Here is a 72,089-nt window from a genome sequence, read left to right on the forward strand (position 1 = left end):
CCTTGTTGCAACCAATGTTAGTATAGCAATACCACTTCTTGATGTGCCAAAATTTCTTTTGGATGATGATATTGTCTCTCTTCATTTCTAAGCCCATTTGTACTCACACACTCTTTACTCCCTAGATTCCATTAGGCTCTAATACCATGTAAAAATTACATGGCATAGAATATAAAATATGAGCAAGGAATAGAGAGTACACAACAAACAAGAGAAGAACAAAAAATTCTTTAACTCCAAATAGGTTGATACAAAGATGGATCTGTTTACCCATGCAATTGCATTGTGAAGCTTAGATGGCAATCTAGATAGATGATAGATGAAGAGCTTAAGGCTACCTAGAAGAACTTTGACTACATGAAATATAGATTAATGATGGCTTTGGAGGGGTCTCCCTTTTATATCCCATGAAGCTAGTCTTGTTGACCTGCTCAACCTACCATATTATGAGCCTTTCCTAGTCCGCCAAGGAACTTGATCACTCCCATAGTGCGCAACTTGATGCAATGTGCCTCAAGTTACTACGAGTGTAATTACTTTATATACCCCAAAGAGTAGACCAACAAAGGTCACCTTTTGTCATTCGTTATTGACCTCATCTGGCATTAAAAGTTAGGACAAAACCAATGTTTTAGCTCACACATGGCTTCTCCTCGTAATGGGGTCCTTACACCATTGAGCACCATAAATCATTGGTGGCATCTTATGACAGAGGGGTATTGAGTATATCTAACAATTCTCCCGTCTTTTGTACATGTGGCAATATATGATACATCAAAGTCAACAATCAAATTTGGTCATACAATGCTTTAAAGGCTCAGCGTGAGCATCTATGCATGAAATGTCTGAAGTGATGCTAATTATATTTACTTTTGGAAAGACTTGTTTATGGTCCATCTACAACAACCTCATTTGGAGATCGTGTAAACTTGTAAAGTTTCTAAATTCTTTCGACGTAGACACGTGCTTTGTTGAAGTTTGCTGAATCGGAAGTTGGAAGAAGTCGTCGGAATCGACGACGGTTCACTTTGACATTTATATTGACGAGCTGATAAGGCGCGTTGAAAACAGTACACAGACAGTACGACAGGGGGGAAGATCACCGCAGTTGCGCCAGCTAGCAGAAGAGCAGCGATACACGTCTTCTATTCGTTTCTCTCTTATCCCGAGAGAGAAGAAACCTTTGAAAGCACGGCTCCCTCGGCATTCTTATATAAAGTAGCGGCTACTAGAAGACGATCGATACAAGTTTGTATATTCGTTCGTTTCATCTAAGCAGCCCCTTCAAAATCACCCCAAATTCCCCAATCCCTTTCATTCGCACATTCTGAGGCAATGGCGTCAGTGAGAGCCGCGACGGTAGCCCTAATGGTCGTCTGTGTGATGGCGCTGCTAGGTGCGCATGATGGCGTACTCATGACGGAGGCAGCAGGCAGAAGTTATAGCAAAGGAGAGGCGCAGCCGGAGGTGTCGATAGAGAACCGGTACTCGGGGTGCCAACCCCGCATCGAGTGCGCACCCTATGAGGACGACGTGCTGTTCAGGCTGGGCGAGCAGTACCGCTTCACCTTCGACGTGAACCCCAGCACCCGCTCCATCTCCTGCACCTGCCAGTGCACCGCCGACGACAACCCTGTCAAGGACAAGCTCATCACGTTCGTTGGCGCAACCCGCGGCACCGCCACCAAGTACTTCGTCTGGACCGTCAAGCCTGATGGGGGCTACGTTACCTGGCTCGACGCCAACAAAAAAGTCCTCAAGAAGCTCACCAAAGCTTGGAGCTTCCATTAGACGCTCACCTTAATCTACCGCAGCATGTGGTAGTATTTCTCCTCCACTAGATATCTTCATTAGGTGTCATACTTATCCTAGCCTATATGTGCATGTTCATGACAATTCCCAAGCTTATCCTTTCCGCATCAGTCTTTCCACACCATCCAGCTCCCGAGTCCCTTGTCCCCCATTCATCATTTTGGCGACGTCCCTTTGCATAATGCTACTGCAAGTACCCGCGCCATATATCTAGGGATAACACTTTTGAAACCTGTTCGTCCAAAGTTAAAGCATATGATTGCGCTTGCCATCAATAAGTAACACATTGGGACCTCCAAGAATTAGCATCTAAGAATGGCACCTTGCTTAAAAGCATGAGGACTGCATCTCTACCCTCTAGTGCCCCTAATCATTATACGTAGTTTCTTTCTCTTTATCATGCATTGTGCACAATGTCTTCTTATCTACTTATCCTCTATTTTATGTTTTTCACCACAAAACGAAGTCAAAAGACATATGTGGTAGTACGCTATGTATTAGGCCATATTTCTATCTTTTGCACTTTTACATGTCAATTTTTGTAGATGTATGTGTGTGTGTGTGTGTGTGTGTGTGTGTGTAGCATTAAGCAAGACATTTGGATATATAAATCATTTTATTTATTGTTATATATGCTCATATTTTACGAGTAAATGTCAAAGATAGTAATATAACCCATTTATAAGTCAAGGTAATTACTCTCTCAAAGCTTGCCTTGTGCATGTGAATATACACTCATAAAAAATATAATGTCTCCCATATACATGCCATAAGAGTTGCAAGCTTTCCTCCACATATGGTGATCAAAACTTCTATGAAGATATCGGCTTACTTTGTCATGAGAATGAGAGAGTTAATATCATAATAATCATGACTACAATTGATTCTTTTTGGAAGCCTTAAGATGCATATTGGGAGGACATTGAGTTATGGTTCTTTCATTGTACTCTTATGTATGTGTACATTAACATCAATATGAAGTATTTTCTATGTAAGTTGGATGATTTAAATGTTAGCTTGGTTGGATGATTGAAAGGATCATTCCCTCAGCCTCCAACAACTCAACATTCATGTGTGTTGATTCCAAGTAGAGAATGATGGTGAGAATTTTGTATCAAAATGTCAAAAGCCAAAGGATTGTTCAAAGTAGTCAAAGAGCAATTGAAAGAGTCAATAGGAAACAATTAGGAAACCAAGAGAAGAAACTAAAGCTACTTGTAGCTTAAAAGGATGGCAAACATGATGACTCAAAATCAAGGGGATCCATTATTTTTTACCCTACTCTCAAAGTCATATGAAATTGAGAGAGAGTTGAGGCTACCCAGTAGGGATAACCTATGTATATAATATATAGATTGAATGGAAAGTCTCATTCTTGTGTATTTCAACTTTTGAGCTCTTGCTTTCTTTTTTACATTCTTGCTTCCACCATAGCCAAAGTCTGTGAGTAATAGAGAGAATGTGAGTGTGAGAGCATGAGGGGACAGTATGATAAAGCCGGTCTTGCTTCTTTCCTCTTTTTGTTTATTGTCTTTTGCTTAGTTGTATACCCTGTTTAGAAAGGAGAATGTCCTCCTCTATTTCCCTTCTTCACATTGGAGGGAGTGGATTCATGGCTTGAGAGCTTGAGGAAGCATTTGAATCACATGATTATCAAGCTTCGTCTCAATAGTGAAACCACTATGAGAAAGCTAATGAGTTTGTGAGTCTACTATATCCTTTAAGCCTTCTTTCCTTTCTCATTTTTATGGGATTGAGACAAAGAGCATAAAATCCTCGAAGCTGGAGTATAGTAGTTGACTATGTAAGAGAGACTCTGAACCACAATAGAAGAGAAGCTCATAAATGAATAATAGTTTTCCTAAAGTTGATTGTTGTGTGAAAACCTGACAATGCTTAGTTCTATGATTGAAATTAAGATGAAATATCTCTTTATTTGGTTGCTAAACTCTCATTGTTATAAGAATAGAAGGGCACAACATCAGGGGGAGGTGGGTTTTGTTAAGCCACTAACCACTGAGGTTCAATGGAAACAAAAAACATAGATGGAAGAAATAAAAGAACCATAAACACATTGTATATTGCTCTTTGATAAACTCTATACGCTTTAACAACTCTTCTCAGATTAAAAACATTGTGTCTAAGATGATGTCTTAGATGAAACTATATCAAGACAACGATTGCTTGATCACTATGCAATCCGAAACGCTTTCCTGCATCAATACAATAAAAGACTATGCTTCATACACTACCCAAAATTACGTAGAGTGCTCTATGGATAGCTGAGCTTGTTTTCTTTGACAAAAACATAAAAAAAATGCTCTATTATAGTAGTAAAAACTCTAACATAAAACACATATAGTAGCATGTATCCTCACATGCAAATCTATCTCAAATTAAACTCCTACAATTATGCCTCCTTCCATCAAATCTCGTCAAAAGAGTTACACAATAGTGATCATGGCAATAGATCACTTGTACAGTTGCCTAGGCCTCCCATGATCTCTATTTCCTATATTTAGAGCCATTTGTATTAGTTGATCAGCCCTTGTTGTACTCCCTGCTTTTCATGATTTTGGCTTTTCTAACTCGTAAGTTTTCCCTTCAAGAGCACAAGTAGAGATTATTTTCCATTACCTGCTTTCATGGAGATATGCTAGAGTGAAATGAAGCAAGATGGCACCTTAATCAGTTGTAACACATCCTCCTAGGTAGCATGGTGAAATGAGAACATGGCACTTTTTCTTTGTAATATTTAGAAGGGTAAAATATGACCTTGGGAACCTTTGGGCTCTTGTCAATGGACTTTAGTAACTCTCTTTGGCCTCAAGAATATCTTGATCCATATTCACACTTAGACCCTCTTGTCTCCATGTAAACTGTCCATTGACTCTTGCACAACCATGAAAACTTGAGTCTAAACTATGAAAAACACACTAAGCAAACTATAAACAACATCGACAACACAGTTAATACCACTACAAGGAAAGAGAGGTATAGTGACGGCGGGTAGCGACGCAGGAATAGCGGCGTCGCTACGCAAATAGCGACACCCCATAGGGAAAAAAACAGGGCTGAAACCCGAACGCGTTTCATTTCATGCATTTTCGTGACTAGACATTTCGAGAGAGAGAGCGAGAGAGAGAGCGACCATCTTGCATAGGGTGAGAGAGGGAGAGGAAGAAGGCTTGCCACCGCCGCTGCCGCCGTTTGCGAAGGAGAGGAGGAGCCTTCATCGCGAAAAGGAGCTGCCAAACCCTCGCCATATCTCATCGATGAGTCCATTCTCTCCTTCTTATGCTTGTTTAGGGTTTAATTCTCTCATTCTTTTTCTTGTTTAGGAGAGGAAATGAGAGAGAAAGAGAGAGAGAGGGAGAGGGAGAGAGAGAAAGAGAAAGAGAGGGGGAGAGAAAGAGAAAGAGAAAGAGAAAGAGAAAGAGAAAGAGAAAGAGAAAGAGAGGGAGAGGGAGGGAGAGGAAATGAGAGAGGGAAAGAAAGGGAAAAAGAGGGAGAGGGAGAGGGAGAGAGATGGGGAGGAAATGAGAGAGGGAGAGGGAGGGAGAGTGCATTCTCTCTCTCTTTTACTTTTGCTTATATGATTTGTGTATATATATTGAGAGAGGGAGAGGAAATGAGAGAGAAAGAGAGGGAGACGGAGAGCGAGGAAATGGGAGAGGGAGGGGGAGGGAGGCAGAGAGAGAGAAAGAGAGGGAGAGGGAGAGGGAGGAAATGGAAGAGGGAGGGGGATGAAATGAGAGAACGAGAGGGAGGGAGAGTGTATTCTCTCTCTTATTTATTTATTTTTTGTATAATTGTATATAATGAGAGAGGGAGAGGGAGGAAATGGAAGAGGGAGGGGGATGAAATGAGAGAACGAGAGGAAGGGAGAGTGTATTCTCTCTCTTATTTATTTATTTTTTGTATAATTTGTATATAATGAGAGAGGGAGAAGAAATGAGGGAGAGGGAGAGGGAGAAAGAGAGGGAAATTAAAGAGAGGGAGAGGGAGGAAATAGGAGAGGGAGGGGGAGGAAATGAGAGAGGGAGAGGGAGGGAGAGGGAGAGAGAGAGGGGGGGAGACGAAAACATAATAGGGAAATGAGAGAGGGAGAGGGAGGGAGAAGAAATGAGAGAAGGAGAGGAATATAGCAAAAGGAAATGAGAGAGGGAGAGGAGAAAGAAAAAAAAGAGAGAATGAGAGGAGAGAGAAAAATAGATAAGATGTTAAACATAATAGGCAAAGAGAGAAAGAGAGGGTGTGGGTGAGGGTGAGGGTGAGGGAGGGAGAGGAAATGAGAGAGGGAGAGGAGAGAGAAAAAGATGAGAGAGAGAGAGGAGAGAGAAAAGAGAGAAAAATCATTAAATCTAATAGGGAAAGAGAGAAAGAGAGGGTGAGGGCGAGGGAGGGAGAGGAAGAGAGAAAAGAAAATGAGAGAGGGAGAGGAGAGAGAAAAAGGAATGAGAGAGAGGAGAGAGAAAAAGAGAAAAAATCATTAAACTTAATAGGGAAAGAAAGAAAGAGAGGGTTAGGGTGAGGGAGGGAGAGGAAATGAGAGAGGGAGAGAAAGGGAAATGAGAGAGGGAGAGGAGAGAGAAAAAATGAGAGAGAGAGAGAGAGGAGAGAGAAAAATAGAAAAAAATCATTAAATCTAATAGAGAAAGAGAGAAAGAGAGGGTCATGGTGAGGGAGGGACAGGAAATGAGAGAGGGAGAGAAAGAGAGAAAGGGAAATGAGAGAGGGAGAGGAGAGAGAAAAGAAAATGAGAGAGAGAGAGGAGAGAGAAAGAGAGAAATCATTAAACCTAATAGGGAAAGAGAGAAAGAGAGGGTTAGGGTGAGGGAGGGAGAGGAAATGAGAGAGGGGGAGAAAGAGAGAAAGGGAAATGAGAGAGGGAGAGGAGAGAGAAAAAATGAGATAGGGAGAGGAGAGAGAAAAATAGAAAAAATCATTAAACCTAATAGGGAAAGAGAGAAAGAGAGGATACCCTGGCATGTGCTACATAGTATCATAGTACTGGGTACTTGGCATTATGATACTAGAGTACTATGTGCTAGATACTAAGATGCTATGCTATTATGTGCTAGGTACTGAGTACTAGGTACTAAATACTAGTGTTCTATGATACTATATGCTAGGTCATAGTAAAAGAGAGAGATGGAAGGAGAGGATAACAATCTAAGAAAAGAAAAGAATGATAACAAAAACAAATTGTTTGTTGTAATGTAGACAAAATGGAAAACGAAGAAGGTCATGTTGTTCAAGATCGCAAGATGTATCTTAATCAGCGTATCCCATGTCCTTGCTCTCAATGCAAGCTGGCAATTAGACGAAAACATCGATTGTCTATAGGACACGTACGACGATTTGGCGAGTTTCAATCTAAGATAATTGATCAGGCGATTGCGGATTTTCAGCAAACGGTAGTTTGAAGTTAATATCAATCATTCATTGTACTCGCAAGCTAATTGAATACCATATACAATAAGATTGGGTATCGCTGGCAAATTTTCTATCTAGGGAGGTGATGTCTCGTCCTAACGAGGAGTGCACCCTTTGCGGCCAATTAGAAGAGTACATGGGCGTGCAATGGATGGAGTGTAGGAGCCAATCCACCACTTGCAAGGCCAATCTATACCATCAATGGCAAAGGAGACAGGAAACCTTCCAGACCTACCTACAATCTTGGAGCCTGAGATGGAGGCAATGATCGATGCATTGATTCCCATGGATGTCGAGACTTCTGATCTGCTTAGAGAGGAAGCATCCATACCATTATATGATGGGTGCCAAGTATCTCGGCTGAAGACACTGCTTGTACTCTTAAGTATGCAAGAAAAATACGGGTGGAGCGATACGAGTGTGACCGAGTTGTTCAGGTACCTTGTACATACACTTCATTGATTATTTTTTTTGGCACTATTATTACAAACATTTGTGCTTTTTCAAGGTGTTTTATGATTTTTTTCATGTTATTGAAATATCATATATTACCACCTGCAAATACCATGCCTGAGTCTCGTGATGATGCACGACATGTTTTACGGAAGCTTGGCATGGACACATCCATGCATGTATCAATGATTGCATGCTATTCGAGGAGAATATAAGTCTATGGAGACATGTCCAAAGTGTGGTGCTCACAGGTATTGAGACAGGACTTGCAAGGGCAAACCATCCCTCAAAAAGTTCTCAGACACTTTCCGCTTATCCCCCGCATAAACCACATGTTTTGTACGTTCGGCATGGCGAGCTTGACAATGTGGCATCCGTAGAATAGGTCCACGGATTCAACGAATATCGCTTTGCCCGAGAGCCAAGGAATCTTTGGCTCGGTCTTGCAATAGATTGCGTGAACCCATTTAGTCTGCGCTCAACTTCTTACAGTGTGTGGCCTATAGTTCTTGTCAAATACAATATCCCTCCATGGATTTCTACGAAGAAAGGACATCTCATCCTTAGCTTACTCGTCCCCGGCCGCTACAAAGTCAAAAATATGGACGTGTATCTTCGTCCATTAGTTGATGAGCTTAAGATTTTGTGGGAGGAGGGGGTCATCATGCAAGATATGAGCAGGCGCGATGGTTGGCGGTCAGCCAATATTCGAGCCATTCTCATGTGGACGATACATGACTTTCCGGGATTCGGAGAGTGCTCAGGTGAGCAAGCCTCCGTTCTCACTGGTAATATCTACATTTTATCTTGTTCAAGCAAGTATTCACTAGGTCATGGTGTTGGAACAGGTCTGGTTACCTCAGGTTATCATGCATGTCCATTGTGCGGGCCACAGTTAGACTCTCAAAGTTCACGAACCATGAAAAAGATGGTATATTAAGGACATGGTGCTTTCTTTCCAGAGGATCATGAACTCAGGGAAGGTTTCCTTGTACGACCTCCAACACGTATGAACGCCGAAGCTGGTATGAGCTGAAAATGGTCCACGCGGAATCACATCCAAACGGAATGCGACGGTTCTCAGTTTTGTACGAGTTGCCATATTGGACCCACTTACAGGTCAACCACTTGTTGGATCTCATGCATATTTTCAAGAATGTGGGCAACTTATTATGGGACCACATCACAGGAAAGAGAGACACTATAGGGGCACGAATGGATTTGAAGGAGGTAGGTTAGATGGAGGCTCTTTGGCCACAGTCGAGTGCTGATGGTCCCATGCAGCTTCCTCGTGCTCCTTGGGTTTTGTCCACTAAAGAAGAGCTCATTGTGAAGCAAGTAATCAAGTCTATCCGCACTTCGACGGGTATGATACGTTCTCTTAGGTCCGCATTTTCTAAAGACGACCAATTATCAGGGCTAAAATCCCATGACTGGCATAAGATATGTCAGGTTTGTACTACGAATGGATTGTAATTAGCGTGCGTATTTTGCTATTTGGAATGTAGCCATTATTCATAATGCTTTCTCATTTGTGACAGTTTGTACTACCGATCGCAATCGCAGGATGTCTTACTCCAGAAATACGCGGGGCCATTTACAGGTTGTCGACTTTGGTGCAATGGATCTCACAGAAGGAGATTAAGACGTCCTCTATTGAATTCGCGAGGTGGGGACAGTGGAGACAGTCTGTCTCTTTGAGAAATACCTGCCCACCAGCATGCTCACAATACAAATCCACCTTCTTGTGCATCTTGTAGATGAAGTGGAGATTGCTGGACACGTCCATACTAGATCAATGTCCTTCTTGGAGTGCTTCATGAAAACCATGAAAGGCTTTGTGTGACAACGAGCTCGGCCAGAAGGTAGCATGGCTGAAGGTTGGTTGGTGTTTGAGGCGCTAGTGCATATTTCACAATGGCTACAAACGTTGGAACCAGACAATGAAATGCTATGGTTGCTGAAGGACGATGATAGACTGATTGGAGATGTGGTGGTTGGAAATGGGGTAGAAAAAAGAATGAATGCCTCAATGGAGGAGAAGGTGAATCGCTTTTGTATGTTGCACCATGCCTCTATGGAGACGTGGCTCGTCAAGTACCAGATCGCTAGGCAAGATCGAGAAGAAGTGCGAGCTGAATTCTGACGTAGTATGTGTCATCGATCGATTCGATATCCCGAAGGCATGGAGGAGATGCCGCAGTTCATATCAACACGATGGTTGCATGGAGCTTTGACCGCAGCGTCTCGCGAAGGGACAGAGGTCTCAATGGAGGAGTGGGAATTCTCGAGGGGATGTAGTCCAAAGGTGATGAGGGGTTTCGAATGTGTCGTATCTAAATTTTATATGCGACATCTAATTTGAGTGTTTCAATGTACAATACAAAATATATAGTGCAGCACGGTCGCGCGGATGGTATTTTTGTGTGGAGCGTATTGACAAAATGCACTCCACAATGAACTGTGGTATCATGGCAAGGTTCGAGCAAGAGAGCCGGCGACAAGCAACGGATCCAAGCACGGTTGTGGATGAGATGGAGTATTTTGGAAACTTACAAAGTATTATTACGGTGGATTACCGTAGCTTCTCCATGATACCATTCGATGTGCAGTGGTTCAAAGTGGTACTTGGAGGAGCTGGAGCAACAATTTGACGAGGTCCATCTGGATTTCTCAAAATAGATTCTGAAAAAAAATGGACAGATTTGCGCGACACCTTTGTGTTGCCGGCCCATTGTGAACAGGTACATGAACTCATTTGTTTGCTAATTATATTACGACATGGTTTATGTCACAATGGTTTGAACTCTCTTGTATGTGTTTGTGAATAGGTAATCTTCTATCCAAATCCCCGGCAATCTCGATGGTAGTATGTTATACCTTCAACTCCCCGAAGTGCAAGAGTATATGATCAAAGCGATGTTCCGAGCATAGATGAAGATAATATGCAAATAGAGGGGTCGATATTGCAAGGGGTGGAGGCCTTCGAAAGCTTGGAGCCAGCATCAGCTAACAATGATGGAAATATAGGAGTCCAAGAATTCTTTGAGAACGAGGTGGAATCATTCTTTTGTGGTGACATTGTTGAGATATCGAGCTCCACTCGTGATACGCCAGGGTGACCGTTGTGTATTTATGTCATCGACTTGTCAGTTGCAGACGCGGTTGGTACACCGCCCATGAATAATAGCTACATGATAGATATCCTTATCTACTCTAGTTCGTGGCTCAGTTAGTATGCCACCTTAGTTAGTTGAGTTTGGTTTGAGACCCATATATAGGGTTCTTCTATTTCTTTGTACGTGAGTTCTTTTGGCTTACACAACTAAGAAGAGGAAAACTGTTTTCAGCCTCCACCTCTGTGTGTATTCCCCCATTGTGCAAGCAAGAAAGCTACAAGTGAGACTCCTTCCTTCTCTCCCACAATCTTGACATGGTATCAGAGCCTTGTTCGTGGCGGAAGTTTTCTGCACGCACTCAGGAAAAGGCCCTGTTTTATGCTGTGCGACCACTGTTCTACAGGTCGGTGAAAAGTTATTGTAGAAATTGCATCGTATGCTTGTGCGCAGAGACATTGGGAGTTTCAGAATCATCCTTGGTTCCTGTTTATGCAAAATCGTCACTAGGAAGTGACTGTGTGGTCAAATACCACTTTCGCCAGTTTTGCAGATTTGCCCTTGTGAGGGTGAAGCTGAGTTTTTGCAGTGACAGAATTTTTCGCAGTGTTCTGTAATGGCGTCTGATTCTCTTTCACAGATTGTAACTGAAAAGCTTGACAAGAACAACTTCCAGGCATGGAAGTTTAGAATGACGAATTTCCTTATGGGAAAAGGATATTGGAAATTTGTTGCAGGAAATGAAGAAGAACCAGTTCTTCCTGATATTCCCAATCAATAGCAAATGCAGGCATTCAAAGCATGGCATGAGAGAGCCAGGAAAGTTATGTACTGGCTGTCTATCAGCATTTCAGATTCTATGATTGTGCATATTCAGGATGCAAGTACGCCAAAGGAGGCCTGGGATACTCTGTCAAAGATGTATAGCACAAATACGCAAGCCAGGAAAATGCAGCTCAAGCAAGAGTTGCACAATGTGCAAAGAGAAAATATGAGCATCAATGACTACCACATGAAGGTGAAGAAGATTGCAGATGCACTTGCTTCCATTGGGTCGCCAGTGGAAGATGATGATTTAGTTTCTGTGACCTTGAATGGTCTAGGAAAGGATTATGCACAATTTCGGACATCCATTTCAGTTCGTGAAAGATTTCCTGATTTTGAGGAGTTGATTACTCTTCTAATTTCTAAGGAGCAGAGAAATGGTGGTGCATCTTCTTCAGGAGGAACTTCAAAAGAAACTGTCTTCTACTCAAATGCTGGAAGAGGTAGAGGCAGAGGTAGAGGAGGCCGATTTGGAGGCCGTGGTAGAAATCAGAATATGCAGCAAACTCAAGAAAACCAGTCCTATGTAGGAGGACGTGGTAACTCTAGAGGCAGGGGGAGCCAAAGAGGTCGTGGTGGATGGCAAAGAGGCCAAAATGCAAACAGTAATGTTGAATGCTACTATTGTGGTAAAATGGGTCATATGGCTAAAGACTGCTATAAAAAGCAGAATGACATCATGAATGGAAAACTGCAACAAGGAAATTATGCATCTTCTAGTAGACAGGGTGATGACAGAAATTAGCATTTGTTTATGGTGCAGCACATGAACAATTCTGTGACAAGTGCAGAAGAAAGCAATGATGTATGGTATGTTGACTCAGGTGCATCAAACCACATGACAGGTCATGCAGAATGGATGGAGGATGCAAGGAAAATGGAAAAACTAGGATTTGTGGAGACTGGTGATGATACTGCACATCCTATTGTGCAGATTGGAAAAATTCCTTTGTCTATGCAGGATGGGAAAAAGAAATACCTGTCCGATGTATTTCATGTCCCGAATATCACCAAGAATCTAGTTTCTGTTGGTCAAATGGTTGAACAGGGCTTGCAGGTCAGATTTAATCCTCAAGGATGCTTTGTTGAGGATATGAAAAATAAAGGTCTCTTGATAGCAAAAGGAAAGAAGAAGGGCAGAATGTTTACGTTGGATGCAGACATGTCTGAATTGAGTGCAGCAATGTTTGCATATGGGACTGGTGTAGGTGCAGATATTGATATCTGGCATAAACGCATTGGTCATGTTAATGTACAGTGACTTAAATCAATGCAGGCCCAAAATATTGTTGCAGGATTGCCTAGATTCAAGGTTGCAGAAATGCATAAGGTATGTGAAGCCTGTCAGTTTGGAAAACAGGCAAGGAAACCATTTCCTAGACATGTTCAAGAGAGTAAGAAGCCATTGGAATTAATCCACTCTTATGTGTGGACTACTAAAGCTGCATCTCTTGGAGGCTGTCATTATTTTGTTACTTTTATTGATGACTATAGCAGAAAAGTTTGGGTGTATTTTATGAAAAAGAAAAGTGAAGTTTTTGGGCATTTCAAAACTCTTAAAGCTATGGTTGAAAAAGAAACAGGCCTGCAAATAAAATGCCTAAGGTCAGATGGAGGGGGAGAGTACCTCTCAAATGAGTTTGCAAGGTTCTTGCAGGAGCATGGCATAAAGCAGCAATATTCATGCAGTCATACCCCACAGCAAAATGGAATTGCAGAAAGAAAAAACAAACATATTGGAGAGGTGTCTCGTGCCATGCTTAATGAAAAAGACCTGCTAGATTTTTATTGGGCTGAAGCAGTTGCTACAGCAGTCTACATAATGAACAGGACTCCCACTGCAGCAATACATGGAATGACTCCAAAGGAGAGGTATACTGGTAGGAAACCAGATATTTCTCATTTGAAAATTTTTCGTTGCATTGCCTATGTACATGTGCCAGATGAGTTGAGATCCAAGTTGGATCCGAAAGCTGAGAAGTGCATCTTTATTGGTTACTCTCTACAGCAAAAACGGTATAGATGCTATAACCCTTCTACTCGTAAGTTTACAGTGAGCAGAGATGTTGTTTTTTATGAGATGAGTAGCTGGTATAAACCAGTAAATGTGATTGATGATGTAGATGCACAAAATGGTAATGCTGCACAGAATTCACAGCAGCAGTCACAAAATATTAGTGGACCTGCAGCGTCCTCTAGCAGTGGTTCACATTCTTCGCCATGGACAGGCAGATTGAGATCAGGAGAATCTTCTCAAAGTAATGCAGATAGTGGTATGCAGGTATCACGAAAAGGAAAAGAGAAGGTTGATCAGCCCATGTTTGATGTGAATGCAGGTCACTCTTATGTGGATGGTGAATCCAGTGGCTCAGAACAGAGCATTGATGATGAGTTGGGTATTCCTTCTATTGTTATACCTGGAGTAAGGAAGACCATGGATGTTTTGAGAGCACCTGGGAGTGAACCCACTTTGCGTAGGTCTACCAGAGTTAGGTATCCTATGGATAGGCTGAAATATGATGGATTTACAGCCATTCACTATACATATATGGTCAAGGTGATACAGGAACCAAAACCCACTTCTTTTGAGCAAGCCATGGGAAAAGAAAAATGGGAGAAAGCCATGGATGAAGAAATGGATGCCTTGGAAGCAAATGCTACATGGGAATTTGTACCTTTGCCTAAAGGTAAGAATGCAATTGGCTGTAAGTGGGTTTATAAGGTGAAGCACAATGCAGATAGTTCTGTGAACAGATACAAGGCAAGATTAGTAGTCAAGGGGTATGCACAAACATATGGCATTGACTATGAAGAAACATTCAGTCCGGTTGCAAGGATGGCAACCGTAAGAGCAGTCATTGCTATGGCTGCATCAAAGGGATGGTCTTTACATCATATGGATGTAAAGAGTGCCTTCTTGCATGGTGATTTGTAAGAAGAGGTCTATATGGAGCAGCCACCAGGTTATGTGCATGCTGTTCATCCTGAGTTTGTTTGCAGGTTGAAGAAAGCTTTGTATGGCTTGAAGCAAGCACCTAGAGCATGGTCTGACAAGATAGGACAGTATCTTGTCACTATTGGTTTTCAGATTTCCAAGGCAGATTTCTCACTTTATGTGAGAAAAACAGAGAAAGGTATTATGCTACTTGTCATTTATGTTGATGATTTGATTATGACAGGTGATAGTGATGAAGATATCCTTCATGTGAAAATGCTATTGAAGCAGAAGTTTGAGATGAAGGATTTGGGAGAGCTGCGTTATTTCTTGGGCATTGAGGTGATTAGATCACCAAGTGGGATACAGCTCTTGCAGAGGCAGTATGGATTGGACATGCTGTCCAAATATGGGATGACAGGCTGTAAGCCTATTTCAGTTCCTTTGGAGCAGAATGTGAAGCTGAGCACAGATGCAGGTGAGCTTCTGGAAGACCCTACTATGTACAGACGCATAGTAGGAAGTTTGATTTATATGACTATTACCAGGCCAGATTTGAGCTATGCTGTTGGATTGGTAAGTCAGTTTATGCAGGCTCCAAGGAAACCGCATTTGGATGCAGCTAGACGCATACTCAGGTATGTGAAGTCCACATTGCAGTATGGACTATTTTATGAGACTGGGGTTCAGATACAGCTACATGGATACACTGATGCTGATTGGGCCGGTAGTATTTCTGATAGAAGATCTACCAGTGGATATGTGTTCTCTTTTGGGAGTGCTGCAGTCACTTGGAGCAGCAAGAAACAGCCTACAGTTGCCTTGTCAAGCACAGAGGCTGAGTACAGGGGTGCAGCAATGGCTGCATGTGAGGTAGCTTGGTTGCATAAGCTACTTTATGATATGCATCAGTCTACAGATGGGCCAGTTGTCATTTATTGTGACAACATGAGTAGTATACACTTGGCAAATAACCCAGTCTATCATGCTAGAACAAAGCACATTGAGGTGCATTATCACTATGTGCGGGAGAGGGTTTTACTAGGTCTTATTGATCTAGTTTATGTCAGCACAGAGGATCAGGTAGCTGACATATTACGAAGGCATTGGGCGCAGAGAAGCTGCGCAAGTTCAGAGACCTACTTGATGTGCAGGAATTGGGATTGAGCTCGAGGGGGAGTGTTGAGATATCGAGCTCCACTCGTGATACGCCAGGGTGACCGTTGTGTATTTATGTCACCGACTTGTCAGTTATTGCAGATGCGGTTGGTACACCGCCCATGAATAATAGCTACATGATAGCTATCCTTATCTACTCTAGTTCGTGGCTCAGTTAGTATGCCACCTTAGTTAGTTGAGTTTGGTTTGAGACCCATATATAGGGTTCTTCTATTTCTTTGTACGTGAGTTCTTTTGGCTTACACAACTAAGAAGAGAAAAACTGTTTTCAGCCTCCACCTCTGTGTGTATTCCCCCATTGTGCAAGCAAGAAAGCTACAAGTGAGACTCCTTCCTTCTCTCCCACAATCTTGACAGACATGTCTATCGACCTTCCAGTGTATGCGGAGTTGTGTCAAGAGATTAACATGGGACCATAGGATACTTTATACTTGGAGCATCCACTTACTCAATTCATTGACTAATCGCTTATAAGGATACATAAGATATGCATTTTAAGTGAGATTTTTTTTTAATGATTTATATTACTGTGCTTTGTATGATTTAAATTGATTATTCTAACATCATTTTTTGTATGTGCAGGTGACATTTTTAGGATGAGTCGAGGGATGAGCGATGAGGAGTTACAGGACATCTTCACACGCATTCTCCAGATCAGATCACGAGATTCAGAGATATGGCAGACCAAGAGCTGTCTCGGCCTTCGTCAGGGCGCTCTGCTAGATCTACTTCAGCGCGATTGGATGCTTTGGCTTCGAGCAGACGAGCTCGACGCTCACGACTTGGGCCAGAGGGAGGGAGTGCTTCAGGGTCAGGGGGATGCTGCAGAGATACAGAGATAGTGAGCCTGCGGTCGGCACGGGATATAGATGCGACTCCTTGCTCTCGTGGCCCTTCTAGGGAGCGTGGCTCAGGCTCAGGTGGATGCTGTGGAGGCACGGACGCGGTGTCTCCGTCTCATCGTTTAGCTGGAGCTGCGTCACCTCAGGGATTTGTCACACATGTGGGGATGTCTACTCCAGTTACTTCGTCGTCAGTAGATGGCACCCCTGTGGGTGCCACTCCGAGAGATATTACCCCGGTCGGTACACCGGATGCACAGGGGTCTCCTGGATATGCCCAGGAGCGTGGACGCAGATGGGAGAGGACCCATCTTAGACAAACTCCAAGGGGATATGGATATCTAGTCGATAGTAGGTCAGGAGCCATCATCATGAATGATGAGGGAAGGAGGGTGATGGCTCGCATGAGAGAGTTGTGCCAACAAGTTTTTCAGCACAACATCTTGGATCATTGGAAGAACATACCAGAGGGGAGCAAGGACTACATAGTAGCATCCTTGCACGAGGAGTTTTCAGTGACAGCCTCAGTAGATAGATTCTCTACGGGCTGGATGATGGATTGCATGTGTGCATACATATCACATAGATGATCCGACGCACGCAAGGCAATCAAGAGTGGGGTTGCAAAGCCCGAGTGGTTAGATGCAAACAACTGGCACCGACTAAGGGAGGAGGCTACAGATTCTCTAGGACGTTGGAGTCAGCAGCGCGAGGCGGTGAGGGCATGACTCGAGGCCGGAGTGGTCCATCATCTTGGGAGTGGCGGCCATATGACATATTTGGACGACTTTGTAAGTTTTTCTTTTGTTTTGCTTGTTTATTTTTTTGAAATATTCTTTGTATTGACAATCATGTTTCTAATAGTTAGCATTTTGTTTTCTTTGCAGCACTCCATTACAAATCGCGATCCGACTGGCCTTGAGACTTGATATGTAGAGAGGCATGGTCTCACTTCATTGATCGACAGATTGTATAGACGCGGAGGCCCTGTAAGTCACTCATCTTCCTTGTCCGTAGTTACCATGTTTAATTAGAATGCACTATTGTATGGTGGACTGATGTGTTGTTTTTTTTTCTGCAGAGTTCGTTCGATGCTCCTTTGCGGCGGGACGAGCTTTTGGGGGACGAGGATATGTAGCTCGCCCTTGGATCCCTGGAGCTCACACACCTTTATTTTTTAGTCGCCTGATCTATGTAGACATTTTCTATGTATTAGTGATATCTTGTCATGATTTTACCAATCGCTTATTATGCGATCATGTATTTATTTCATGTATCAGTATTATGATTTCACTATACATTATTTTTGTTTGCAAGCGCATTGTTCATAGTGCAGAAACTATTTTGTATGGCTCTCATAAAGCACGCAGCTGCCCTGCCACAAATTTTTTTTTTCCCTGTTACCGTTGTTATTAGCATCGCAAATTTTACTGCTCGCGTCGTTATTGGCATCGTTATTTACGTCGCTAACCGTCGCTATCAACGTCGATATTGGCATCGGTATCAGCGATGGTGATTTTGACTGTTCTATGGCGTCGCCAATAATGATGCTTTTTGCGACGATGGGGGCAAATTTTGTTATTTGCATTTTCGTCGCTTTAAACGTCGATATAAGGTCTATATCTTGTAGTGTACTAAACATCCTAAAACCTATAAGAAATAAAATTGGCATAGGTATTTCGTGGGTGGACTTTGAGTGCCATGATATCCACTCTACCTAAACCTTCGTATCCTCAAACATGGACCACCACTACTCTTCATCATCTCTAAGATGAACTATCAACTCGAAGTGGTCCTCTTCTACTTCAAGTTCATCTTTTGCAAGCTCTTCTCCTTCTTCTTCAGGAATGTCAACCTGCCCTATGTCTTCTGCTTCCTCCTCAAGCTCTTCCACTTCATAGTCTTCTGCTTCTCCCTTCTTGAATATTTTGATTCTCTTTTCTATTATGGATATCCTCAAGGCAGTCCCATTCAACTCTATCAAAGCATATGCTGCATTGTCATAGGTATGCTTTAAAAGGTAAGGTCTAAGCCATCTCTTTGTCATTTTCTTTATAGTGTTATGTTTTTTCTCAAGGCTACTGTCATAGAACAAAACCCAATCCCCTTCTTCTATTGCTCTAGGCATGAACCCATGTCTATTATCGAAATCTCTCCTTATTTCACAATCTTTCCTCTTTGAGTCTCAATACTACTCTTTGAATATCTTTAGGTCTTCTCTCAAGCTATTATCTAGTCATGTCATCCCTCTATGGTAGCATAGTCCAAGTAATAGTAGTCATATACTTGCTAGCCACATTGTGCATGGTTTCATCTACTTAGAGAGCATAAGGCAACAACCATGGATACTCTTTGATCTTTCCTCCAAAAGCCTTAGCAAAAACCTTGACTATAACAGGATATCTTCTTTGAATCTTTCCATTTCCCTTTTTGTTATAGGCTGATGTCAAGGCTAACTTGATGCCAAGTCTAGTGAAAAACACTCTTGCTTCATCTAAACATGAAAGACCATAATAGAATCTTGCAATGCTCTCATCATCATGCAATAAACTATGAATTCTCAAATCGTTTTCTTTCTTGCAGATATATTACCTAGCATCTCTATTTATCTCTTCCACTTTATGATAGCTCATGGAACCTTCTGTAAATAAATGAATAAATCCATAAGAAAAAGTATTGATGCCTAAAGGAAAGAGCTTTTTCCTTGTTATACTAGTGTCTTCCCATCTAATAATGGTACTTAATGAAAATATGGCTCTTTCAGGGACAAATAATAAATTAGTAGTGTATCTATATTGCATGCATGGTTAAAAAAAAGTGTCAAGAATTGTACAACCCTCTTCCTTCCTCTATTGTACACCCATAGCTATGTAGATCCGTCATCCATGACATTACTTTTGATCCATGAAAAAACAATGTAGAGCTATCCCAAAATCATAGGATATGAATAAGAATAATGCACAAAAAGTGGTGTTCATCCTAAACATCTCCTAAATAAACCTTTACAATAAGGTAGGCTACATATCGAGGAAGTTATTATATGTATATCCTCTACATCATGTGCGTTTAAGGCCTATTTATAAATATCCTTATCTATGAAATTTTCCTAAATAAAACATTATCATTTTATATTAAATCTATAAACAACCCCTTTATATTACACCCTTTTGTATGTTAAAAATGTATAAAAATGGTATTTTAAAATTGCCTTATTTTTATGGTTGTAACAAAATGTTGAGATGATCCAAATTGCTTGAATATTGTGGCCTCGCGCTCAAGATCGAGGACATATGCATCCATTGGATCAAAAGAAAATGAAAATTTAGCAAATTTGAAGGTGTTCCCAAAAGGAAGAACAAAGCTTGCAAGCTCAGCAGACCCCACTAATACCATTTGTTGGAGTGTTGCTATTTGACCGCCTCATTCGAGGTAACACAATGCACATGTTTAAAAGTTGTGCTCCAAATCTTCTTCTTAGGTTTGAGGAAATCTTACTATTGATGCAAGATAGTCCACCATGTATTTTTGGGCACCTATTTAAGTCCAAATCATATAGATATACAAGCTTTTCTAAGTGTTGCATGCTTACTACAATTATTAAATTTCTTACTTTCAAAACTTAAACTTGTTAAGTTGTTGAAGTCTCACATATAGTCCAAACCTATTTCGGAGATATTCTCACAATAATTCAAATGCAAGTCCTGCAAGTTTGCACACCACTAGATATGTACTAGTCCTTCGTCAATAATGACAAAGGTGGATTTCATTGTCAAAATAGACAGACCTTAAAATCGAATCACTTCAAGCCATTAGTATTCAACCCTTGAATAGTCACGTATATGCACATCTTGAATTCCAAAAATCTTGAAGGCTTTTGAAAGCAGCTCCATTGAGGAAACGACTATGAATCAATTCATTAAAAACTTGTTGACTCATGTCGCTTAGGAGATTGCAAAGAGGACCATAATCTTCTATTCTGTTTGCAAAAAGCCATCAAGGGGTTCACTATATATATATCCATTATATCACATACATTCAAGGCCTATTTGTAAATTTTCTTATCTATGGTTTTTTATTGGATAAAACACAAACCTTTTTTACTCAATCTGTAAGTAAACCCTTTATATGATACCTTTTAGTATGTATAAAATGGTGTTTAGAAAGGCCCTTGTTTTGAACTCATGTGATACGTACATATATTCATGAGTAACCACCCCCTCCCTCCCTAAGGGATATCCAAAATTTTCAAGTGTGATATATAAGAAATTCAAGCATAAGATTACTCTTGTGAGTCCAAAATATGACTAATAAATAGCTTATGGGGCCATCTAAGACTCATAATTCTAGTTGACCATGATCGACCAACCCTCTGAGCTTCATCTCAATTGTTTGCTTATTGATTCCTCTTACAAGAACAAACCCCTCCCATGATCAATGCATTGTTAAAGCTGAGCCAAGATAAATACTTTGTCCAAGAAGGAATATATAGCAAGCCGTAATCCTAGCCAACAAACTACTTAAAGAAACCTATCTATACTGCATAATGATGGTCTTGACCCATGCACTCAAGACAAGCTCTACTTGTAATCCTTGAATTATCCACCAAACCAAAACCTTTGCATATGTGTGTGATGCATTTACATGTTGTCCAAAGTCATTGTAGAGCATACTATAATTGTTAAGTTCCTCATTATGAACATGTCTCAACTCTATAGTTTTCTGAAGCTCCTTAATTACTTGTTCCTCTTCCCTAAAGGTAGAGTGTCTTCAAACACAAGCTCAAAAAAAATCCAAATATAAGTCCTATATCTCCATACATTATTCTCTTTTAGGTCCCTAGAAGAGTACTAAGTTTTCTTGATGTGCTTGCTTTCGATTCAATGCAACATACCCTAACCAACACATGATTTGAAGATGTAATCAATGCTCAATCACTCATGATTTTGAAGAAGTTCAAAGCTAAAATCTATGCCATGCAATTATACAAACAGTGCCACATGAGAAAAAAATGAAAACATTGATAAAGATTGTGCCTAGCATGTCTACAAGTGCCATTGTGTCATGCAGGATGCAAACATACCTTCATTAAGTTAAAATCATTAACCTCACCTCTCATCACACAGTGAAAGAAATACAATCTCACTCCTCTCCACCCACCTAGATCTCACAATATCTCAGGAAAATAATGGTTCTCATGATGTTAACCAACTAAAAAACCTATCTCACATCTAAAGAAGTCCTACATGACCCTCAAACTCACCCAACCACCTTTCCCACTCAACCTAAGCTTCCTAATCCAGTGATGAATATCCTGACTCTTGTGTGTGCAAAGAATAGTGCATGTAGAATAAAAGGTATTCTCTCAAGTGCATGTGCATCTAATATTTACTACATATAGCTGCACATATAGCTGCAGTGAGAATAATGCCATTCAAGTACTCAACGATTGTGTGATAAGTTTATTTATCCAATGCATGGCATAGAATACATTTTTAAAAAATCACAAGATGACCATTGAGTGTAGTGTATTTGATAAGTGCAATGTGATGTATTTGTGAACTCATGATCCCTATGATATGCAAAAATATTGATAAGAAACTCTACTTGAATCAAGATGGCCAGTAGCTAGAATCAAAATCTAGCTCCAATCTATGAAAGAGAACAAAAATATTGACCAAAACAATCAAGTTCTCAAGCACAAAGATTCCAAAATGATGACAACAACAATTCCTAATCCAAACAACTAGTAAATATTCAACTTAAAAAAAAGAAGACAAACAACTATGTAAGTCCAATATATTCTCCGAGTTTAATTGTAGCAATGAGTTGGCTAATGTTTAAAAGAGCTCTTGTAATCCACTATTCTTGAACTCTTGATTGTTATAGGTGACCCTTAGCTTCTCCTATTACACCATCTTGTTTATCCTTGTTTTCTCTTCTTTCTCTAGAATTGAATTCATGATTTGCTCCTTCTTTGGCAACCCATTCAAGAGCTTCATGTTCTACTCACTTCTGATTTTTCCAATTTATGTCAATTTTTTCTTTGGATCATGTAATCGCCAAGGTATCCACATCCTCCTTGTAGTCTTCCACCACTATGTAGTTTGAACAATCATACGTTTCATGCTAGCATCCTTCACTTACCCATCTCTTGAATTTCTTGTCAGCTTATTAGGTGTTGTAGCCTATAGCCCTACACAATGTGCTATCATGTGATATTCTCCATTGCTCATTTCTAAAGGTAATTCCACCAGCATTGCTTCAATTGGGGCTAATTCATTTGGTTATTGCTATGATACATTGGTTCTTATATCATTCAAACTACACTAGGGTCTAATTTGGAGGACCTGTCACAGCGCGCGTTTTCTCTCCAACCTACTTGGGGGAGGTGCGGAGCGGGCAGAGCCCCCTCTGCGGGGATCCGGGGGGGGGGGGCAATCCCCCCCGGCCCATAGGGCCGTTACGGTAAAAGCCATGCACAATTTGGAGGACCGTTTATAGCCAAATTTTGAAGTACGTGCTCTAAATTTTAGCCCAGTGATGGATTTGTGATGTGCCTTTAGCTCTACGTAGCCTTTGGGGTCAATCTCGGGGTTTAGATGTGTCAAAATTTGTGTTCTAGATACCTGTCTGATTTTGACAGTTTTCTGTCTGATTCTCAGATGTTCAATTTTCAGGAGTCTGATTATCAGAATTGGACGTCCGATTATGGGTGGTCCGATCGGCCCAGTGGTCCGATTTTGGTCGTGTCCGATTTTGGGAATCGGATCGGACAGGGTGGGTCCGATTGCCTCGATTGGACGAGCGTCCGATCGGACAGGTTGGTCCGAGTGGTCTGAGTCCGAGTGTCTGAGTGGTCCAATTTCCAAAATTGGACAGGTTGGTTCGAGCATCTGAGTCCGAGCGTTCGAGTCGGACGGGTTGGTCCGATCGGACGGTTTTCCAAGCGTCCGATTATGGACTTGTCTGATTTTGGACTGGTCCGATTCTGGATTGGTCCAATTTTGGACTGATCCGATTCTAGGACTCGGACAAGCTGGTCCGACTACGCGGCCAACGGCCCCCGAGTTGCAGGCGATGCCTCTAGGCTGACATCTACTACACCGAATCATCTAGCGCCTTCCAGATAGGTGTAAGACACTACAAGGGAATGCCAGACATGCCTGGAATCACTATGGTGCTCGAATCAAATGGCACTCCAAGGATCTGTGCCCCTATTTCCTTGTTTTAGCCTGTTATACAGCAATAGAAAAACCCTACTGTTTGCTTCTTTTTCTTTGTTTTTTCCTATCCTAAATGCATCCGAATCACAAAGTAAATACCTACACTAATCCATCTCACAACATAACTCTCAAAAAATCAAAAACCTACTTGCCAAGGAGATCAAATACCATCTTCAACCCCCTCCCTTCCTACCTATCTCAAGCACCGGTTCGGGGGAAAACCCTACTCCAATGCTCGATTTGAAGTGCGCAAGCGCTCAAGGCTTGAATCCGTTGGTCCCGGCAACGGAACCAAAATGTGGGAGCTTTCACTCAACCGCCAAGACCCACGGACCGCTTATTGTTTCAAGCGTTCCAAGCCGAGCACTAATGGCTACCTCTCACATAACCAACGCGCCATCCATACCTACGGGTGTAGTGAGCTTACCTCCATGCCGCTCGAGTTACCTCCTCTCCCGCACACTCCGGTAGCTCCACGATCCAAGTGCAAGCTTCAAGCAAGCTCCATCCTCAAGCTCCACGCTCCAAGCTCCATTGCTGCGAGCCAGACAAGAGAAGAGAAGAGAAGAGAAGAAGAGAGGAGAAGATGGAGAGCTTCTCCTCCTCAGTCCCGCACCCTCACACACTCACTCCCTCACACTCTCACACTCCCTCTCTCAAGCACAAGCTCAAGCAAGCAAGAAGAAGAAGAAGAAGAAGAAGAAGAGGAGAGCTAATTTTGGCCACACACAAGAATGAGCTTCTCATTCACTTTTCAACTTTATATACAAAACCCTAAATCCCTTTTGGGCGGTCATCCCCTTTTCCCCTTTTTACATGGCCGACCGTAGCCTAGGCCCTTTTTCCCATTGTCCTTCTATCTTCCTAGCTTCCTTTCCACTGCCCATTTACATTTACAAATTGCATAGGTGAGAGCCCGGTGCTCCTTGAATTAAACCATGATGCGCTTGCGCTCTTTTACAAAAGTTTTGACTTGCGCTTTTCCTTGTGCGCCTTTCTCCCTTATTTAGGACTCTTCTCCTTGTGCGTCTTTGTCTTTCATTTCTCTTTTCCTTGGCCTTTGTCTTTGTCTTCTGCTTTAGCTTTTCTGGATTTTCCACCTGCGTTCGTTTGAGGGTTAACACATGTCAAAAACATCACCATAAGGCAACAAATCTAGTCAAAAACCTCATCCAAATAATCCTTAACTTCCAAATTTTGAACAACTACGTCATAATCAAGTTCTAACTCCTTTCTCCTAGTTTTAGATCTCTTTTCTCTCAATGTTTCAATTCTCTTCAAAGCCTTTCTCAAGTCTCCTATCATGCTCTCATCAATGTCACTCTCAAGGTCTCGAAAACCCCAATCAAGGTGATCACATAGACCATCAACAATGCTAGGAGAACTTAAAGGAACTTCTAGATCACCAAACAATGTTTTCTCTTCTTCATTGTTGCCAAAATCACTATACAACCATTAGTACAAGCATAAAGAAGTATGAGGCTAGGTCCACTCAAAACAACATCAACAACATCACAAACAAAAGCATGTACAAGGCTACTCTCACCATACAAACCATCATCAGTCAACTCACAAGAAACCAAACAAGACTCAATCGAGTCACAAAAAAACAACATGAATAGAATTAAAATCCATAACCTCAACACTCTCTCAATCAACCTCTACAACTAAGAGCTCCTACCACACTCAACCAAATCAATCTCTTTAGGCAAAAAATCTGAATCTTGAGCTTAATAATCAAATCTTCAAATTTCCAAGATCTCCCCCTCATGGTCCTCTAAAAATATCAAGAAATCATCCACTATTCTCTCTTCATCCCTTAAACACTTAGGTCTATCAAGTCTATTATCACTTCTCTCATCATCAAAACTTTCAAGACAATCTTAGCTCACATTATTCTTCAAAAGGAACCTTCTACTTGTCTCTCCCTACCTCTCTCAAGATCGTGCGGATCTAAGGTTTTTTACTCCTCTTCATTTCTCTCTTTCATTAGCTCTGTTGCAACTTGATGAAACTTCTTTATCAAAATCATGCTCAAAACTCTCATCCTTCCTCATTATCATCTTCCTCAATATTATTACTTTCATTCCCCCTTCTTCTTCTTCACTATCATCCTCATTCAACATTTCTCTCGATGCCAAGCTCAAAGCACTGAGGTTCCTATCTACCTTTCTTGTAGCTAGATGACTTCTACACCAGAAACTATCTTACTTTGTGTTTCACCAAGTAGGCAACCTACACGCATGGATGAGGCTTTGACTAGGAAACCTACACCATAGCCATATCATCAAGTGTCTATTTGTCATTTGGTAGATTTGCAAGTGATGATTAAGCTAACTAGCTAGAATTATAGCTAAAGAACTACCTGGGGATGTAGTCACTTTACTTTGCAAGTTAATACCTACCTTGGTGGCTACAATTCCAAGTGTGTAAGTAGCTAGTCTGCTAGATAGTTATTGGATAGCAACTACCTAAGAGCTACCTAGGTGGCCATACTTTCAAGTGTGAAGCTAGCTAGGTATCCAATTAGTAGTTTGATAATGAGAAACGGGATACCTTGCTAATATTATAGTTTCCTAGACTATTTGGATAGCTACTCACTAGTTTTGAAGTTGAGAGCTACTTAGGCTATTAGTTTGGGGATACTTTGTTCAAATACAACAACTTTGCTATTCATGGATGCTTAATTTGGGGATGCTTGGTTAAGGTACTACCTAATTAGTCAAGGGAGCTTAGGGTATAGGGGATCGGAAATTCCCAGTTACTTAGGGATGCTTGGTTTAAGAACTACCTAGTTAGTTAGGGGATGTTGTTGGAGCTATATATAGCTCACCCTATCTAGGCTAGGTCTCACCTATATATGTGTAGATTGTGATCAATATGAAATAGTCTTTGGGAGTATATATGGTGTGTCTCTTCTGTCTCTGTCTCTCTCTCTCATGTCTCTACATATCTTCTCTCTCTACATCTCAACATGATATCAAATCTATCATGATTGACTACAACCAATTCCTTGAATTAGACAATCAGGAAGTATACCTATGTTGTATCTCTTCTATTCTTGATTCATGTTCTTTTTATTCTTAAGTTTGATGTATTGTGTATGTTATGAGCATATTATGTTATGAATTTTAAGCATAGAAGAAGTTCATTTGATCATCATCGATCATCACTTAGATTACAGATATGTTGAATTGTAGATATATCTTGCTTGGACACCCTAAAAGTTTATATTTTGACAACTCTTAAGCAAATTCATTTCTCAAGAAAATTAGTTTTTTTGATGTGGCAGGATTGACAAGCTTTCTTCTTGACAAATCCATGCTCAATTTGGAGTCTTGTGTCAAAAGGTATATCAGTTTAGGTAAGTTGGATATGAAATAGGAAAACAAACAAAACAATAGCTTTTCGTGCAGACTTCTAGGACCCAGGTTTCATCATGATTACTCACTCTTTCGTTTCGGTATTTCTACCAAAATTAGCCAAATCATAATCTATTCTTTACTAAAAAGTAAAATGATAATGTTGGTAGGTGAATTGGGTAGTCAGCCTTTAACAACCCCCAAGACAACACCACATGATGAAGACCAAGGATCTCCCCTCAACAAAACCCACTAGAAAATACCAGTGAACACATGATCAAATATTCTTGATCACTCATCCTCACTAATACTTCAACTCAACACTAAAACAAATTAAACCTTTAAGCTCCGAATTTACAATTTTTAGATAGAATCTGATGTGTAAACAACGATGGCTGAGACTCTGATAACACAAGCTTTCATATTCACACAAATCCTATTTTTTAGGGAACAAAGCATGGTTTCCTCAAGTAGTGCAAAATTAGTGGTATATCCTTTATGTTCTTCTTTTCTCAAAGCACACATAAATACAAACCAAAATGCAAGCAACCTAAAGCTTTATACGATGAATTTTCATGCCAATTCAATTGCTACAAGCATTTCACTATTGTAGACATTCCATTACTACAACAAAATAGTATTTACACTGATAGAGCAATCGATAATCATGATGACTTGCATGGGAAACCAAGTTGGTGGTGTAGATGCTATTGAATTCACCTATTGCTTCATGCAACCTAGACATTGCTTCATAGAGCACTGCGCAAAAATACATTGTTGCTCTATACAGCAAACACATAATTTCTTTGATCCAAGAAGCACAAACTTGCAAATGGGAGGACACTTTCTTTGATTTGAGATTATCATTTTTGCATAACAGCAGATACATCTCAGCATATCTTGCATTGACAAACAATTACAGAGCTTTAAACGTTATGAACTCTAATTCACCATTTTCCTACGTGAAATTTTTTTCAAATTTCCACTAACTTGAGTCCATGTTCAACACTTACCCATAATACATATTCTCTACCACATACCCAGTTTCAGATGTAGAGATCCTTACTTCCATTCTTCTCTCTTGATGGAAAGCCTTGTGCAAACAAATAACATACATCACTCTCAACAGGACGACAAAGAACAACCCTCTGATGTCTCTCACTCATATCCATAAATTAGAATAGATCTGCATACTCTATGCCCCACACAATAGTAGAAGAAAACAAGACAAAAGGAAGACTCTTATTGCCATTATCTGAAAACCAAGAACTCGCGTCAGCCAATTGGCTTCAAGAGCCCTGCCATCATGCTCCATGGCTTCGATAACTTCAGCTACACGGCCTCTTTCTTCTAAAAACTCGTTCTTCTTCTTCTGAGCATCATATTTCTCCCTTCTCTTCAGACTGCAAGATTCTTCTCTCTCTCTCTCTCTCTCTCTCTCTCTCTCTCTCTCTCTCTCATACACTCCCTTCTTCCCCTCTCTTCTTTTTTTTAAAAAAACTCCTCATGTTTTTACTTTTTCCCTAATTAGCAGTGGAGACGGTCTGTCTCTTTGAGAAATACCTACCCACTAGCATGCTCACGATACAAGTTCACCTTCTTGTGCATCTTGTGGATGAAGTGGAGATTGCTGGACTTGTCCATACACGATGGATGTTCTTCCTGGAGCACTTCATGAAAACCCTGAAAGGCTTTGTGCGACAATGAGCTCGTCCAGAAGGTAACATGGCGGAAGGTTGGTTGGTGTTAGAGACGTTAGTGCATATCTCACAATGGCTACCAACGGTGGAACCAGACAATGAAATGCTATGGACGCTGAAGGACGATGATAGACTGACTGGAGATGTGGTGGTTGGAAATGGGGTAGAAAAAAGAATGGATGCCTCAATGGAAGAGAAGGTGAATCGCTTTTGTATGTTGCACCATGCCTCCATGGAGATGTGGCTCGCCAAGTACCAGATTGCAAGGCAAGATCGAGAGGAAGTGCGAGCTGAATTCCGACGCAGTACGCGTCATCGGCCAATTCAATATCCCGAAGGCATGGAGGAGATGCCACGGTTTATGTCAACACGATGGTTGCATGGAGCCTTGACTGCAGCATCCAGCGAATGATAGAGGTCTCAATGGAGGAGTGGGAGTTCTCGAGGGGATGTAGTCCAAAGGTGATGAGGGGTTTAGAATGTGTCGTATCAAAATTTTATATGCGACATCTAATTTGAGTGTTTCAATGTACAATACAAAATATATAGTGTAGTGTGGTCGCGCGGATGGCATTTTCGCGTGGAGCCTATTGACAAAATGCGCTCCACAATGGACTGTGGTGTCATGGCAAGGTTTGAGCAAGAGAGCCGGCGACGAGCAACGGATCCGAACACGGTTGTGGATGAGATGGAGTATTTTGGGAACTTGCAAAGTATTATTACGGTGGATTACCGTAGCTTCTCCATGATACTATTCGATGTGCAGTGGTTCAAAGTGGTACTTGGAGGAGCTGGAGCAACAGTTCGACGAGGTCCATCTGGATTTCTCGAAATAGATTCCGAACAAAAATGGACGGATTTGTGCGACACCTTTGTGTTGCCGGCCCATTGTGAATAGGTGCATAGAGTCATTTGCTTGCTAATTGTAATACAACATGGTTTATGTCACAATGGTTTGAACTCGCTTTGTACGTGTTTGTGAACATGTAATCTTCTATCCAAACCTCCGACAACCTTGATGGTGGTATGTTATACCTTCAACTCCTCGAAGTGCGAGAGTATATGATCAAAGCGATGTTCCGAGCATAGATGAAGAAAATATGCAAATAGAGGGATCGATATTACAAGGGGTGGAGGCCACCGCAAGCTTGGAGCCTGCATCGGCTAACAATGATGGAAATACACTAGTCCAAGAATTTTTTGAGAACGAGACAGACTCATTCTTTTGTGGTGACATGTCTATCGACCTTCCAGTGTATGCAGAGTTGTGTCAGGAGATTAACATGGGACCATAGAATACTTCATTCTTGGAGAATTGTATTACTCAATTCGTTGTTTAGATCTTCCATAAAGGTACATAAGATATGCATTTGAAGAGGGATTTTTCAAAAATGATTTATATTACTGTGCTTTGTATAGTTTAAATTGATTATTCTAACACCATTTTTTATCTGTACAGGTGACATTTTCAGGTTGAGTCGAGGGATGAGCGATGAGGAGTTTCAGGACATGATGGCACGCATGTCTCTAGACGAGCTCACGAGATTCAGAGAGATGGTAGACCAAGAGCTGTCTCGTTCTTCGTCAGGGCGCTCTGCTAGATCTGCTTCAGCGCGATCAGATGCTTCAGTTTCGAGCAGACGATCTCGACGCTCACGACTTGGGCCAAAGGGAGGGACTGCATCGGGATCAGGGGGTGCTACTATGGAGACACGGATGTGGTGTCTCCATCTCGTCATTCAGCTGGAGCTGCGTCACCTCCAGGATTTGTCACACCTGTGGGGACGTCTACTCCAGGTACTTCGGCTTTTGCGCAGCCATCAACAGGTGGCACCCCTTTTGGTGGCACCCCCTTTGGTGGCACCCCTTTGAGTGCCACTCCGAGAGAGGTTACCCCCGGTACACCGGATGTAGAGGGGTCTCCTGGATATGCCCAGGAGCGTCGACGGAGATGGGAGAGGACCCATCTTAGGCAGACTCCTAAGGGTTATGGATACCTGGTTGATAGTAGGTCAGGAGCCATCATCATGAATGATGAGGGGAGGAGGGTGATGGCTCGCATGAGAGAGTTGTGCCAACAAGTTTTTCGGCACAACGTCTTGGATCATTGAAAGAACATACCGGAGGGGAGCAAGGACTACATAGTAGCATCCTTGCACGAGGAGTTTCCGGTGCCAGCCACAGTAGATAGATTCTCTACGGGCTGGATGATGGATTGCATGCGTGCATACATGTCACATAGACAATCCGACTCACGCAAGGCAATCAAGAGTGGGGCTGCAAAGCCCGAGTGGTTAGATGCAGACGACTGGTGCCGACTGAGGGAGGAGGCTACAGATTCGCCAGGACGTTGGAGTCAGCAGCGGGAGGCGGCGAGGGTAGGACTCGAGGCCGGAGCAGTCCATCATCTTGGGAGTGGCGGCCACAAGACATATTTGGAGGACTTTGTAAGTTTCTCTTTTGTTTTGCTTATTTGTTTTTTTGAAATATTCTTTGTACTGACAATCATGTTTCTAACAGTTAGCATTTTGTTTTCTTTGTAGCACTCCATTACAAATTGCGATCTGCAAGGCCTTGAGACTCGATATGCAGAGAGGCATGGTCTCAATGCATTGATTGACCGATTGTATAGACGCGGCGGCCCTGCAAGTCACTCATCTTTCTTGTCCGTAGTTACCATGAGATATTTGAGTGCATTATTGTATGGTGGATTGATATGTTGTTTCTTTTTCTGCAGAATCCGTTCGATACTCCTTTGAGGCGGGACGAGCTTTCGGGGGACGAGGATTTATAGCTCGCCCTTGGATCCTTGGAGCTCACACACCTTTAGTTTTTAGTCGCCTGATCTATGTAGACATTTTCTATGTATTAGTGATATCCTTTCATGATTGTACCAATCGCATTTTATGCGATCATGTATTTATTTCATGTATCAGTTTTATGATTTCAGTATACATTCTTTTTGTTTGCAAGCACTTTGTATGCAATAGTGTAGAAACTATTTTGTATGGCTCTCATACAACACACAGTGCTATATGTGGCAGGGCAACTTGCTGCCCTGCCACAAAATTTCTTTTCCCTGTTACCGTCACTATTTGCATCGCAAATTTACTGCTCGTGTCGCTATTGGCCTCGCTATGCGCTGTCGTATTGCTGCGCATTCGAGGTGTGTAAACCACCCAAAAGTTGTGTGTGTGATTTGATACTTTGTACATACTTAGTTGTTATGTTTGCTCTTTCATTTTATGCTGAAGACAGAGAAGAATAAGGAATTTTGGTAGATTGGTGACTCGAGATGCAATCTCATGGACCACTTTGATTGTGACCAAGGGTTCGTTTGAAAGCTTGTGACAACATTGGAGCCATTGAGCAGGGAAACCTAGTATTTATTTAGCTGACACTGGACAGTGTTGTATCTGATTTGGCCATTGGCAATGCACTGGTTGACATGTATGTGAAATGTGGGAGGATGGAAGATGTACGAAATGTTTTAATCGACTGCCTAAACAAGATAATGTCTCTTGGGGCTCAATTATTGCAGGGTATGCTCAGCGTGGGCAAGGGATACTGGCTCTCAAACTCTTCGAGAAAATGCAGTAACATGGCATGAAACCAGACGAGTTCATGTTCTCTACAGCTTTGAAAGCATGTGGAACCACAGGCAATGAAGAATGGGGCGGGTGAATATGTGTGAAATATCACTAATTTTCAGGAAAAAGCTAATTTGAGGACCGCTTTTGGAGAGAAATTGGGAAAGGGAGGTGTAGAAAACGTGGAAGGAGGAGACTAATAAGGGATTTTTCAAAGACTAAAGAGGGGATTTTCAAAAGCTAAAGAGGGAGGGAAAAGCAAGTGTATGGGATGAAAAAAGAGGTCGAGGCTAATCGGGGAGGGGAGTATTACGCTGAATCTGAGAAAGAGGAAGGAACAGAGCATTAGAGAGAGAAAACAGGGAGGATACTCTGTAGCTAACGAGTGAAGACGGAGAATTCCTAGTGAAGCATGGCGCCCTTGCTCCTGAGAGGATAAGAGCTATAGAAACTGGTGGCTGTCCTCATGCAGCTGTTCGAGAAGATATAAGTATAAACCTTGGCCCATTGGAGGATCTATCCAGGACCTTTTCAGCAGATATTTTGCTTTGCGAATCAGGAGGAGACAATCTGGCTGCCAATTTCAGTAGAGAGCTTGCAGACTATATCATATATATCATAGATGTTGCCGGAGAGGATAAGATTCCTCGCAAAGGAGGACCAGGAATTACACAGGCTGATCTTCTGGTGATCAATAAGACTGATCTAGCAGATGCTGTGGGTGCTAATTTGGAAGTGATGGAACGGGGTACTCTCTGCGGCTGATTGGAGAACAGGGAATGATTACGCGAATCTGGGGGAGAAAGGAGGACGAAGGGGGATGCCTCACGAAGCACACTAGACGAAGGATTCAAAAAGCAGCAGAAAATTTATGGGAGAATATCGGGAGCAGGAGGATGATCTTATTAGATTGAAACGTGAAGCCATGTTGGCCTGGGTGTAAAGTGCAGCAAGGAGGTTGTGACTGCCATCCGTGGCACCATCATCCTGGCCAAGCTCTCCGTCATCCCTGTGCGCCGAGGGTATACTGTGCCCTGCAAGGTCACTGGGAAATGCGGGTCCGTCACTGTCCGCCTTGTGCCTGCACCTCGTGGTTCAGGTATTGTTGCTGCACGTGTTCCCAAGAAGGTTTTGTAGTTTGCACGGATTGAAGATGTGTTCACCTCATCCAGGGGCTCCACTAAAACGCTTGGAAATTTTGTGAAGGCAACATTTGACTGCTTGCTGAAGACCTACGGTTTCTTGATTCCTGATCTTTGGAAAGAGACAAGGAAACAGAGGGGGTGACTGAAAATCCTTCGACAAGAGGAGGCAGGGCATTTGTGAAGCTTTGGAGGAGATGAATAGAAATCTGCTTCTTCTCCAGCTTAACTCGATCTTTACATTTATGTGCAGTGCAAACCCGTGCAATCAAAGAAGACCACCTTTTGGCACGTTACCAAAGCAGAAAGATTTAGGTATGGAGGGATAAAACATGAATCAACTCTATTGTAGCTCATGAGGAGATATGTGTAAAGAAGAAGAACAACCTGTCCAGAGAAGAGAAGAAAAACAGTCGTCCTGGGAAAAAAAAAAAAAATCAGACAGTCATCCTTGGGAGAATAACAACAGTAATTACAACTGGAACTTGAGCTTGGGAAATATGTTCTCTCATACGGTGTTAATAGATATGGCCTGAAAAGCTTTTGAATTGGAAAGCCCTCATCCAAATGTTGCAAAGCTTTCTTCTAATTTAGATGATGGCATGTCAATGCCTCATGAAGAGCCATCAGTTTTGTCTTGATTTAAGTACCATTAGTCCTTGAACCATACCATCAAACTAACTTGAAGAAAGAAGTCGTGCTGTCCAAATTTCCAGCTCACCGATTGCTATTTCTGCTTTTATGCCTGTGTATCATGATTGATGAGAAAACATGAGATTTCAAGGCAGATTCTAAGCTTTCCTTTGATCATCCATATTCCTCAACAGAAATTATGTTTGTTCCTGATAAAGAGTGCCAGAAATCTGATTTATTAGCCACAATTGATGACTATCTCTGGGTCTGACAATTCAGAAGCTGCTCAAGTTTCTTCTTCTTGAAACAGTGTCTTGGGATCATTTTCTCATCTTGATTATTCACCTGTTTGATCTTTTATCCTGAAATTAGTCAAGGTCTTCTGTAGACATGACTTTGCTTTGCTTTGGTAAATCCTTCGACATCTTTGGTGAACCCGACGTGAAAGCGTCGCAGAAATTTCAGGATGGGAGATACTTCAGCCTCTATTTCAGCTTCTTCTACAACTCCAGCTGTGTCTACTTCAGCTCCATCAATGACTGCTGCGTCAAGTACTTCAACGAAGGATCTAAAACAGATTTTGCAGAATATGTCCATGTATATGCAGCTCCAAAATCAGCAAACACAATTGTATATGCAGCAGCAACAACAATTGCATCAACAGCAGTTGTCTCAGCAAAGGCAACTCTATTCGGAGCAGGAGAATGCAAACAGCGCGACTAAGGCTATTGAAGCAGTTGAGAGTGAGAAGAAGCTATTTGACGGGCGTAATGTTTCAGCATATTTGAAGACATATGAGATCAAGATGGGGTTTTTTGGAGTTCCTGCTGGACTTATGAGTAAGTACTTCCTTCGTCTTGTCACACCTGCTTTGAGGACAAAAGTGACTGATCTTTTTATTCAAAATACACATTGGCAAGATTTTAAGAAGGCCTTGAAAGAAGAATACTTCCTTGAGGACTTTGGTATGGCTACTCGGCGGTCATTCCGAGAGTGGGTCTACATGCCAAACAAAGGTCTCGCTGCTTCGGAGTTGATTCGAGAATTCAAAGAGAGGTATAGTCAGCTTGATGCCATTGAACAAAGAGCATTGGATGTTGAAAAAGTTGAGCTTTTCTTGCAAGCTGCAGATCCTGCTCTTCAAGAAGAATTGGGTGAGCTTCTTGAAGATCGTACGAAGCCTATGGGTCTTAAAACTGATTGGCAGGATGCTCAGGATGCAGTCTCGACTTTGACCAAGAGGAGGATATGGAAGACTCGCCTACAGAATGGTTCCATGACACCTACACCATCATCTGCTCCTATGCCTACTTCTATCCCTGTTATTTCTTCTCCTCCTCAGCCAGTTTCTTGGCCTATGCCAGTGCCTACTGTTTCCACTCCACCTATTCCTCCTGTTCCATGACCGATGCCTACACCTTCTGCTCCAAAACCATCCGCTCCATTGGTGCCTACCTCTCTTGATGACATAATCAAAGGCATCACAGATTTGACACTAGAGTCAGTCAAAGCGGAGTTGGTGGGTAAGTTGAAGGAGCAGTTTGCTTCGACTGTGCCTGCTACTTCTTCTAGCGCTCCTACTGCACCTAGGAGTGCTCCTAGTGCTCCTAGGAGAGATCGGAGATGTATTTGGTGTGATAGTACGGAGCATCAGCATTGCAGGGATTGTGACTCTTTCCAGGATGCAAGGAGGCAGAATTTGGTATATTGGGGGCAAGATGGTAAGATTTGGTTGATTGAGACAGGAGCTCCACTTGCTACCAACTTTGGTAAAGGTGGAATGAAGAAGTTAGTGGAGGACATGGCTGCGCGTACTTCTTATGTGACAGCTAGAGGTGATGCTTCTGCATATGGAGTACAGATTGAGAAGGGATCAGAGACTCAGTCAGCGCTATGGACTTATGCTATGGAGACTGCAAACAAGGGGAAAATTCAGCAAACTGTTTTGACTAGTGCAGGCTCTAGCATCGGATCAGAAACAGGTTGGGACTCGCCTGTTGACAGGTACTCTATTTATGCTTATTTGGCTAAATCTCATGGTGCAAATGTACTTGTTGAGGAGAAGCGTAAGAGGGATGAAGAAAATCCAAGTGCAGCTAAGAAGACTAGAGGGGGTGAGTTTGTTACTCCACCTACTGCAGGACCGTCTTCAAGACCAGGGCTAGATCGACAGATGGAGGATGCTCAAAAGAGAGAAAAGAGGCAAGAGCCTAGAGAGAGAAAGCAGCCAGGATTCAGATTGATGTCCGATATTGAGACATCTACAGACATGAAGAAAATCTTTAATGATAAGATACTTGGCAGTGAGGTGACTTTCACTATTTCTGAGATTTTGGGCATCTCAAAAAGAGAGTTTCAGGATCAGTTTCAGGAGGTCTTGAAGAGGAAAAGACATGCATTGGCTACCACTGATACACAGGGAGTTTTGATTGGAGAGTTGGATGAGGATGATGATGAGGTTATGGTTGATAATGCTTCTATTTTGCCGCAGGTAGAGAAGAGGGTTCAGCCTATGCATTATGCTGAAATTGATAAGCCTGTTTTGATACCGCGTAGTCACTTTTCGTGGAGCCATTGGGCTAGGGCAACTACAGAGACGATGGTAAAGGTTGGAGAGAAACAGGTGCCTTATGTTGCATTGGTTGATCATGGTTCAGAGATTAATCTCATAGTTCGTGGAGTTTATGAGAGTAACAGATGGCCTATGGATGTAGAGCATGGGTGGCGTATGAGAGCCGCCAATAACACTGCAGGTGATTTGTATGCTGCCTGTCCTAGTGTCAGGGTTTCTATTGGTGATGTAGAGGAGGATTTTCATTTCTTTGTGTAGGATTCATGCTCTAATTCTTGGTCAGCCATTCATTACAGAGATGCGCATGGAAACAAAGGTCATGGATGATGGATCTGCTTATGCACGGATTCGCAGTAAAGATGGTATGAGAGCAGTTCAGTTTATGACTGTATGTGTGAACCATGTTAGAAACAGGGATACTCTCAGAGATGCACCCTTACCCACTGTGAGGGATTCGGGTTTTCATTAGGTACCGCCGTTTCGCGAGACGACGGTGGTACAGAGGAGAGGAGATTGGAGTTCTCGCCTCCTGGCAGCAGCAGTGTTTTCTCCTCCGGTTATGTTGGGATTTCAGCAAACAGTTCGATGAGTTACCATAAGACTTCTAGGTTGTCTAGAGCTGCCAGGCAGTATATATGCAGGAAGGAGAAAAATTTGAAAAATGCAGGAATTTTGGAGGATGATGAGCACATAGATGGGATGTATGACAGTGTGATTTGTGCAGATACGATGACAGAGATGGGAGATATGCTGAAAATTGATATACTGAATTGTCATGGTAATGTATTAGTGCAGTCCCTGGACATGTTTCATGAAATTGCAGATTTTATGTCGCAGATTGAGTCAGAGGCTAAGGTAACTCAGCAAAAAGTGTTGAGTGCTGAAGAAATTCAGCAAACAGAGTTTCCAGCTAGTTATGATCAGCTTTCAGATAGACAGAGGGCTGAAAATTTTCAGCCAACAGAGTTTACTGCTGAAATATTTCAGCATTCAGAGTTTGGGGCTATTTCTATGCAGTCCATAGAGCAGAGGGTTGAGAATATTCAGCCATTGGAATGCAGAATTGCTGATTTACAGCAAGGTTTATGTAATGCAGAAGAGCATAATGAAGCCAGGGTTGACACGAAATACAAAACTGTGGATAAGAAGGTGAAGCCAGTTGCTGTACCGCTTCCATCTGACAGTGATCAGCAAATAGAGAGGGCTGCTAAACAGCAAATTTTGAGGAATCCGGAGCATATTGGTCATAAATTTTCAGCAGAGACACTTGCTGAATTGAAAATTGGAAATGGTGATTTCTTGTTACCCATAGAGAAGCAATGCTTTCAGGAGATGCTTGAGTGTCATGGAAGGGGATTTGCTTTTTTGCCACATGAGATTGGATGTGTGAATCCTGATATTGTTGCTCCTATGGTCATTTTTACTATTCCTCATATCCCATGGAATCTCCGACCTATTCCAGTGCCTAAGGCACACTTGCCAAAGCTGATTGATTTATTGAATGAGAAAATTAGGATGGGAATCCTTGAGCCTTCATCTGCACCATACTCAAACAGGTGGTTTACAGTTCTAAAGAAGAATGGTACTCTTCGATTTATTCAGGACATGCAGCCAGTGAACAGAGTTACTATCAGGAATGTTGGTATAGGTCCAGTTGTGGATGAATTTGCAGAGGCATTTATTGGACGTGCCATCTATTCTTTGGGTGATTTGTATTCAGGATATGATCAGTTTCAGCTGGCTTTGGAAAGCAGGGACATAACCACCATGAGAACTCCTATTGGGCTTGTCAGGATGTGTACCTTGCCTCAAGGTGCCACTAATTCTGTTGCGCATATGATGAATGCCATGCATAAGGTCCTTCGTGATTACATACCTCAGCTTACTATGCCTTTCTTGGATGATGTGCCCATTAAGGGGTGTACAGAAGAAGAGAAGAATGAGAGCCTAAATGAGCAGGGATGCAGACACTTTGTGGCTGATCATATTTCAGCATGTGAGAAGATTTTGGCCAGGTTAGAAGAAGTGAACTTGACACTTTCAGGGCAAAAATCTGTTTTTGGAGTGAATGAGGTTGTCATTGTTGGGCATATGTGTGGATATTATGGCAGGAAACCCTCACCTGATAAGGTGAATGCTATAGGAAAGATTGCAGAGTATTGTTCTACTACTTCAGAGGTACGGAGATTCATTGGTGCTTGTGTGTTTTATATGATTTGGATACCTCATTTTGCACACATTGCAGATTGTTTGTATCAGCTGCTTCAAAAGGGGCAGAAATTCTATTGGGATGAGAGCCACACTAAAGCCATGCGGAAATTGAAGAAGTTATTGCAGAATGCTCCTACTCTCAGGAAAGCGGATTATAATTGTAATAGGCCTATTGTATTGACAGTTGACACTAGTCCAATTGGCATAGGTTGGGCTGTGGGTCAAGATGATGCAGATGGAAATAGGTATGCTATTCGGTTTGGGGCGAAAGTCCTAAACGAGAGACAGAGGAGATATCCACAAATCAAGAGGGAGTTATTGGGGATTGTCACGGCTCTCAAATGTGACAAGGAGTATTTTATTGGAGCTTCAGTTGTGATAGAGACAGATTGCTTGCCATTGATTGGTATGATTACGAGTTGCTCTACTCCGGATATAGCTATGTTGAGATGGATTGCATACATCAAGTCATTAAATCCGGAATTTAAACACATAGCAGGGAAGGATAATCCAGTGGCAGATATGTTGTCTAGAGCCAGATATGATGATGAGGAGACTCTACTTGCAGAAGAGGATGATGCAGAAATTTCAGCCACTATGGTTGATCATATTTGTCATGTCTATGATATTGTGGCTTTCATAGAAGAACTTTATGTTGGAGATTGGTTACAGATTGGCAGGTACCTTAGTACACTAAGCAAAAGAGATGAATGGACAGATGAAGAGTTCAAGAAGATCAGAAGGAAAGCCTATGGTTATTTTCTCAAGGATGGATTTCTTTGGAAGCATCCGAAGAAAAGAGGCGGATTACCTTTGCGGGTTGTCTGCGATAGAGAGACACAGTTACAGGTGATGAGGGAGTTTCATGAGAGTCCTTGGGCTGGTCATAGAGGAGTATGGGCTACTTATGAGAAAATCAAGGAGAAATATTGGTGGAAAGGAATGTACAGAGATGTTTCTCACTTTGTTGAGACTTGTAGAGACTGCCAGATGTATTCAGTAGTGCGTCATCGAGATGAGCTTCATCCGACCTATCCACTATGCATTCATTATAAGTGGGTAGTTGATTTGGTTACCATGCCTATGGGTCTATGGCAGATGAGGTACATTGTTTTGGCTAGAGAGGATCTTACCAATCATGTTGAGGGCAGATCTTTGAGAACGAAGACCACTAGTGCAGTGTGTAAGTTCTTATTGGAGGAAATTTTCTGCAGGTATGGTTGTGTGGGTAAGATCATTGCGGATCGTGGTGAGTTGGATGCAGATGAAGCTAGGGAGTTTTTCTCTCAGCTAGGAATCAAGTTGGCTCTAACCACAGCATACAATCCAGAGGGAAACGGAAAGAGTGAAAGAGGGCATCCGCCGATAGTGAAAGCATTAGCCAAAGCATGCAGAGGACGGATTGGAGAATGGCCGAGACTTCTACCATTTGCTTTGTGGACTGATCGTACGACTCATAGTGTTACCACAGGATATATGCCTGCAGAGTTGATGTATGGTCAGAAACCTGTTATGCCGATTGAGACTTGTGCTTTGACTTGGTCAGTTTTACCTTGGCAGGAGGATTTGACGAGAGAGGAGCTCTTAGCTCTTCAGATTCGACAGTTAGAGAGGAGACCTGAGGATATTCAGCTAGCTATTGACAGGTTGAAGGTTGCTAGACTAAGAAATAAGGACAGGTTTGACAGCAGGCATCGCTTGCGGCCTAGAGCAATAGAAGAGGGAGATTGGGTTTTGGTCTTTGATAGCAGCCTTGAAAATCAGCATACTGCACTTCGGAAGATGGTGAAAAGATGGTTTGGGCCGTACATAGTCAGACATGTCTTTGATAATGCAACATATGAGCTGACTGAATTGGATGGGACAGTGCTTAGAGTGCCTATTGCTGGAAAAAGAATCAAGATTTTCAAGAAAAGGGATGATGAGGACTATGCATTGGAAGAATTTTCAAGAGAAGAGCAACGACAAGAAACTCCAATGGAAGAGACAGATAATCTTGTTGATCTACCGGAAATGCATAATGAAGAGATTGATCTGTTTGTGGATCTAGATGATAATGATCATGGGTAGTTGGCCCATCCGGAGGATGCGCAGGATTAGAAGGGGTGGATGTCGTATTGCTACGCATTCGAGGTGTGTAAACCACCCAAAAGTTGTGTGTGTGATTTGATACTTTGTACATACTTAGTTGTTATGTTTGCTCTTTCATTTTATGCTGAAGACAGAGAAGAATAAGGAATTTTGGTAGATTGGTGACTCGAGATGCAATCTCATGGACCACTTTGATTGTGACCAAGGGTTCGTTTGAAAGCTTGTGACAACATTGGAGCCATTGAGCAGGGGAACCTAGTATTTATTCAGCTGACACTGGACATGTTGTATCTGATTTGGCCATTGGCAATGCACTGGTTGACATGTATGTGAAATGTGGGAGGATGGAAGATGTACGAAATGTTTTAATCGACTGCCTAAACAAGATAATGTCTCTTGGGGCTCAATTATTGCAGGGTATGCTCAGCGTGGGCAAGGGATACTGGCTCTCAAACTCTTCGAGAAAATGCAGTAACATGGCATGAAACCAGACGAGTTCATGTTCTCTACAGCTTTGAAAGCATGTGGAACCACAGGCAATGAAGAATGGGGCGGGTGAATATGTGTGAAATATCACTAATTTTCAGGAAAAAGCTAATTTGAGGACCGCTTTTGCAGAGAAATTGGGAAAGGGAGGCGTAGAAAACGTGGAAGGAGGAGACTAATAAGGGATTTTTCAAAGACTAAAGAGGGGATTTTCAAAAGCTAAAGAGGGAGGGAAAAGCAAGTGTATGGGATGAAAAAAGAGGTCGAGGCTAATCGGGGAGGGGAGTATTACGCTGAATCTGAGAAAGAGGAAGGAACAGAGCATTAGAGAGAGAAAACAGGGAGGATACTCTGTAGCTAACGAGTGAAGACGGAGAATTCCTAGTGAAGCATGGCGCCCTTGCTCCTGAGAGGATAAGAGCTATAGAAACTGGTGGCTGTCCTCATGCAGCTGTTCGAGAAGATATAAGTATAAACCTTGGCCCATTGGAGGATCTATCCAGGACCTTTTCAGTAGATATTTTGCTTTGCGAATCAGGAGGAGATAATCTGGCTGCCAATTTCAGCAGAGAGCTTGCAGACTATATCATATATATTATAGATGTTGCCGGAGAGGATAAGATTCCTCGCAAAGGAGGACCAGGAATTACACATGCTGATCTTCTGGTGATCAATAAGACTGATCTAGCAGATGCTGTGGGTGCTAATTTGGAAGTGATGGAACGGGGTACTCTCTGCGGCTGATTGGAGAACAGGGAATGATTACGCGAATCTGGGGGAGAAAGGAGGACGAAGGGGGATGCCTCACGAAGCACACTAGACGAGGGATTCAAAAAGCAGCAGAAAATTTATGGGAGAATATCGGGAGCAGGAGGATGATCTTATTAGATTGAAACGTGAAGCCATGTTGGCCTGGGTGTAAAGTGCAGCAAGGAGGTTGTGACTGCCATCCGTGGCGCCATCATCCTGGCCAAGCTCTCCGTCATCCCTGTGCGCCGAGGGTATACTGTGCCCTGCAAGGTCACTGGGAAATGTGGGTCCGTCACTGTCCGCCTTGTGCCTGCACCTCGTGGTTCAGGTATTGTTGCTGCACGTGTTCCCAAGAAGGTTTTGCAGTTTGCAGGGATTGAAGATGTGTTCACCTCATCCAGGGGCTCCACTAAAATGCTTGGAAATTTTGTGAAGGCAACATTTGACTGCTTGCTGAAGACCTACGGTTTCTTGATTCCTGATCTTTGGAAAGAGACAAGGAAACAGAGGGGGTGACTGAAAATCCTTCGACAAGAGGAGGCAGGGCATTTGTGAAGCTTTGGAGGAGATGAATAGAAATCTGCTTCTTCTCCAGCTTAACTCGATCTTTACATTTATGTGCAGTGCAAACCCGTGCAATCAAAGAAGACCACCTTTTGGCACGTTACCAAAGCAGAAAGATTTAGGTATGGAGGGATAAAACATGAATCAACTCTATTGTAGCTCATGAGGAGATATGTGTGAAGAAGAAGAACAACCTGTCTAGAGAAGAGAAGAAAAACAGTCGTCCTGGGAAAAAAAAAAAAATCAGACAGTCATCCTTGGGAGAATAACAACAGTAATTACAACTGGAACTTGAGCTTGGGAAATATGTTCTCTCATACGGTGTTAATAGATATGGCCTGAAAAGCTTTTGAATTGGAAAGCCCTCATCCAAATGTTGCAAAGCTTTCTTCTAATTCAGATGATGGCATGTCAATGCCTCATGAAGAGCCATCAGTTTTGTCTTGATTTAAGTACCATTAGTCCTTGAACCATACCATCAAACTAACTTGAAGAAAGAAGTCGTGCTGTCCAAATTTCCAGCTCACCGATTGCTATTTCTGCTTTTATGCCTGTGTATCATGATTGATGAGAAAACATGAGATTTCAAGGCAGATTCTAAGCTTTCCTTTGATCATCCATATTCCTCAACAGAAATTATGTTTGTTCCTGATAAAGAGTGCCAGAAATCTGATTTATTAGCCACAATTGATGACTATCTCTGGGTCTGACAATTCAGAAGCTGCTCAAGTTTCTTCTTCTTGAAACAGTGTCTTGGGATCATTTTCTCATCTTGATTATTCACCTGTTTGATCTTTTATCCTGAAATTAGTCAAGGTCTTCTGTAGACACGACTTTGCTTTGCTTTGGTAAATCCTTCGACAGCGCATCGCAAATTCACTGGTTGCGTCGCTATATGCGTCGCTATTTGCGTCGCTATATGCGTCGCAAATGCGACGCATATAGCGATGCATATAACGATGCCAATAGCGACATTTCTATGGCGTCGTCAATAACGATGCTTTTTGCGAGGATGGGGGAAAATTTTGTTGTTTGTATTTTCGTCGCTTTAAACGTCGGTATAAGGTCTATATCTTGTAGTGTAACTTATATATCAAGCACTACAATGTTCTCGGCCAAGTTACTCATGAATATATGTATGCATCATGTGGGTTCAAAATAAGGTATTTTTAAAATATCATTTTTATACATTTTGTACATATATAAGGGTGCAATATAAAGGGGTTATTTATAGATTGAATAAAAAAGGGTTATGTTTAATTTAAAAAAAATCAAAGATAAGGATATTTATAAATAGACATTGAACGCACGTGATATATATATATAGTAACTTCCCCGAGGCAATGCTAGTTTTGTTATTCTTGCTTTATATGTGGATGATAACATACTTGTTTCTAACAATCTCAACTTCCTTCAACAAGTAAAAAAGGTTTTGTGTTCTACATTTGACATGGTAGATCTTGGAGACAAATGCTCATGTCTTGGTATTCAGATTCAATGCTATTGAGAAAATAGTGTTTTATTACTGCATCAAAAAAAGTTCATTGAAGACATTATTCAAAAGTTTTGTTTGGGTTTTGCACATCTTGGAAGTACTTCTTGTCTTGTGAACTCTACCAAAAACTCTCACTTTCTACAGAATGATGTACATCAACCTTATGGTAATCTTGTTAGCTATCTTCAATTTGTTGGCTTAAATTCTTGCCTTGACATTCTTTTTTATGCAAATTTTCTTGGACAACATCTTATTTCTCCATGCTTTAATCATTGGACCGCAACTAAATGAGTTTTGAAGTATTTGAAAGGCATAAAGATTTTGGATTGGTTTATGGGTGCCAACGAAACTCCGATTCTTTGCATTCACTTCAACTTTTGGGTTATATAGATGCAGATTGGACAAGCTCTAACTTATCTATGCATTCTACAAGTGGAAATTGTTTCTTTATCAATTGTTGTCTCATTTATTGGACTAGCAAGAAACAACATTGTGTTGTCGTTTCCACTACAAAGGCTGAATATGTAGTTGCATCTTTAGCGGTTGGAGAGTTAGTATGGCTTCAACAAGTTCTATCAGATATTGGCTATCCTCGTCTCTCTATCACACTACTTCAATGTGATAACTAAAGGGCTATTAGTCTTACTAAAGACTATGTTCAACATAACAAGTCAAAACATATTGTAGTTCATTGTCATTATGTTCAATATGAAGTAAAGAAAGGCACAATCATGATTGAACATTGTCTAAGTGATAAAATGGCTATAGATACATTCACTAAAGGACTCAGTGAAGCATGCTTCACTGTGCTGTGCTCGGAACTTGGAGTTGTCTCAGTTTCAATCTTTGGGAACTAATCTACTATAACATTGTAGTGCCATTGTACACACACCTTGTAGGCACCATATACTTCACATATGAACATACACCTCAAACATCTTGGTCATCTTTGTACATACATATTCAATTTGGTTAGGAAAGGGGATGGAAACTACATAGTTAGTCAGGGGATGCTTGATTCAAGAACTACATAGTTAGTTAAGAGATTATTAAGTTAGGGGTACTTGTTTTGGAAACCATATAGTTATTTAAGGAATGCTTTGTCAATAGCTAGTTAGGGGAGTTAGGAACTATGTTTTATGAGCTATCTAGTTATTTAGGAGATGGTTAGCTCACAAAAAAAATTTGAAATGACGTAGGTGGCACCTATATAGTCACTCAATTAAGTTTTGCATGATCCTATAGGGAATGCACTTCTTAGATACACTGCACCATTATGTCAAAACATAAAGTAAGAAGTGTAAAGCACACTTCAGTCCAAAGTAGAAGCTTGCATTGTTTATACATTTTTTTACTGTGATTGTGAATCCATAAACAAATAATAGTAAATATGAATTTTGAAATCTTCTTAATCAATGAAAAACCATCTAGTTATCAATCAAGGATAGAACTTGTTGATTATAAGTTGATAAATCACTAGCATAAGCATATTACAGAAGCAACATTATGTATAATCATGTAAAGCATAATTTGATGTCAAAGTACAACGTATCAATGACATTAGTAGCGAGTTTGAAGTTTCCACTTCTTATAGAACTAATGTTTTATCTAATATGTACCCAATATCTATGCATTATTTGTTTTTTTCTTTTGAGAATGCATACGTGTTTTTCACCTATATTTTCTTCATCTAGAATTTTCATCATTTTTCTTGCAAGAGGATCTATTTATACAATTTAAAAGAAAGCAACCACAAGTCCTTATGTATTTTATGTGCAAATTGAAGGATAGAAATGTGTATTGTTTTATTAAACGTCCAAATTTTGATCTTGAGAGATGCTTTTAGCCAACTATATAAATCATGACAAATTTCCATGGGAAACAATGCTATTACAGTTATTAGATTTGCAAATTTGCCAAGACTCGTACTTTCAGTGCACACACAAAAATGAACCTTAGTGTCACCCAAACATGGGAGAGCTTGCTTTGCACCTAAGTTAAAAAATCTACTTACCATGCATTGAAGTGTTTTTAAGAAAACGTTCAAAACATGGTGTATGCAATCTACCATGCTATCCATGTGAGGTGAGGAAGAATCAAAATGTGCTAGAGTTAAAATATTCCAACAATAAGGAAAAGGAAAAGAAGATAAATTTTCTTATTTTTAAGGAGATGAGCTACAATAGAGTGATAACAATGTATAGGACACACTTGCAGAATTTTAATGTTCATAACTTAACTACCATAACTACCATTTGGCAACCAAATTGATTGAAATTGTGTGCATAGGCATTCAATGAGGAGATAGTTGTATCAGCTAGTCTATTTCATGAATGCATTTTCTTAGAAAACTATTTTCAATGACCCTCCTTTTGGTACCACCTAACCATGCTTTTACTCTAGTATATACTACCTGAATAGCTATCTAGTTTTGTAGCATTTAAGTAGCTAGTCCACTATCAAAATAACTGACTATCTAGTCAACAAAGTAACTAGATATCTAATTAGTCGATTAGCTATATTTTGAAAAGTAGCTCACTAACTAGTCAACTGGCTATCTAGCTATGTAACTGGCCATCTAGCAATCTAACCACACCAACTAGCTAGCTAATTGTATAGTCATTTAGCTAACTAGCTATGTAACTATCTAATCGATTACATAATAGGCCATCTAATTGGTCATTTTAGATGACTAGCATTATCTAATTGTTCAACTATCTAAGTTACTACTCAACTAGAAACTAACTACTCAACCATGAAACTGCCCAACTAACTAGTCAAGCAGCCAAATTAATGGTCAACTAGCTAGCTAGTTAACTAATTGGTCAACTAGTCTAGTTATTAAACCAAATAGTAATTAAATTAAATGGTAGATCTAGGCTAAGTATTCACAAATTTATTGTTACATGTAGTCCAAAAGCATAAGTGTACTTACTTTTATGAAGCCTAATTCTAGGGGAATGTAGTATTATTGTGTGTTGATATAATTCTTTAGCCATGTCTAGCATTCATTCATCACACATGGGAGTACAATGTCCCCTCGTGGAAAAGTAGTCCAAGGAAATATAGATGATAGGCATGCTTGTAAGGGAACATGTACAAAATTATCAAATTATTGTCTTCAAAGTCCATAAAATATGTTGAGCACTCCAAGACCAAAATGTTGAGACAAAAGGAAAATTGTGTGATATCAGGCTTAGGAGATGAGACCCAAACATTAGGCAAGAAGATATGTCATGTAGAAGCCAAAAAATACAAGTTAATTTGAGCTTTGCAGAGCATTAGCTGGCACTACTTCACCTCCACCTATAAGAAAGCATGGTTGTACAATGTCTTTACTTGGCTCTTTTTAGGTCATATCGAATCAAGTGAGTCGTCATTAGACTTTCGCCACAACAACCTTCTTTGAAGACACTCAGCTCCATAGATATGGGGGCATATCATGATCAGAAAGATGACATGGGTTCAATCCTTCTAGACTTAATCCACACTCACTATGAAATTTTCTTTTGAAGTGTAGAAGGCAACTCAAGATTATAACCTATTTGTGGTGCATCAAATATCCATTTATTTTTTATTTCATTGTGTAAAACATGTATGATAAGAAGGAGAATTCTGGTTATAAATAGAGCACTAAAAGATGGAGCAGTTTATTTAAGCAGAAGTAATAGGCTATGTAAGTAGTATTGAGTCCTCACATGAAGGAAATTATACCTAGTTAGAGCCACAACATAGAGAGCTTTTGGTAAATAGAGCTCATAGCTTGTAGGGAGACAAATCAAGGACATGCAAAACCTATTGAGGGAGCTGTTGGGCCACATCACTACTCTAACGAGGCATGCATGAAGTTTCAATTTTATTTTTTTCCTTTTTAGATCTATAATATTTTTATTATCAAAACTCTTTATTTTTTTAGTGTAATGCTGACTGTAACCAATGCCTATAGTACCCTAACTACATAGCTTCCAAAGTGGTGATCCCTTGCACACTTTCAACCCAAGAGGCTTTAAATGGAAACATTATCTAAATTATCATTAACAAAAGCAAGAGAAGGAAGGATCTAGCATGGGCTCCAACAAGGAAGCTTGGGACATTATGTATATAGCAAATGTTTTATCTAATGAAAAACAGGTGGCCTATTTTTCAGAGAAGCTTAGAAGGAAGGAGGACATGGTCTAAATGATAGTGAGAAAGTAAATGGTCATGCAATTGAGCAAGAGCTATAAATAGTTTCAAATAAGACAATATTTCAATCACTTGGACCTTTTTCTCATGTATCTTGATGGAGATATTTCAACACCATACATGGAAGAATATTTGAAGAGCACACTGAATATATTGGATAAGTATTCATAGGATATGGCCCTTAGTAGCAAAGTCAGATAGAGATTTCAATGTTGGATCTATGAAAGAATCATTTTACAAGGGAGCTATCCTAACACAAAGGATGAATTAGGATAGGGAGCCAAATAGTAGAGCAAACATAATTAGTGAGAAGGAGAATCAATTACCCGAGGAACTAGTGGGTTGCTATTTTTTACAAGGGACAACTAGTTCTAATTAGAGGTAGTAGATCTTGTTGAACGAGGAGTGTTGAGGAAACTAAGATAGAGGAGATCCATTGTCTAATTTGTGTTTTATTCTCATAATGATAAGTATCAAGGGACAACTAGTTCTAATTAGAGGTAGTAGATCTTGTTGAACGAGGAGTGTTGAGGAAACTAAGATAGAGGAGAGCCATTGTCTAATTTGTATTTTATTCTCATAATGATAAGTATCAAGGCATGCCAAGCAAGAAGACAAAAACATACCACTAAGAGGGATGAGTTGAGTCACAAGGCTCACATAATGGACATTTTCTAGATGAAGAAGAGGGCATGATGGTTTTTCATAAAAGAAATGAGCAAGATTATCCACAAGAGGATGCGAATAAAATGGATTTCTTTAAATGGGATTTTGTGAGCTTATGTAGATGGTCAAAAAATTTTGGAGAGTAGAATGTCAAGTCATGGAGATACAGACATGCCTAGCTTCTAATTTAGATTTTGGTGGCAACTAAGGTGGGAGGTGGTCCCTTGCAACTTTAAACTCATTAATGCACATATATCATTAACTAAGGCAATTGTCTCCACATTGTGTGTCATTAGATCATTAGTATTCTTGTACTTTGAGCTACTATTAGTCAAATGGGATGAGCTTCGAGTTAGTCTTCAAAGGTAGGCTCATTATTGAGGTAAAAGATAGAGGTCAAGATGACTTGGGCCACTAATGTTATTAGTATAGTCAAGCTACTCTTCAAGTTGAGTTCTCACCATAGAAAAATATCTGCACTTCCTAAGGGTATGTCTACCTTTCTGTGATGTGACTATTGTATACATGTAGGTGCAACTAAAGATGGTGGGTGGAATCCTAAGTAAGCTTGGAGTCTTGTCCCACACTTGAGAACCCAATTAATACTAGGAAAGGTGTGGTGCAAAGCTTAGGATGATATGTTTATCAATATTATTGGTGTATTGTACCATTGAGGTGCCCTCAATTTGTGAAATGGGGAAGGGCTAGGGGTTGATGCTCCGCTAAGTGTTGTGATTGTGTGTAGGCTCTCATTCCTTTTCTTTCTCTTTTTCTTATTTTTCTATGTAAAGTAAAATAGTGTACAAATATATGAAGAGGACTTCATTGTACCTCTCTCTAATTCCTTAGTGGTGGTTAGATTAGTGGCCATAACAATCTTTCTAAGCATAATTTTCTAATCATAATATAGATTTTTAGCACAAGTCTTGCTATTACGGGATGTTTATGGAAGGAAAGGGTGGTTAAAACTTGTGAGTTGGCTAACATTCATATCTTGTAATAGTTCAAAGTAGTATACCAATAGTAATGTTACATGAAGGATAAATCTTACCATGGCATACTTATCTATTCTCGCATTCACATCAAAGAACAATGGGTTGAGACTCTCCTCTTCTTCTATCTTCTTTTGGTTGAGCAGTTGGAAAGGCAATCTTAAATAATTATATATTGTTATAAAAGCAAAGTATAGATAGGATGAGAAATCCCTCTAGTGAGACTATCTTTTGATTTTTCTACATTGATGTTGAATATGAAAGGAAAATCATAACTACTATGCTTTGTACATTCATAGTCGATTCCATACCTTCTAGGATAAGGCATGTAAGTGGGATGCCCTTGTTCAAAAGATACTAAGCTATAGAAATCTACCCATGCTTCCATGTCATCATCCAAGATATTCCTTCTCCAACTAGGCCAAGATTCATAACCCTTTTCCTCAAATACCTTGTCATTTCAATAATCTATTGATTCTCAGTGCCACAATCAAAGCTTTTGAATTGTTTACTCTAGCCATTTTTTTGCTAGTCTTAATGATACTTAAATCACCTTTTGCATACTTGTTAATAGTAATATCATTTTGGGCCCATACGAAAAGTTAAATGCAAATTGCATATGCAATTCTTGAGCTTCCCATTGATATGAAGTAATAAGTTTCCTATCCCTACTAATTAGTATGTATTTATATTTCTATGAAAAGGGCATATTTGGTACAAGTTGAGAAGTGGAAGTGAGTTTCTTCTACCTATTTTCACTCATTCTCTTTTTCTTTGTATGGCTTCCATAATATTTTCTAGAAAGATGAGTGCCTTTTCCATTTTTGTGGCAATTTTTGATTGTGGGGACAATAGTTGCTCATGTTCTTATTTCCAATTTGTTTCAAGCGCAAGGGGTAATGATGTGGTCCTTCTATGGTTGGAATAGGTTCGCTAGTTATGAGCATCTCAATCATTCTAATTTCTTTTATGGAGAGTCCCATTTCCTTAAGCCATTACATCTGCACTTCCTTTGTCATGTTGTACTCCCACTAGGGAATTATCATCTCCATTTCCCTAAGCCATTACACTTGCAGTTCCTTTGTCATATTGTACTCCCACTAGGGAATTGTCATCTCCAAATTGTGCTCGAGTGCTTTCCTCATGAGTTGCAACTTCTTCTTGAGATTTTCCATTGTGTCATCCTCACATGGCTTTCCCACCTCAATTAGTGTGTTAATGAAGCTTTATTAATAAGCCTATATTACTCTCTCTAAAGCAGGCCTATATTACTGTCTCTATTGCTTTAGCTCTTTTCACTACCTATGTTTTTTACACTCAAATTTTGCTAAGAAGGTTGCCATGTTTTTCCATTCATCCACATTCTTTTCTTCCCATTCATACACCTTATTCTTGCCAGCTCTAACCCCTAGTTTTGCCACTTAGCAAGGATTTCTAGTGTAGTTTGTTGTTCTTTCCAGGTTTGGGCTAGGATGTTTCTTTCTTGCACTTCATAATCCAACTACCTTTGGCGTTGGGTGTAGTTATGTGTAGATATTTTAATTTCATTCTCCAACTCCACTAACTGTGTGATGGGCATATTCTTTGGCTCTCTTTGCTTCCTCCATTTATCTCACTTACTCATTGTCCATGGAGCTACTTCATCTCCTCCAATTCTCCTTCTAATTTGTCTTTTTCTTTCATGGCTTGGTCATATTGGCCTTCGAGTTGAACATGATTTTCTCTTTCTACTTCAAAATATTTCTACAACTCTTCATATCTATTTTATTTGTCATTATTCTCCTTTAATGAGGTCAATTCTCTCTTTAGACTAAAATTATCTCTCGCGTTTTTTCTTCTCTATATGTTGCATGGGCCTTCTTTCCCTTCTCTAAGGCTACTAAAGCTGACTTCCTCTCCTCATTCAACTAGTCCTATTTCTCTTTTGTGGTCTTTTAATAGCTCTTGAAAGCATTGTGTTCTGCTTATGGTGGTCATAGGTAGAGAAGTTGTGACCCTTCCACCCTTTTTATGTTAGGTGATTTTTGACCACACTCCACATCTAATCTACAATTGCCAATTGTTAAGAACTAGTGGATGTAGCTTCTTCTTATCTCACTTGTGAAAGCACAACAATGTATGTAGCAAGTTGGTAAATCATAGTTTCTAGCATGCAAATCATTTGCTATGGGGGCTCGGATGGGTGATGTAGTGACTACTAGTAAAGGGAGAGGCATTTCTATCGGAGCCTCTCCCTTGCCCATCACTACTGGCCTTGCCATAGATCCTAATGTACTCATTGATGCTAGAAGGCATATTCCACAGTGGATTCTGTAAAATTATATTTATTGACGGGGCTCATACACAAGGTGGATTCCTTGTGCGAAAAGTCGATGGGGGCACTTGTCCTTTTCTGGCATCTCGTTAATTTAATGTGTAAGTGGGCGATTTCGCAAAATACATATTTAATTTAATGGATGTTTATGAGTTTAGAGTGGGCACACGTAATAAATTAAGGTTAGGACTGAGTTCAAACCAATTTATTTATTTTGTAGCTGAAGACTGCTAGGTATTCACTTTTGTCGATTTATTTTTATTATTTTCTAACAATTGTGAATGCTTCAGTTGATGTGTAGAGTAGGTGGCGATGGTGCTGGGAAGCACTGGTGGGTGATAGCGTGTATTCAAGTTATTTAGAAGAAATTATCATTTTTGATGGGGGCACATCTTAGGCGTGGTGCCAATATTTATTTTGACGCGCTTATTTATTAAACTACTTGACATATATTTATTATTTTGTATGCGCATGGGTGCATGATTTAAATATTCATTATTGGACATTGTATTTGGACATAACCTGACTCTTTGGGCACCCAACCGCTTTATTCTTTATTTGGAAAAAAAAAAACACAAAAGCTAAAGCATGCTAATTGTAAATTTGGGCTATTTTTGAGCTTGGAGATGAATAATATATTAAATACATGCTTTGTGGAGCGCTCACACAAGGCATGGGGGGAGATTGTACCCAATTAGTATTCTTACTTCATGTTGTGCAAATTTTCTCTCTTGGTTTTTGAGCAAAAAGTAGAGTTTTTGTTCTTGGGGACCTTTCAGTGCTCGCTACGTATGCATACAACATCCTATTTGTGCATCAGTGGTATCAGAGCGAAGCTGAGATCAATGGCTTCCAATCGCTTACCATCTCACACGAAGGCGAAGCTTTTGGAACAATCGAGCTCTACAATCACTCTCGTGGAAATCCGTCGATATCAACGTGTTCCTGGCAGTGAAAAACCCCTTGCTATACCCTCTGATCATGAAGGACGAGTCACACGAGGTGGAGAACCAGCAGAAAAACTCCCAAATCAAGTCACTTGTTTACAGATAAGCAAGAAGAAGAAGTTTATTATTTTATAAGCATTCATTGCTTAAGTATAATATAAGCTTTAAAAGCTTATAAGAGCTTTAAGCTCTTTGAAATTTCATCTTGCTGCGGGAGTACGTCATAACAGACGTCGGTGTAAAAAAAACGGCTCCCCTTTCACGTCGTCATCAAAAAAATAAACGGCCCCTAAATCTTATTAAGCTTAATAATCTTAATCACAATAGTCATAAATTATCTCCTCTATCATGGGTGTTCACACTATCTGAACTTCTGAACTAATTTGAAGCTTCCAGTTGCGTGCGTTCACACTGGTTAATCCTGAACTGGTTTTTGACTTCTCTGCAAGTCCTTGTTCGCACTTGCGCACTGGCAAAGCCAAAATCCTAGCATACCGATTGCTATATGCAGTCCACACGTACGAAATATTCTCTTGGAACAAGGCCAACATCGATTTCCATAACCGTGAAGAAGAAAGATAATCAAAAGCCACTTTTTTTTTTAAAGCAAGCCTTGTAATTCTGAACTTGAGCTACGCTCATCCTGCTAACAGGATTTTGAGTGTGTGAGGTTGCTTGAAATTTTGTAGGATGACCGATCAAAATATGGAAGATTTTATGGCCGAAGGTGATTTACCGGAACCAAAGATGGAGCAAAAACTGGACCTAATTATAATGCAGCTTCAAGAGGAATGAAGAGCACATCAAACTTTACAAGCTCAATTGGCTAGTCTGCAACGATCTACTGCTGATCAAGATGGACCGCAATCTGAAGATAATATATGACGTACGATCGATGCGACACTTGAAGCGCAATCTATTCCGAAAGAAACAAAGATAAGTAAAAGAAATTTCAAATTTTGTACTTTCAATGGGTCACGCGATGGAAAGACTGTACTTGCTTTTATCAGCCAGTTTGATTATTATTTCCATGAAGAACAATATGCTAAAAAAGACAAAATTAAGTGTCTCACTAATCATTTAGTGGAGAGAGCATCCTTATGGTGGACTGTTGTCCGCAAAAGCATTGATTGTCCTACTACTTGGGAAACTTTTCAAAAGAAATTTTTGCAGAATTTTCTTCCATCCCAATTCCACGAAAAAGCAATCAAACAGTGGGATCTTCTGCAACAAAGAGATCGCGAGCCTTTTTCCCAATATACCGAGCGTTTTTGGAATTCTTTATTGCAACTGCGAATGCTCGAAGATGTACCTGAGGCGACTCATAAGCGGAAGTTTATGTTTGTGTTACTTGGTCACTTCTATGCGGAAGTGAACATGTTTAAGCCAATGACTCTCAAAGATGCAATTTCCTTGGCCCATGATGCTGAAGACAAGATTCGAGGATGAGAGAAGCGACCACAACAATTTTTAAACAATGGTAACTTCGGTACAAAACAATTCAATTCTAATTTTCGAAGATTCAATCAAAACTGTTTTCTTCCATTCTTCATTCTGTAAATCTTGGACACAACTCCCTACTTTACCATCAAACACAAATCCAAATCCTAAGCCATCTCTTCAGCCAAATTCCAACATTCCTAAACTTCCCGCTATTACCAATAATGTGTCTAAAGCCAAATCCATAGTCTGTTACAAATACCATCAACTTGGACATCTAGCGGTGAATTGTCAATCCAAAAAGCTAACTGTTCACATCAACTATTTGGGAGCAACTGAAGATGAAGACCATGAAGAAATGCCAGATTTCACAGAAGACGATGACGATGACGATACTACTTCAAATACTTTACCAGGTATACCAAATCCCCATTCTTTACTAAAGATGAAATGTTTTGTGCATGGTAAAGAAAAGACTATTTCACATGATGATGGGAGTACACACGACTTTATTTCTGCAAAATTGGTCAAAGAATTGAAATTATATATTGTTTCTACTCATTATTGCATCAAGGCTGTATTCTTAGGCACTAGATACAATGGAACACAAGAAGTGCATGACTTAGAAATTAAAATTGGTGATTATGTTGAACGTAAGAATTTCCTAGTTGTGCCTTTGCAATCTAGTGACATTATTCTAGGCATGCCTTGGCATCATCAATATAATCTCGATATAGATTATTCTACGCATTCAATGAAGATTCATTCTCATGGAAAACAAATCACATTACATGGTATGCACACTTTTGATAATTTTCCATTGCTTAGTCATACACAGACTAAACGTGCATTAAGAAAATATAGCAAATATTATTTAATCTGGGTGAATGAAATTGAAGTTAAGGAAAATAAGATGCATCCTAGGCACACACAATTTCTTTCACAATTTCAAGACTGTTTTGCTGCTCACTTACCACCTGGCTTACCACCCACACGTCTTGAAGAACATAAAATAGACCTAATTCCAGGTTCTCAACCACCATGTAAAGCACCTTATCAACATAATCAAATTGAACAGAAAAAAATTCAAACTCAAGTTGAAGAATTGTTAACTCGAGAACTCATTAGACCCAGTAGCTCTCCATTTGGTGCACCTGTCTTATTAGTTAAAAAGAAAAACAATACTTAAAGGATGTGCATTCATTATCGTCCCCTAAGTAAAATCACTGTCAAAAATAGATATCCCATTCCTAGGATAGACGATCTTATGGACAAACTACAAGGGGCTACAATATTTAGCAAAATAGATCTTAAATCTAGATGCCATCAAGTACAACTAGATACATCTGACATTTTCAAAACTACATTTAGAACTCAATTTGGACATTATGAATTCCTAGTTATGCCTTTTGGATTAACCAATGCACCAACTACATTTAGTCGTATGATGAATCCACATCTTTTTGAAACATCAGCATTGTGTCATTGTTTTCTTTGATGACATATTGGTTTTCAATAAGAATGAGAATGAGCATTGTGAACATTTATCTTTGGTTTTCAAATTACTGAAAGAGAATAAATTATATGCTAACCTTGAAAAGAGTGAATTTTTCCAAACACAAATTGAATACTTAGGACATATTGTTTCATTTGAAGGTATTAAAGTTGACCCTAAAAAGATAGAAGCAATTTTGAATTGGCCGATACCTAAAAATGTGCATGAATTACATTCTTTCTTGGGTCTTGCTAGCTTTTATAGAAAATTTGTGAGAAATTTTTCATTGCTTGCATTACCTTTAACAAAATTATTAAAGAAAGGTATTGTGTATCATTGGTTTGAAAATCAACAAAAGTCCTTTGATTTATTGAAACATGCTTTAACTCATGCTCTTGTATTGCAACTTCCTGACTTTACTAGACAATTTGTCCTAGTAGTCACTGATGCTAGTAGATCTGGAATAGGAGTTGTCCTTATGCAAGATTCCCATCCCATAGCTTACTCCAACTGCAAGCTTAAACCCTTTGAACTCAATTACTCTACTTATGATAAGGAATTGCTAGCTGTAGTACAAGCTTTACGTCAATGGAAACACTATTTAACGGGATTTGAATTCATGATCAAAACTCACCAACAAAGCATTAAACATCTCCTTAGTTAGCCACAAATATCTGACCAACACATTAAATGGGCTACTTTTATTCAAAGTTTTCATCCACTTATCCAATATCAACCCGAAAAAGAAAATGTTGTTGCCGATGCTTTAAGTAGAAGACCAACTATTCATAATATTTCTGTGATATCTTTTGACTCTCTTCTCCCTATGAAAGATACTTATGACCAAGACCCTACTTTTCAAGCTGATTGGAATAAATTAGTTGCAAATAACTGGAATCCCATTGATTCATTGTCTTACATTGATGGATTTATGTTTTATGAAAAAAGATTATGTGTAACTGTTCCATTTCGATCATTTGTTTAACATGAAATTCATTGTCCCCCATACCAAGGCCATAGAGGAATTATTTCTACTTTGCGTACACTGATTGAAGATTTTTATTGGCCACACATGGAATCTGATGTATCTAACTTTGTATCTGAATGCATAATTTGTCAAAGAGTTAAAAGACACCATGGTAAACAATATGGTTTATTAATGCCTTTACCAATTCCAGAACGACCATGGGAACAGATCTCAATGGACTTTATCATTGTTTTGCCTAACACTAAAGCTAATCATGACATGATTTGGACTATTGTTGATAGGTTTAGCAAACAAGCATATTTCATTTCATGCAAGAAAACGTTAACTGCATCTCAAGCTACTCAATTGTTCTTGAAAACTGTTTTCACTAATCATGGTTTGCCAAAAGTTATTATTTCTGACCGTAATTCTAGATTCTACAATAATTTTTGGATTACTTTGTTTGCTAACTTAGGAAAAAAGATTGATTTTTCATCTGCATTTCATTTTGAAACAAATGGGCAAACAGAAGCTACAAACAACACAATCTTGGACCTTTTACGTGCATACACAATTTCAAAATCATAGACCTGGGATACACACTTGCATTTACTTCAATTTGCATACAATAACACACCCCATACAGCTACATGAAAAGCACCTTTTGAAATCATTTATGGATATAGATTGCCTATCCCTCTTACTTCATTGTCAAACAAAGTTAAAGCTATTGATGATATTGCCCACATGCATGCTACTATTTTTTATGAAGTTAAAGATATGCTTGTGAAAGCCCAGCAATCATATACTAAACAAGTAAATAAGAAAAGAAAGCTATGAATTTTAGAGTTAATGATTATGTCTGGTTACAAATTGAAAAGCGAAGACTACAAAGTGTTGAGAAACACCCTGTTGTAAAGTTAGCTCCTAGATTTTATGGACCTTTCAAAATCATTCACAAAATCAATGATAATGCCTTTAAACTAGAACTACCCCAAAAGTGGAAAATCCACAATACTTTTCTTATTAGTTTGTTACGACCTTTTAAAGGCGAATTACCTGTCCATCCCGTTTATGAAAACTCCCCTCTATTAGAAGAAGAAACTTAAATCCTTGAACCTGAAACTATTCTAGATACCGACTTTATGACCACTAGAACCGGCCGTAGATATTCTAGATATCTGGTGAAATTTAAAAATCATCCTATTGAAGAGGCCCAATGGATGCACACTCGTGACCTAAGTGGTTACCCCTCACTGCTCACTCCACATTAAGCTAATAGCAATTAAGGACAATTGCTATCCCACCCCAGGGGTATGATGCCAGGAGGCATATTCCACGGTGGATTTCGTGAGGTTTTGCGGTGGATTCCGTAAAATTATATTTATTGCCGGGGCTTATACACAAGGTGGATTCCTTGTGCGAAAAGTCGATGGGGACACTTGTTCTTTTTGGGCATCTTGTTAATTTAATGTGCAAGTGGGTGATTCCATAGCGGGTGATTCTGCAAAATATATATTTAAATTAATGGATGTTTATGAGTTTAGAGTGCGTAGGACTAAGTTCTAACCAATTTATTTATTTTGTAGCTGAAGACTACTCGGTATTCACTTTTTTTAGTTTAATTTTATTATTTTCTAATAATTCAATTGATGTGTAGAACAGGTGGCAGTAGCACTGGGAAGCACTGGGCGATAACATGTATTCAAGTTATTTAGAAGAAATTATCATTTTTTATGGGCGCGCATCTTAGGCATGGTGCTAATATTTATTTTGACACACTTATTTATTAAATCTCTTGACATATATTTATTATTTTGTATGCGCATGGGTGCACGATTTAAATATTCGTTATTGGACATTGTATTGGGGCATAGCTTGACTCTTTGGGTGCCCAACTGCTTTATTCTTTATTTGGACAAAAGCAAACACAAAAGCTAAAGCATGCTAATTGTAAATTTGGGCTATTTTTGAGCTTGAAGATGAATAATATATTAAATACATGCTTTGTGGAGCGCTCACACAAGGCATGGGGGGAGATTGTACCCAATTAGTATTCTTACTTCATGTCGTGCAAATTTTCTCTCTTGATTTTTGCGCAAAAAGTAGAGTTTTTTGTTCTTGGGGACCTTCCGACGCTCGCTACGTACGCATACAACATCCAATTTGTGCACCACTCATGCCCACTTCTAAAGAACATCCTAGGTTAACCTCATTAGTCCTAGCTCTTTTGCTCTTCAAGGTTGCTCCATTGATCTTCTCCTCTTCTTTCCTAAGGTGCTCCTCCTCCTCCTGATGCTTTAGCATTTTTTTTTCTTACTTTCTAGATGCTTCTTTCAATTTCTCTAGTACTTTCTCCACTTCAACCATGTTCTTTTCCAATAACATGGGAGTGTCTAAATATAGCCTGACATGATGGTATATGTTGTTTATTAGTGAAAGGTGACTCACAGTTAGTGATCGACCAATCGAATGTGACTTATAGTGTGAGGGATCCCATTCTATAGATGTATCATTGTGTAGCCTTGGATATAATTCAGATTTTTGAGATAATGACTTGTCAACCGGTTCCTCGTCTCTCGAACAACTTTGTGGATTCATTGGAAAATTATGTCTTTGTTGAGGATTTATTTCTCAACTATAGTCTTGAGGGATTATTAGAATTTCCTGATCTTATTAGCCAAGGAATATTGTGGGGGTTACTTAGTGACATGTCTTCTTATGGCCATTGATAGTTAGTATGGGTGATGAGTCAGGAAGTGATTGACCATCTTCCTACTCTTTCATAGATAGATAGGATTGTTCAACAACAAATTCGTCGGACACCCCTTGTCATTTATGTAGGGGGTTAGCTAATAATCTGATGCATTTAGTGTAGGGTCTGAGCAAGCCATCCCTTAGTCTAGTTTTGTGCTTCATTATGGTTTATGTGGGATCAAGGGCTTGTTTTAGGTTGTTGAATGGTGTACTTTATAGCTATATTTTTGTTAGGCCAAGAAGTCTACTCTAGTTGGGTTTAATATTTGATTTTTTAAGGCAAAAAGGGCCATTTATTTTGTAGAGAACTAGGTGATTTCATAAGGCCAAGAGGGCCATGTGTTTGTTTGGTGCGAGTGCGATTAATGGTTTCTTGTCTTAAGGCTATACTAAACAGATTCTATGCAGTACCTAGACCGAGTCTCTTTCTGGGTAAAAGCTTCTTGTGGCCAGGTCTAGTTGATGTCCTTCCTTTATGAGTTCTTTCCCTTTGTGATATATACGTATATGTGTATGTGGAAAATTTTCTTCTTATGGGGGACTGGCAAGTCAAGGCATGAGGTCCCAAGGTTTGGTTCAATATATTTGGGGGAGGTTTGAGCAGTTCTCCACCTCCTCCTATAAAGGCATTGTTAGGCATCTAAAGATATGTTTTGAGTGAGTCCTTAGTGACCTTGTTCTACTAGCCTATTAGTGAGTTATTTCTAAGAATTCTTGCTAGTTGTGAGGCATAAAGAGAATTTTGCCAAAAAAAGAAAGAGAAGAAACAATGAATATATATTTAAAATCCTATATAAAAGACGAAGGTGTGTAAAAAGGGGTTCTAACCCCTAAAATGTGAAAATACAAGGAAAGAAAAAATCCAAGAGAAAATGATCATTGCCTTGCAAAGGCCTCGTAGATTCCTCAAGACAAGTTAGACCCAGCTGATGCCTTGTCTTCCTAGGGGTGACATTTGGATGGAAAAATAAATAAGGATGGTTGGAGTGAAAATGAAAGTGAGTGGAAGAAAAAGGATTTAGTGTAACCTTGCAAGAGCTTGGTGGGTTCTTGTGTACCAAGACAAGATCTGAGACCAATGCCCTATTCTCCTTGGGTCATAATATACTCAGCTCCATCCTTTTTACATGTCTGAGTATCAAGCCTTGAAGTTTAAAAAATTATGAATGAAATATTTGAAAATAAAAGACCATGCTTTAGGAGTCCTTGCCTAGTAGGAGCTCTTAGTCCAATTGTTCTAGGTTAGGTAGGCATATCTGACCACCACTTAAGGTAACTCCATTGATAGTTCTTTTTAGTCGGTCTTTTTTGGAGCGGTTGGTTAGGGACTAACTCTAGATATCTATCAGACTATGCTTAGTCTATCCCTCGTGGATCTTCATACCTTGATTTGGTCAAGGGTAGGGTGATAAATGTGCTATGTTTTGTTGTGTAATTTTTTGTAGTAGCTTGATGCTCTTTATAGTTCCTAGATGTGTAAATTAGTTCTTAGATTCGATAGGTTGAGTCACCTATCCCATAGTTGCCAATGAGAGTCAGATTTTAATCCCAAAAAAGTCAAAATATGCTAAATTTGTTAATTTGAGGTAGAAATCAAAGCTCATTAGAACCATAGATGCGGACCTAACGATTTTAAGCGAATGTGGAAGGTGAGATTTAAAAATACTTTTGAAGACATAACTCACAATGGTCTCTTTAATAAATTTTCCAAGTACCAAAATGAAGCGAAACAAGTTCTAGTAGTACGAGACTCTGAGACATTTATGCAAGAGTTTTCAGATCGAAATTTGAATGTTGAAAGCTAGAGATGGCGGTTACCTGAGCAAGGGGGCTAAAAAACCCAATGTAAAAGAGATTTAAATGAGAAGGATTGTGACTTAGCCCAAGGCCCCAACAATTTTTTTGCATGAGTAGGGGGATGGTGTTTTTAAAAATAGCACCATTGTTGTACAATGCCATGAATTGATGGAGAGGGGAGGCTAGTAAGGCAAAGAATAAGAGTATCAATAGATCACACCAACTGATTCCTCAAATTCTTTGCCTGCTATTACCAATCTTGGCTACGTGATTGACTAATGGTGTGATTAGAGAGATACAAATTCAATCTTTATCTCTCCTCCAATGGGTTGTACATGTGGAAATTCTTGTGAGAAGATCACAATGAAGATCAGTTGTCCCGGCTTGAACCAGATTGATGTGGGACTATGCCGACACTAAGCGATTGTTGAGATATTTGCAATCATACCTACTTTAGTCCCTTTGTGAGAAGCAGTGAGGGCTCAGGACCAAAATCCCATATGCACAGTAGGATAAAGTACCACCACTCAATTCCTATAAATCATTGTACTTGCACTCTTTTTCTAATGCAATGATAGTACTCTTTTCTTTCCAGTAAAGTGTCATGTCACTATCAATACGCAAGATTGTGTTTATGAGTCCAAGTCTCAATCTTGGAACATAATTCACTTGTGTAACAATTTTTCCTAGTCAGGGTCAATGTCTTCATGAGTTTCTTATTCCTCTTTCAAACCTCCATAGCTTTCGCATCTGCCATGCTCTAGATCCCGCGTATTTCACATGATATCAGAACTCAGTTGAGCATGGCCCAACTCTCCTTTCACTCCTCTCAGCTCTTTTCCATCTTTGTTCAGCTCAGTTTGAGTATTGGACCCTATCTCCAACTTCATTTGCATTCCTACCTTCAATGAAGCTTCCATGGCAACCATAGACATCAGTACCCTATCAGCTTGAAGTTTTTATATCTCTCTCCATAGGCCAAATCTCTCTGAACTTCCTTATATAGAAGTGTTTCTCCTTCCAAAGCTCCTCCTTGGCACCTCAATCATTGAGATTGGGCAACTATAGCTTCAGCATTGCCTCTTTTCAGAGTTGTTGCCATAACTGTGTCTGTGGACAGCACCTGCCTACCTCTATTGGAGCAGCCATATCTCATCATCCAGGCCATATCTCTTGAAGCTTTCTTCTTGACAGTTGTTCTTCAGGTCAAGCACAACTTGTTGGCACAAAAATCAAGGAGATTTATGCTCACCATGCCCGGCATTTGCATTTTCCCAAATCTGGGCGCAGTTTTGACATCAACCACTTTGAAGGCTCAGATCTCTCAACTCGGGCAAAATGAGTACCAACCTTCTTAGGGGAGTTAGACCCATTAGTGAGGATCCTCCATCTCAAAGGGTTTGAGCAGATTCAACCTGTGGAGCGCGTGGGAGCTCATTTACCAGTCGTCGCTGGTCCCTATTTTGACAGGACAGTCATAGCCACTTACCTTCAAGCTCATTTTTCCTTCATTTTCTCTCTCCTGCCACTTAAATCAAGCCAAGGCCACTCTAATCTGAAGTTTTCAGCAAGTATTCAACCATCAAATTAGCAGGAGGGAAAGCTATGAAGAGTTTTTGAAGATCATCAAGTCAAACTCAAGTAACAAACATCAAATTTCAAACTAGTATCTTTTGATACTTCACTGCCATTTCTTGTGTCTTTTGACACATACAAAGATCAACTCTTTGCTGGTTATTCTCAGTCATTTGAAGCTGATTTGCTGCTGGTCTCTCAAGTCGAACATGGGAAAAGATTCTCCAACTGCCCCTTTCAAAGGAGTCGGGTTTCATACCTGGCAGACCCGCATCAAAATGATCCTAATGAAGAAGGGCCTCTGGGCCATTACCACTGGAAAAGAAAAGAAGCCTCATGATGTGGATCTTGCTATCACTTGGCAAAAGAACGATGATAAGGCTCAGGCCATTATCAAACTGGAGCTAGACGATAGCTATATCCACCATGTGGATAACTGTGAGACCTCACAGGATACATGGAAGAGACTTGACACCTTGTTTGGTGCACAGTCTAAATCATCAGACTATGATCTCCTGATTGATTTTTTCAGGCTTGAAATGAAGTCCAGCACATCACTTTCCACACATCTAAATTACATGGAAGGACTTCTAACCCAACTTGTAGGAATCAACATTAAAATGGAAGAAGATGTTTGCATGGGTGTTCTACTTAAGAGTTTGCCTCTTGAATATAATAATGTATCAACAACTTTAATCAACATGCCAAATCCTGAACTTGTTGATATCCAAGCATCACTGTTAGAGGAGGAAAAGAAGCTAAAAACTAAGGAAGAACCAAGTACCTCTAGAGATGAGCATGCATTATATGTTAGCAACAGGTACAAAGGCAAGAAGGATCAGCTCTTCTGTGACTTTTGCAAAAGGACGGGACACACCGAGAAGTTCTGCCACGCCAGAAAGAGGTCCCAAAAGGCCTATCTAGTTGCAGTCAAAGAAGAAGAAGAAAATGGAGCAAAGGAAGAAGAAGACCACCAGGAGAAGGATAAACCTCATCAGTCCTTCTATTCAGATAAAGTTTTTTAGTTTTGTATTTCCTAGCCCTAATGCCTCAAACATAAACTTGTAAACTTCTCAGTTATCCTTGTACTAAAGCCTCTGTACACTTCGTGAGGTCCCTGCTACAGCCTTTGGATGTCCATCATGTTTGTGGTACCCACACTTAGCCTTTTCTGCGACAGCCTCTGGTGTTTTTGCCATGTTTATGGTGTGCCCACACTTTGCAGGTGTTGCTTTCACTAAAGCCTCTACACACTTTGTACTTTTGGTTGTGATTGAGGAGGGGTGTTGAGATATTTGCAATCACACCTAGTTTAGTCCCTTTGTGAGAAGCAGTGAGGGCTCAGGACCAAAATCCCATATGCACAGTAGGAGAAAGTACCACCACTCAATTCCTATAAAGCATTGTACTTGCACTCTTTTTCTAATGCAATGACAGTACTCTTTTCTTTCCAGTAATGTGTCATGTCACTGTCAATACACAAGATTGTGTTTATGAGTCCAAGTCTCAATCTTGGAACCTAATTCACTTGTGTAACAATTTGTCCTAGTCAGGGTCAATGTCTTCATGAGTTTCTTTTTCCTCTTTCAACCTCCATAACTTCTGCATGTGCCATGCTCTAGATCCCGCGTATTTCACAGCAATGATGATCAATGTTGTTTGAAGGCCAGTGGTAGGTCTGGTCAATGCTTGTAAAATCAATTATTGAGACCCAAAGCATGAAAAATGGTGGTAAGCTTTATGGAAATTTGGATTCTTTTTTACATTTCATGGTGCAAATCCTATTCATATGTGATCAAAATTTATTTGAAGCCTAGTTGTAATGTGTTTGAGGGCTATGAATTATGAAATGTAGAATCCATGTTTGTGTATAGGAGTTATTAATTTTTAAAACCTCAAAATGCATGTTTTAAGTGGAAAAATGATATTTTTCTTGGTTTTTGGGTGACCAAATCATGTTCATATGGGATGATATTAAATATGATGATGAATTAGAGTATATTTAATTTTTTGAATTAAAAAAATAAAAAATTACAGCACTTTACATTAAAAATATAAGAAAATTTACTAAAATATAGTTTTGGGATAAATAAAATTAAAAAAATAGTTTTTGTACATGAAAATTTAGAATTATATTTGTGCAAGAACAATGGAGGTAAAGCATGAGGATTTGCCTCAATTTACCCCCATTTTTATGTTTTAGGACATATTTACTACTTTGTCATGAAGAAACCTACATGGAAACATATCTTAACCTACTGCATTTTACTTCGTATTATGTGTTTAGATGGGTATGAAGTGGAAGGACCAGTAGTGTCCTCATCTCTTCTTTCTTTTCTCCCACAAGAGCTTTTTTATTAGAATCCACTGGTGCACTCCATCCTGTTCTCCCTTGTATACTCTAACTTGCATCATCCAATTCAGACTTTGATGCTTTTTCTTTTTCCATGCAATCTAATACCTATATCCAAATGCAAGATTTTGCTTCAGCCATGCCTTCTTTACGAGCTTCTTTGGTCCTTTCAATTCTCAATCCATATATGATGCCAGGAGGCATATTCCACGGTGGATTCCGTAAAATTCTATTTATTGCCGGGGCTCATACACAAGGTGGATTCCTTGTGCGAAAAGTTGATGGGGATGCCTGCCCTTTTTGAGCATCTTGTTAATTTAATGTGCAAGTGGGTGATTCCATAGCAGGTGATTCCGTAAAATACATATTTAAATTAATAGACGTTTATGAGTTTAGAGTGCGTAAATTAAGGTTAGGATTGAGTTCTAACCAATTTATTTATTTTGTAGCTGAAGACTGTTAGGTATTCACTTTTTTCGGTTTAATTTCATTATTTTCTAACAATTGTGAATGCTTCAGTTGATGTGTAGAGCAGGCAGTGGTGGCATTGGGAAGCACTAGGCGATAGCATGTATTCAAGTTATTATCATTTTTGATGGGCGCGCATCTTAGGCATGGCACCAATATTTATTTTGACGCACTTATTTATTGAAGTGCTTGACATTTATTTATTATTTTGTATGCGCATGGATGCACAATTTAAATATTTGTATTGGACATTGTATTTGGGCACTGCTTGACTCTTTGGGTGCCCAATAGCTTTAATTCTTTAGTGGGACAAAAGCAAACACAAAAGCTGAAGCATGCTAATTGTAAATTGGGCTATTTTTTAAGCTTGGAGATGAATAATATATCAAACACATGCTTTGTGGAGCGCTCACACAAGGCATGGGGGGAGATTGTACCCAATTAGTCTTTTGCTTCATGTCGTGCAAGCTTTCTCTCTTGTTTTTTGTGCAAAAGTAGAGTTCTTTTGTTCTTGGGGACCTTCCGGCGCTCATTACACGTGCATATACAACATCCGATCTATGCACCAGTGGTATCAGAGCGAAGCTAAGATCGAGAGCATCCAATCACTTACCATCTCGTACGAAGGTGGGGCTCCTGGAACAATCGAGCTCTACAGTCAGTCTCGTGGCAATCTATGAATACTAGCGTGTTCCTAGTAGTCAAGAACCCCCTGCTACGCACTCAGATCGCGAAGGACCAGCCTTTGCAGGCAGAGGACCATGCGGAAAGCTCCTTCATCAAGTCGTTTTTTCTCTCAGAGAAGAATAGTAAGAAACTTCATTAATATTAGCTTTAAGCTTAAAGAAAAGCTTAAGCTTTGCTTAAGCTTAATCGATTTGTCAAATTGTGACGGAAGGACGCCGTGAAGGACGTCGACGTCGTTCAAGAGGACATATCGAAATCCTAATTTATAAAAAAAACGACTAGACTAAAGCTTAAAGCTTTAAGTTCCTTAAGTTCCAACTTACTAAGTCACAAAGATCAAGATTCAACTCTCTTCCATAGCGGCAGTTTCCACTGGACTAAACACAAACCTGTCTTCAACTCTCTAGAAGCCCCTATTCACACCTGTGGACTGACAGAACCAAATTCCAGCAAACAATTTGCAACACGCAGTCTACATGCAAGATTATCTTCTTGGAAGACGACCGTGATATCAAATTCCACATCCGCAAAGGAGAAATACTACAAAAAAGCCATTTTTTAAGAAAATACAGAAATAAGCCTTGTAAACCCGACTTTGAGCTACGCTCATCCTACTAACAAGATTTCGAGTGTGTGAGGTCTTTTGGAATTTTGTAGGATGTTTGATCAAACCATGGAAGATTTTATGGCTGAAGGTAACCTACCCGAACCAAAGATGGAGCAAAAACTGGATTTGACTATGATGCAGCTTCAAGAGGAACGAAGAGCACGTCAAACTTTGCAAGCTCAATTGGCTAATCTGCAACAATCTAGTGCTGACCAAGATGGACCGCAATCTGAAGATCTTATACGACGTACAATTGATGCAACACTTGAAGCGCAATCTATTCAAAAAGAAAAAAAGATAAGTAAAAAAAATTGCAAATTTCGTACTTTCAATGGGTCACGTGATGGAAAGACTGTACTTGTTTTTATCAGTGAATTTGATGATTATTTCCATGAAGAACACTATGCTGAGAAATACAAAATTAAGTGTGTCACTAATCATCTAGTGGATCGAGCATCCCTATGGTGGACTATTGTCCACAAGAGCATTGATCGTCCTACTACTTGGGAGACTTTTCAAAAGAAATTTTTGCAGAATTTCCTTCCACCCCAATTCCATGAAAAAGCAATTAAACAATGGGATCTTCTGTAACAAAGGGATCATGAGCCTATTTCACAATATACGGAGCATTTCTGGAATGCTTTATTGCAGCTACGAATGCTTGAAGATGTGCTTGAGGCAACCCATAAACGCAAGTTTATGTCTGGCTTACTTGGACATTTTTATGCGGAGGTCAACATGTTCAAGCCAACGACTCTCGAAGATGCAATTTCCTTGGCCCATGACACTGAAGACAAAATTCGAGGACGAGAGAAGTGACCACAACAATTTCAAACTAATGGTAACTTTGGTTCAAAACAATTCAATTCAAATTTTTGAAGATTCAATCAAAGTCATTTCCTTCCATCTTCATTCCGTAAATCTTGGACACGACCATCTGCTTTACCATCAAACAAAAATCAAACCCTAAGCCATCTTTCCAGCCAAATCCCAACATTCCTAAACTTCCTGCTGTTACCAATAATGTATCTAAAGCCAAACCCATAGTCTATTACAAATGTCATCAACCTGGACATCTAGTAGTGAATTGTCAAACCAAAAAGCTAACTATTCATATCAATTATTTGGGAGCGACAGAAAATGAAGACCATGAAGAAATCCCGGATTTCACAGAAGATGATGAAGACATTAGTACTACTTCAGATACTTTACCAGGTATGCCAAATCCCCATTCTTTATTAACGATGAAGTGTCTTGTGCATGGTAAAGAAAAGACTATTTTACATGATGATGGGAGCACACACGACTTTATTTCTATAAAATTAGTCAAAGAATTGAATTTACATACTGTTTCTACACATTATCGCATTAAGGCTACATTCTTAGGCACTAGATACAATGGAAGACAAAAAGTGCATGACTTAGAAATTAAAATTGGTGATTATATTGAACATAGAAATTTCTTAGTTGTGCCTTTGTAGTCTAGTGACATTATCTTAGGAATGCCTTGGCGTCATCAGTACAATCCTGATATAGATTATTCCATGCATTCAATGAAGATTCATTCTAATGGGAAACAAATCACATTGCATGGTATACATACTTTCGATAATTTTCCATTGCTTAGTCATACACAGGCTAAATGTGCATTATGAAAAGGTAGCAAATCCTATTTAATATGGGTGAATGAAATTGAAGCTAAAGAAAATCACGTGCATCCTAGGCATACACAATTTCTTTCACAATTTCAAGATTGTTTTGCTGTTGACTTACCACTTGGCTTACCACCTATACGTCCCGAAGATCACAAGATAGACCTAATTCCTGGATTAAAACCACCATGTAAAGCACCATATAGACATAACCAAATTGAACATAAAGAAATTCAAGTCCAAATTGAAGAATTGTTAACCCGAGGACTCATTAGACCTAGTAGTTCTCCATTTGGTGCACCTGTCCTATTAGTGAAGAAGAAAAAAAATACCTATTGCATGTGCAATGATTATCGTGCCCTAAATAAAATCACTGTTAAGAATAGATATCCGATTCCTAGGGTAGATGATCTTATGGACAAGTTACAAGGATCTGCAATATTTAGCAAGATAGATCTTAAATCTGGATACCATCAAGTAAGATTGGACACATCTAATATATTCAAAACTACATTTAGAACACAATTTGGACACTATGAATTCCTTGTTATGCCTTTTGGTTTAACTAATGCACCAGCCACATTCAGTCGTATGATGAATCACATATTTTTAAAGCATCAGCATTGTGTCATTATTTTCTTTGATGACATATTGGTTTTCAGTAAGAATGAGAATGAGCATTATGAACATTTATATTTGATTTTCAAATTATTGAAAGAGAATAAATTATATGCTAATCCAAAAAAAAATGAATTTTTCCAAACACAAATTGAATACCTAGGACATATTATTTCATCTGAAGGTATTAAAGTTGACCCTAAAAAGATAGAAGCAATTTTGAAGTGGCAGATACCTAAAAATGTGCACGAATTACGTTCTTTCTTAGGTCTTGCTAGCTTTTACAGAAAATTTGTGAGAAATTTTTCATTGCTTGCATTACCTTTGACAAAATTATTAAAGAAAGGCATTGTGTATCATTGGTCTGACAATCAACAAAAGTCTTTTGATTTACTGAACATGCTTTAACTCATGCTCCTGTATTGCAATTACTTGACTTCAATAGACCATTCTTCCTAGTAGTCATTGATGCTAGTGGATCTAGAATAGGAGTAGTCCTTATGCAAGATTCTCATTCCATAGCCTACTCTAGCTGCAAACTCAAACTCTCTAAACTTAAGTATTCTACCTATGATAAGGAATTCCTAGCTGTAGTACAAGCTTTACGTTAATGGAAACACTATTTACTGGGATCTGAATTCATGATCAAAACTGACCAACAAAGCATTAAACATCTCCTTAGTCAACCACAAATATCTGACCAACACATTAAATGGGCTGCTTTTATTCAAAGTTTTCATCCACTCATACAATATCAACCCGGAAAAGAGAATGTTGTTGCTGATGCTTTAAGTAGAAGACCGACTATTCATAATATTTATGTGATATCTTTTGACTCTCTTCTCCCTATGAAAGATACTTATGACCAAGACCCTACTTTTCAAGTTGATTGGAATAAATTAGTTGCAAATAACTGGATTCCCATTGATTCATTGTCTTGCATTGATGGATTTATGTTTTATGAAAAAAGAATATGTGTAACTGTTCCATTTCGATCATTTGTTTTGCATGAAATTCATTGTCTCCCATACCAAGGCCATAGAGGAATTATTTCTACTTTGTGTACACTGATTGAATATTTTTATTGGCCACACATGGAATCTGACATATCTAACTTTGTATCTAAATGCTTAATTTGTCAAAGAGTTAAAAGACACCATGGTAAACAATATGGATTATTTATACCTTTACCAATTCCAGAGAATGGCCATGGGAATAGATCTCAGTGGACTTTATCACTGGTTTTCCTAACACTAAGGCTAATCATGATATGATTTGGACTATTGTTGATAGGTTTAGCAAACAAGCATATTTAATTCCATGCAAGAAAATGTTAACTGCATCTCAAGCTGCTCAATTGTTCTTGAAAACTGTTTTCACTAATCATGGTTTACCAAAAATAATTATTTCTGACCGTAATTCTAGATTCTGCAATAATTTTTGGATTACTTTGTTTTCTAACTTAGGAAAAAAGATTGATTTTTCATCTTCATTTCATCCTAAAACAAATGGGCAAACAGAAGCTACTAATAGTACCATTTTAGATCTTTTACGTGCATACATAATTTCAAAACCACAAACATTACATTTACTTGAGTTTGCATACAATGACACACCACATACAACTACACAAAAAGCACCATTTAAATTTATTTATGGATATAGATTACCTACACCTGTTACATAATTGTCAAACAAAGTTCAAGCTGCTGATGATATTACTAACATGCATGCTACTATTTTTTATGAAGTTAAAGATATGATTGCCAAAGCCCAGCAATCATACACAAAACAAGCCAACAAGAAAAGAAGAGCTATGAGTTTCAAAGTTGATGATTATGTTTGGCTATGAATTGAAAAGCAAAGATTACAAAGTGTTGACAAACACCCTGTTGTAAAGTTAGCTACTAGATTTTATGGACCTTTCAAGATCATTCACAAAATCAATGACAATGCATTTAAACTAGAATTACCACAACACTGAAAAATCCACAACACTTTTCATATCAGTTTATTACGATCTTTTAGAGGCCAATTACTTGTACACCCTCTATGAAAACCCTCCCTTGCTAAAAGAAGAAACTGAAATTCTTGAGCCTAAAACTATTCTAGATACTAACTTTATGACCACTAGAACTGGCCATAGATA

General features: G+C 39.7%; 2 pseudogenes; both read left to right on the forward strand.

Moving 5' to 3' along the window:
- Positions 1 to 32,320: 32,320 nt before the first annotated feature.
- LOC148035331 (urease accessory protein G pseudogene) lies at positions 32,321 to 33,241 on the forward strand (annotated as a pseudogene).
- A 106-nt stretch (positions 33,242 to 33,347) lies between these two features.
- On the forward strand, positions 33,348 to 42,877 carry LOC148035332 (small ribosomal subunit protein uS5y/uS5u/uS5v pseudogene; annotated as a pseudogene).
- The last annotated feature ends 29,212 nt before the right edge of the window (positions 42,878 to 72,089 follow it).

The sequence above is a fragment of the Lygodium microphyllum genome, chromosome 6 (assembly GCF_053477565.2).
Source record: "Lygodium microphyllum isolate KBCC chromosome 6, Lygodium_microphyllum_v1.1.10, whole genome shotgun sequence".
NCBI classification, from domain to species: Eukaryota; Viridiplantae; Streptophyta; class Polypodiopsida; order Schizaeales; family Lygodiaceae; genus Lygodium; species Lygodium microphyllum.